At 36.1% G+C, this 72089-nt stretch overlaps 1 long non-coding RNA gene across 2 annotated transcripts; it reads left to right on the top strand.

Moving 5' to 3' along the window:
• The first annotated feature begins 24143 nt into the window (after positions 1–24143).
• LOC117980106 (uncharacterized) lies at positions 24144–62209 on the top strand. Of its 2 annotated transcripts, none has more exons than XR_004671258.2 (3): positions 24144–24971; positions 48769–48824; positions 61943–62209. It is a non-coding gene; the product is annotated as an uncharacterized LOC117980106 (long non-coding RNA). The 2 variants fall into 2 exon arrangements; XR_008625253.2 differs by lacking the exon at positions 61943–62209 and adding an exon at positions 59325–61837.
• The last annotated feature ends 9880 nt before the right edge of the window (positions 62210–72089 follow it).

Here is a 72089-nt window from a genome sequence, read left to right as displayed (position 1 = left end):
TTGATTTTGGCCATTCTTGCAGGAGTAAGGTGATATTGTATTGTGGTTTGGATTTGCATTTCAATGATCATTAGTGATGCTGAGCATTTTTTTATATGTTTATTGGCCATCTGTATATCCTCTTTTGAGAATTGTCTATTCACGTCTTTAGCCCACTTTTTGATAGGATTTTTTTTTTTATTTGTTTGAAGTCAGGTAATGTGATGCCTCTAGATTTGTTCTTTTTGCTTAGTCATGCTTTGGTTATGCAGGCTCTTTTTTGATTCCATATGAATATTAGGATTGTCTTTCCTAGTTCTGTGAAGAATGACCATGGTATTTTGATGGGAATTGCATTGAAATTGTAGATTGCTTTTGGCAGTTTGGTCATTTTTACAATACTGATTCTACCCATCCATGAACATGGAATGTGTTTTCATTTGTTTGTGTCTTCCATGATTTCTTTAAGCAGTGTATTGTAGTTTTCCTTGTATAGATCTTCCACCTCGTTGGTTAGGTATATTCCTAAATGTTTTATTTATTTATTTATTTATTTATTTATTTATTTATTTATTTATTTTGCAGCTGTCATAAAAGGGATAGAGTTCATGATTTGATTCTCAGCTTGGTCGCTGTTGGTGTATAGCAGAGCTACTGATTTGTATACATTAATTTTGTATTCTGAAACTTTGATGAATTCATTTATCAGTTCTAGTACTTTTTTGGAGGAGTCTTTAGGGTTTTCTAGGTATACAATCATATCATCAGCAAACAGCAACAGTTTGACTTCCTCTTTATCAATTTGGATGCCTTCCATTTCTTTCTCTTGTCTGGTTTCTCTGGCTGGGACTTCCAGTACTATGTTGAACAGAAGTTTTGAGAGTGGCCATCCTTGTATTGTTCCAGTTCTCAGAGGGAATGCTTTCAACTCCTGCCTTTTCAGTATTATGCTGGCTGTGGGTTGTCATAGATGACTTTTATTACATTAAGGCATGTCTCTTGTATGCCAGCTTTGCTGAGGGTTTAATCATAAAGGAATGCTGCATTTTGCTAAATGCTTTTTCTGCATCTATTGAAATGATTGTGTGATTTTTGTTTTTAATTCTGTTTATGTGGTGTATCACATTTATTGACTTGCATATATTAAACCATCCCTGCATCCCTAGCATGAAACCCACTTGGTCATGGTGGATTATCTCTTTGATATGCTGTTGGATTCAGTTAGCTAGTGTTTTGTTAAGGATTTTTGCATCTATATTCATCAGGGATATTGGTTTATAGTTTTCTTTTTTGTTATGTCCTTTTCTGGTTTTGGTATTAGGGTGATACTGGCTTCATAGAATGATTCAGGGAGAATTCCCTATTTCTCTATATTGCGGAATCCAACAGGATTAGTACCAATTCTTCTTTGAATATCTGATGGAATTCAGCTATTAATAATCTGGTTTTGAACTTTTTTTGCTGGCATTTTTAAAATTACCATTTCAATCTTGCTGCTTGTTATTTGTCTGTTCAGGTCTAATTCTTCCTGGTTTAAGCTAGGAGGGTTGTATATTTCTAGGGATTTACCATCTACTCTAGGTTTTCTGGTTTAGGTGCATACAGGTGTTCACAGTGGCCTTGAATGATCTTTTGTATTTCTGTGGTGTCAGTTGTAATATCTCCTGTTTTGTTTCTAATTGAGCGTATTTGGATCTTCCCTCTTTTTTCTTGGTTAATCTCTCTAGTTGCCTATCAATTTTATTCATCTTTTCAAAGGACAAGCTTTTTGTTTCAATTATATTTTGTATTGTTTTGTTGTTTCAATTTCATTTAGTTCTGCTCTCATCTTGGTTATTTCTTTTCTTCTGCTGGGTTTGGGTTTGGTTTGTTCTTGTTTTTCTAGTTCTTTGAGATGTGACATTAGATTGTCTATTTGTGCTCTTTCAGACTTTTTGATGTGGGCATCTAAGTCTATGAACTTTCCTTTTAGCACTGCCTTTGCTGTATCTCAGAAGTTTTGACAGGTTGTGTCACTATTATCATTCAGTTCACAGAATTTTTAAATTTCCTTCTTGATTTCATTATTGACCCAATGATCATTCATGAGCAGGTTATTTAATTTCCACGTATTTGCATGGTTTTGAGGGTTGTTTTTGAGGTTGAGTTTCAATTTTATTCCACTGTGGTCAGACAGAATATTTGATATAATTTCAGCTTTCTTAAATTTATTGAGACTTGTTTTGTGGCCTATGATATGTGCTATCTTGGAGAATGTTCCATGCCCTGATGAATGGAATGTATATTTTGTGGTTTTTGGGTAGAATATTCTGTTAATTCCATTTGTTCCAGGGTATGGTTTAAATCCATTGTTTCTTTATTGACTTTCTGTCTTGATGACCTGTCTAGTGCTGTCAGTGGAATATTGAAGTCCCCCCATTATTACCGTGTTGCTATCTCATTTCTTAGGTCTAGTAATAATGGTTTTATAAATCTGGGGGCTCCAGTGTTAGGTGCATATATATTTAGGATTATAATACTTTCTTATTGGACAAGACTTTTATTATATAATGTCCTTCTTTGTCTTTTTTAACTGCTGTTGCTTTAAAGTTTGTTTTGCCTGATATAAGAATAGCTACTCCTGCTCACTTTTGGTGTCCATTTGCATGGAATGTCTTTTTCCACCCCTTTACCTTAAGTTTATGTGAGTCCTTATGTGATAGGTGAGTCTCTTGAAGGCAGCAGATATATGATTGGTGAAATCTTATCCATTCTGCAATTCTGTATTTCTTAAGTGGAGAATTTAGGCCGTTTACATTCAATGTTAGTACTGAGATGTGAGGTAGCATTCCATTCCTCATGCAATTTTTGCTGAGTAGCTTTTTTTTTTGTTTTTTGATTTTTGTTTTGCGGGTACTGTGAGATTCATGCTTTAAAGAGGTTTTAGTTTTGTTGTGTTTCTAGGATTTGTTTCAAGATTTAGAACTCCTTTTAGCAGTTCTTGTAGTGCTGGCTTGATAGTGGTGAATTCTCACAGCATTTGTTTGTCTGAAAAAGACTATCTTTCCTTCATTTATGAAGCTTAGTTTCATTGAATACAAAATTCTTAGCTGATAATTGTTTTGTTTAAGGAGGTTGAAGATAGAGCCCCAATCCCTTCTAGCTTTCAGGGTTTCCGCTGAGAAATATGCTGTTAGTCTGATAGATTTTCCTTTATATGTTAACTTATACTTTTGCTTCATGGCTCTTAATATTTTTTCCTTTGTCTTTACTTTAGGTAACCAAATGACTATGTGCCTAGGCAATGATCTTTTTGTGATGAATTTCCCAGGTGTTCTTTGAGCTTCTTGTAGTTGGATGTCTACATCTCTAGCAAGGCTGGGGAAGTTTTCCTCAATTATTCCCTCAAATATGTTTTCCAAACTTGTAGATTTCTCTTCTTCCTCAACAGCACCAATTATTCTTAGGTTTGGTCATTTAAGATTATCCCAAACTTCTTGCATGCTTTGTTCATTTTTTAAATCCTTTTTTGTCTTAGTTTGGGTTATTTTGAAAACCTTGTCTTCATGCTCTGAAGTTCTTTCTTCTGCTTGTTTGATTCTATTGCTGAGACTTTCCAGTGCATTTGCATTCTATAAATGTGTACTTGATTTTCAGAAGTTGTAACTGTGTTTTATTTATGCTATCTATTTCATTGAATATTTCTCCCCTTGTATCTTCTATCATTTTTTGGATTTCATTACACTGGACTTTACCTTTCTCTGGTGCCTCCTTGATTAGCTTAATAATCAACCTTCTAATTTTTTTTTCTTGTCAAATCATGAGTTTCTTCTTGGTTTGTTGCGGGTGAGCTAGTGTGATTTTTTGAGGTTGTTAAAGAACCTTGTTTCGTCATATTACCAGAACTGTTTTTCTGGTTCCTTCTCATTGGGTAGGCTATGTCAGAGGGAAAATCTGGGGCTCAAAAGCTGCTGTTCAGATTTTTTTTTTGTCTCATGGGGTGCTCCCTTGATGTAATACTCTCCTTCTTTTCCTAGGGATGTGGCTTTCTAAGAACAAAACTGTAGTAATTGTTATTGATTGCTTCTGGACCTAGCCACTCAGCAGGGCTGCTGGGTTCCAGGCTGGTACTGGGAGTTGTCTGCACAGAGTCCTGAGATGTGAACCATCTTCAGGTCTCTCAGCCATGGATAGTAGCACTTGTTCTGGTGGGGATGGCGAGGGAGTGAAATTGATTCTATGAGAGTTCCTAGTTGTATTATTGTTGCTTATTGCACTCGGTTTTTGTTCTTTGGCCTCCTGCCAGGAGGTGGCGCTTTCAAGAGAGCATCAGCTGTGGTAGTATAGGAAGGAACAGGTGGTGAGCAGTGCCTTAAAACTCTCAAAAGAATATGACCTTTATCTTCAGCTACCAGGGTTGGTAGAGTAAGGCCATCAGGTGGAGGCAGGATTAGGCATGTCTGAGCTCAGATTTTCCTTTGGTGGGGCTTGCTCTGGCTGCTGTGAGGGATGGAGTGTGGTTTCCAGGTCAATGGAGTTATGTTCTCAGGAGGACTTTGGCTTCCTTTGCTGTGTCATGCAGGTCTCCAGGGAAGTGGGGAAAGCTGGCAGATACAGGCCTCACCTAGCTCCTATGCAACCCAAAAGGACAGTCTCACTCCCACCATGCTTCCTCCAACAGCACTGAGTTTGTTTCCAGGCAGTGGGCGAGCAGGACTGAGAACTTGCCCCAGGCTACAAGCCCCCCAGCTTAGAAAGCAAGCAGGGCTTTCAGGTTTTGTCCCTCCCTGCCTGCCCACTTCCACACTCCAGATTTATCCCCTCCCCTGGGTTCTGTCCAGGAAACTTCATGTTCAGTTGGAATTGTTACAAAGTTTAGCTGGAGGTTTCCTTCTCCCTGAGGTCTTTTTCCAGTTCCTTTGGCAGCCCTCCCCAAGGACCCCTGTGAGACAAATCAGAAATGTCTTCCCTGAGGACCAAGAGAGCTTCCTCTACGCTTGTATTTCACTGACCTCTCTAAATTATCTCAGCTCCAGGTAAGGTCAAATCCTCCTGTGATCTGGACCTTCAGTTTCCCCAGTGAGGGTGTGTGTTCAGGGGAAAATGATCATCTTTTCCCACTTTCATAGTTTGGGCACTCAATATTTGGCCTGGGTCCCGGGTACTGCAGGAGTAATCTGCTTCCTTCAAAGGGTCTGTGGATTCTCTCAGCTTTCCTGGTATGTTCCTGCAGTAGTTCTTGGAGCAAAAGTTCATGATGTGAGTCTCCACATGCTGCTCTATTTGTCCAAGTGGGAGCTGCGATTTAGTCCTGCCTCCTATCTGCCATTTTTCCTCACTATTTTGTATATATACCTAAAACTAATTTGCTGTTGTGTGGATTGTTCTTTATATGTAAATTAAGTCAAAGTGGCTAATAGTATTGTTCAGGTATTCTATATGCCTACTGGTTTTCTGAAGATAACGGTCTATCAATTGGTGATCAAGGCCGCTAGGCTCCTTTTGGAATCTCCCTCTCTGTGCTGTGGCTTGGAAACTATCTCCTGGTAGGACATTGAAAGCAATTGTAGGTATCATTTGCTTTTTTTCCTTTTTCTCAGGAGAAACAATCTCATGCTGCCTGTTCACCAATATCTGAAACCATACTTCTATATATTTGTTTATTTCATGTTGTTTAACATAGATTGATAATCTTGTCATTGTTACTCAATTTTAGCTCAAATCCAAAGAAACTTTCTCTCATTTTTATCTTTTATTTTTCTTCTGAAATCTCCTGATATATTATTTTTATGATTCAGTTTTTCTCCAGACCGGTTTTTAAATTTGTATCGTTGTATATTAATTTTTTAATTTACCTTAATGAGATCTTTTAAATGTAGTCCTAATGTTTCTTTAAAATTCTCTAATCTTCTCCTTAGATTTTACATCTTGTACTTATTTTCCAAAAATGTCTATGTCTCTTCTATTAATCCTTTTTTAGCTTTATGCTTTTCTTCAGGATCTTTTCCCAGGATCTTCAGGAAAAATTTCCCCATCTTTTTTTCTTCATAATTAAAAAATATGTTTTTAAATTAGCAGATGTTATCTTTTAGGGAGATTTTAGCTATATAGAAAAATTGACCAGAAAGTACAGAGAACTTACATATATCCCTCCCCTTCCTAGTTTTTCCTATTATTAACATTTTGCATTTGTGTAATGCCTTTGTTACCATTGGTAAGCCAATATGGACACATTATTATTAGCCAAAGTCCATAGTTTACAAAAGGGTTTACTCTGTGAATGAGGCAGGAATATATGAAACTTACATAAAAGACTGAATCCATGGGATAGATAAATTATGCCTTTTCTTGTAGAAAAAAGAATGTGATAGTGAATTATTTATATATTAAAAGATAAATGGGAGGGAGTTAAATGATTGAATCTAGTAGCTTAGATTGCACTATGAAATGGTATGTAATGTCATTTGCTGAGAAACACATGCACATCAAGGAAAAACATAAAAGCATATTTTGAAGCAAAATTATATATTAAGAAAGCATTTTCCATGTCCCAAAGTATTTTTGAATAAGTGGAATTTTTATATTATTGATCACGTAAATAAAAATGCATTAAAGAAAACTCAGCCTCCATACACAAGTGAGGCAGAAAATTCAAATAGTACATTGAGGTGAACTGTTAGTGTCTTAACTCTTTGGGAATGCTTCTAACTGTGAGTAATCCTGGATCTAATTCTCAAGTACCTAGGGGAGCCTTCAGAGGTTAGGTAAGTTCCAAATTTCATTCTCCGTCAGCAAGAGGGAGATATGTCTTTTTGAAAAAATGGTTTGGCTGTTTACAAGTGTCTGCAGGGTCCAGTTTTGCAATTTTGTTAGTTTGTTCTGCAACATATTGGAAAACCAGTTTATGACCTACTCAATCTGAGTTTCTAGGGAAAACATGACCAGGCTACTTTTTTTTTTTTTCCAAATACATGTGAGAGTCAACCCGTTAGTTCAACAATTGGTGAAAATATCGTAACACATTTTGATAATATCTTGCAATCAAATTATGTTAGTGGTAATAGTCAATATAGAGCTTTTGTTTTCTATTATTACTAAATTAATCATGAGTTCTATGTTGGGTGTTTTTAAATTGGCATTTTCAATTTTATTGTTAATGATACTTTTGTAAATTACTCTTTTAGTGCAACTCTATTGGCTTGAGAAGTAATGGTGCTTCCCTGGGTATTCGAGCTATTGTCACATTAGCACTGGAAAAAAATCTGCCTAATTAGATTGCTCAGAAACTCTTTTTTTTCTATTGAGGAAGCACATAAACAAAATTATGTCTCTTCAAAATAATTAGAATTGTAGTAACAATTAAAGTATTGCTTTTTTGATATAAAAACTACCAGTATTTCTTAATTTGTATTTGCTGCGGTATTACTCTTTGTAAAATGCCCTAGTGAGAGTGTTTTAATCTTTTTCAGAATTTCCATGGCCAATATGTGGTTTTGTAATAATTCTACTTTTTTCTAGCATTTATTATGATTATTATTTTTAAAAATCTCTTCCATAGAAAGCTCCATCAAAGCATTACTAGATATATTGCCAAAGGAAAAATCAGAGAAGACTACAAAAAGAAATACAGCAGCCAAAGTTTGAAAAGAGTGTTTACGGTGCATGTTCATATAAAGATTTGTATTTTAAATCCCTATATTAATAATAAAAGGTCAGTTTCATAAAATCCACAAACATCTTTAATGGCTCCATCAGATATGTAGGAAATGGGATGGAGATACGAGTAGATAAGACAAAAAGGCAAGGGGGCCTTGTAAAGAGTTGGATTCCTTAGTTCTGTTTCATCAGCCAGTCATCAGTAATAGATCTAGATCTGTTGCTCTTTTTTATAAAAATCAGACAATAATCCCTTTCCTCTAAGACAGTAAGTTCTCAACCAGGAGAAATTTGGCAATGTTTAGAGATAATTTTGTTGTCACAAATGGGAGTGTGGGAGTGTTAGTTACTAGCTTCTGGTGGGTAAAGGCAGGGAATGCTACCAAACATCCTACAATAAACAGGACAGGCCACCACAACAAAGCACTATCTGGACCAAATAATGCCAAAGTTGAGAAACACTGCTCCAAGGCAAAATGGGAATGATTTTTTTTCATAACTTATACTTCTTTTCAGAAATCTTTCTTAGAAATTCTTCCCCTTGACTCCAATGTTACCCTTCACGTTCATTTCAGCTTGATTTTGACTGTAAACAAAACATTTCTGGGGAATATCGCATGGGAGTTGAGAAGAGTGACAACTATCCATATAAGTTGCCATGGCAACATACTCCCTTTGGATATTATTGAAGATCATTTTTAATGTCTATTGGAGAGATATTTTTCTGAAATATAAGATTTACATTTGAAATGTGGTATCTATTGCTTCTGAAACATTTCTGCCTAATATTGTTATATTTTCTCTGCATGATGACACATTTCAATTCAGTTTTTTTGCTTGAGGTGCATTTTTTGTTTTTTAGGACTTGGTTCAGGACAAATCATTTATTATGTCATTAGTTTGCTCCCTACCTTTCTGGAAAAGCATTTTCCACCCTAAAATTTCTGGCATACATATTCTGGAAGACATAATAGCAACTCTTTCCCGCTTAAAAAGAGCTATAAGATATGAATTAGTGTCATGATGACGTCTGAATCTGTTGGAATTCTTGAAGCAAGAACAAAGGGGTGAGTTAGGGGAATTTGTTGATTTCACAGTCATGATGTGGAGGTCTTAATTAGAATAAAATAGGATAAGTTTAAATTCAAAATATAGAGAGCATAAGTAATCACAAAGCCCGTGAAGTAAACAGATCACATATAGGAGATATCTGTCACTTCTGGGATTAGGCTGGATTATGACATCAGCTTAAACACTCTAATTGTTGAACTCATTTCTTTCCTGAAATAGGAATTGAATTAAATTAAATTCCTATTTATTTCCTGAAATAGGAATTTAACCTACACTTGTATATGCATAGTGGTGGCTTGAAACTAAATTAAACTTTATAGACATACTATAGCCCATTATTGTTTTAAGTAGATTTTAAAGGTTTTCTTTATAAGAAATGATCCACAGCCACAAATGTATACATTAAGTATCTACAACCTTGAAATAATTGAATAAAAGGCAGTGCTATATAGCAATTATGTGACTTGATTTCTGTGCCAGACATATCTTCATTTGATTTTATACTTGATAACTTCACGGTTGGGAACATTGGGAAAATTTTCTGACTTTTTAGGTTAGGTACATTGCAGGAGTCAAGAATATTTATAATTGGTAATTTTTCCTTGCCTTTCCCAGAATTAATGAATTTATACAATAATAAAACAAACGGTCCAAATTATTTATATTTTCAGGCTTTCTGTCTTTTTCTACCACACACACAAAGATACACACACAAACACAAGCTTATATGTATAAAGATTTTTATACATGTATGAATATTATATTTCTACTTACGAATAATGGTGTGAAGATTAAATAAGACAATGCATGCTCAGTGCTAAGTTCTTTGTCTTGACATATTAATAGCTCAATGATTTCCAGTTATTACTATTTGCAAATGTCAGACATATCATACTGAAATGACTTTTTTTGAATAACCACAAACAACACCCAAGGAATAGCAAATATATTTCTTTTTGTTGCTAATCCTCATTCCTTTAAGGCTTACATATGATTATTAAAAATTATATCACAAAATTGTACATTCTAAGGAAATTTTGGTGTTATTTAGTCTTATCTGTCGAGAGCCAGAGACTTTTCAGAACATGCCAGAGTTGCCTTTGAAGATGTCCCTGCTCATATTTATCAAAATGGTAAATATGGTAAATACATCTTTCGTTGCAAAGCCAAGAGGGATTGCCTCTTTTGAGATGCTTTTGAAGAAAAAGTAAGAACGTCAGGTTGTGCATCTGTAAGTTCAAATGAAATAACACAACTACAATGAGGGGCATGTTTTTTTCCACAGTTGCCCAAACCTTTGAGTGAATGATAAAATGCTTAGAGGTTTTTAAAAATCATTTTGAAGAAACAAGCTTTTATGTGTTCCCTTTCATTTGATGTGCATTTTTCCCTCAATTTAAAATAGATTTAAATAAGTTGACTAACTAGTAAAAGCAATGCTGACTGAGAAATAGGCTGTCCACTCTGTAGACCCAGGAAATATAATTTAGAGTTTTAGCAGATAATAAAACTTGAAATCTGTGCTGGTTTTAGGACAAACAAAATTAACGCATGATTCAGCTGACAGTTCCTAATTTGCAACCTGAATGTTTCTTCATGATTTATGTCTACAAATGTAAATATCTCATCTATTTTTATATGTAATGTGGTTATAATTATTTATATGATGATTTACCTATTGCTATGGCTAATCATTTACATACACTTTTACAAAAATAATAGCTTAAAATTGGTGTTTTATTTTTCTGTACACGTGTATTTTGTAAAGTTTGTAGATAAAGCATATCTACAAATATGTCATTTTATATGCTGTCTTAATAGTCTTTATTATAATTTATAAATTAGCATGTGAATGGTTGATTTTAGGCAATTGTGAACTAAGTACTTAGACCAACATTTCTGAAGAAGCAGGAGATACACACACACACACACACACACACACACACACACACACATATTTCTAAAAGCATCAGAGACACACCAAAGCAGTGAGGAACTGCAGGGCTAAGATCCAGAAGAGACAAAGACAAGAAGCCTGAAAGGGTTAGCTGGGTGTTTCGGGCTCCTTCTCTTTCAAAAGTGTTTGTCAATTAAAAAACAGACCCAAGAGGCTGAAAAGCCAAGCAAAACTTTCAAGAGACTCATGAAACTGGCAACAGAAAATTAGGAGTCCAAGTTTGTCCAGGTGGAGATGCCCTAGTAAATCCTTTGAACTAGGTTTGAATATTATGTAAGCTAGGATCATGAAGTTTATACTTCAGGAGGCATGATAAACTGGTCTTTACAAATGTAATTCAGGTAAAAATTTTGAGGTGAGAAAAGCATCCTAGATATCTGGGTTAGCCTGAATCCAATGACATGTGTCCTTATAAGAGACAGAGAAAAGCCACACAGGAGAAAAGGGAGAAGCAACGTGACTACAGAGGTGGAGATTAAAATGATGTGGCTACAAGCTAAAACATGCCTGGAGCCACCAGAAGGTGGAAGAAGCAAGGATGTGATTGTTCCAAATGATCGGAAGGAGCACAGCCCTGCTGCCACCTTGATTTTAGACTTCTGGCCTCCAGAACTGTGGGAGAATAAATTTCTGTTGTTTTAAGCCACCAAGTTTGTGGTAATTTGCTATGGCAGCCCTAGGCAATTACTACAAAGCCTAAAATTTGGATCATTAATCTTGAGAGTTGACCAGAAATTCTGTAGATGAAAGCCTGTGTCATGAGCCAGCAAAGCTCACTGATTCTGTGTTGGAACATTCTTTTCAGGCAAATGTTTCATTTATACCATCCTTCTGCTTAGGGCAATGTAGTGATCTAAAATTCCCTTGGCCACAAAAATGCATGAACTGTGGACTTACTTGAAAACTTACTGATGCTCTTAAAATGGGCTAGAAAAGTGTTAGAGCTGGTGGCATGTGAGCAACAGAGAATGACAGTCGACTAAAGAAGAGAGTGTTGCAGGCATGCTAATTAAGCGTCTTTTTCTTAGGCGACTCAGAGAACATGTTGAATATTCAGATGACTACAGGAAAGATGGAAGATTCTATTTCAATTAAGAAGCGCTTACTATATAGAAAGTGTTAAAAAAAAAAGTCCTACAGCACAGTAAGATACATACATATATGATGGAAAACCTTTCTCTCTTTTTACATGACCGTAAGATAACTGTAAGGGGAAAGGTCAGCTGTAATAGCTGTTACTTTGCTGTTAAAATATGACATATTCCATCATCTGAATATACATTAAATGTATGTCACATGCCATTAAAATTCTGGATTCTGGGGCTAAAGCAGTGAATAAGGCTAAAACAAGTTCCCTGTCCTTAGTCCTTATGGCATTTCCATCTTAGTTTAAAATTGTTTAAATTTAAAGAGTCATCTCTAAGCCAGGTGTGGTAGTACAGACCTGTAATCCCAGCTACTCTGAAGGCTGAGGTAGGGTGGATTCCTTAAGCCCACATGGAGACTGCAATGAGCTATAGTCACGTCATTACACTTCAGCTTGGGTTACAGAGCAAGACCCCATCTCTATTTTTGGAAAAAGAGTAATTTCTTTATCTTCTTTGCTCTTAAGCTCATTATAAAGCTAAGTTTTAAAAAAAGCACTTGACTAGTAGCATACACTCAAATTTCCACGTGTATTTTGTTTTGTGGAAAATAACCAAAAGGTGAAGCAGGGATTCCCCTCTCTGAACACAAATGCATTTCTAATCATAGAAAAAAAGCAGAAAGAAATTTGGCCCTTGGATGAAAAATCAACATCCAGAAGACTGTCATTTCTAAGCTTTTCTGTTTTTGGATGTGCCAAAGGAGATTAAGCAATGGGTTTTAAAGTATAGACTACAGAGAACTGACTTACCATAAGAAAACAGGATCAATTCGAGGGTTTCTATTCCTTAAAGAGAAAGACCAAAAGTAGAAGAAAAGAAAAGAGAATAAGTAAATGAACAACATGACTGAGCAGCTGAAAGACCTTAAAGACATTAGATGTTAAATATTGAATTGTTGACATTTTTGTGATACAAATCAAGTATGAGCACTAAAATTTAGTAATGGTCTCTATATGTATAGTTTCTTTGAGTGAAAAAAAGTATTTGTGGGTATATGTGTATATATGTATGTATATCTATACACATATACATACTATATATGTATTTTTTTCTCCCCAGAATAGAGTTGATATACATTTGATGTTAGAAGCATGATATATAGAGGAAAAAAGTAATTCAGCAAAGGCAATAAGCTTGAACAAAAGATGACCATGGGAATATCAGAACTCTCAGAAATCATAAGAATATAGACTATGAAAATAAACTTTATGTAGAGTATGGAATACGGGTTCTAATCAAATTTACCTAGTTTTTTTTTAGGCAGTGTGAGCCCAGCTGATGCCTGACTTATACAGAGAACAATTACTGTAGTCTCGTCACTCTCTGCCGCTTTTTAAAAGTTCAGTAATTATTAGTAGCAAGGATTTTTTTAAGAGAGAGAGAGGAGAGAAACAGAGAGAGAGAGACTAATCTGTTAGAAAAATGATCTGACTACTACATCTGATACCTCAAAATTATTAGCCAACCTTCTATTCAATCAAATTATAAACTCGAGACACATTGTAAACTTACACTAATTCAAAATTATTTATAATTTTGGTCACTTTTATTTTCTACATATCTACTGAATTTTTAATGAAATCTTCATATCACGGTCCTAGATTTAGTCTTTACCACTTTCAATGCACTTGAATAGCTGGTATTCTTGTTTTGCCTATGACACTTCTGAAATCACATGATTACTGCCAAAACATTGATATTTAAAAAGAACAAAACTAGTTAGTTTATCTCCGATGATCATGTTACTTCTCTTTCCAACAGTTTTCAATATTTCTCATTGTTTTCAGGATAATGTTCAAAGTGCTAAGCAGGACAATTCTAGACCTTCGAGATTTGTCCTTTGTTTGCCTTTCTAATGTGATCCGCCACGTTCTAGCAGGTAGCATATAGTCACGCATAATGAGCTTCCAAGAGTCCAAGCACACCACAGTCTATAGCACCACCATAGATTTATATATAATTTTCCCATTTTTTCTGGCTGGCTGATGCTAAACCATTTTTAAGAGTAACTCTCATGTTACATTTGGGCCTTAGCTAAATTTCACAGTACTACGTGTCAAAATAACAGATCTTAAATCTATGAAGACCAATAGTCTATGATATTTAATTTTAGGAGCTTCATAAAACAATTTGTTAAAGATAAAACTCATAAGAATAATATAATAAATAAGTGAAGATTTTGGTATTACTAAGGGAATTCTGAAAATAAACCTAAATAGGATAAACAGGAGCAGAATTTAGTTATGTGCACATTAAGTTACACTGGCACAAGAGTTTGGTAAAATATTTATCAAAACTTATGTAAAATACTTCAGTAACTTTGTGAAGTTGTGCCAAATTCTAGACAAATAGATTTTGAGTTGAGAACAACCAACAACTATATTTAATCAATATGATACGGAGGATTCTTTTTTTCCCCACCTGAGCATTCAGGAACAATCTTATTTGAAAAAACACTTTCAACTCTATTACAAGACTGGGCACGGTAGCTCATGCCTGTAATCCCAGCATTTTGGGAGGCCGAGGTAGGTGGATCACTTGAGGTCAGGAGTTCAACACCAACCTGGCCAACCTGGTGAAACCCCATCTCTACTAAAAATACAAAAAATCAGCTGGGCATGGTGGTGGGCACCTGTAATCCCAGCTACTTGGCAGGCTGAGGCAGGAGAATTGCTTGAACCCAAGAGGCAGAGGTTGCAATGAGCTGAGGTTGCGCCATTGCACTCCAGCCTAGGCGACAAGAGCAAAACTCTGTCTCAAAAAAAAAATAAATAAATAAATAAATAATCTATTGGAAGTGTTTTGCTATGTTTCTTTAAAGCTGGTTAAAGAGTACAAACTTTTTGTTATAAGATGAATAAGTTCTGGGGATCTAATGTACAGCATGGTGATGATAGTTAATAATACTGTATTGCGAACTAAAAGTTTGATGAGTAGGTTTTTGTTTTTACCACACATACACAAATGGTAACTATGGGTGGTGATGGATGTGTTAATTAATTTGACTGTGATAAGCAGTACACAGTCTACACGTATATCAAGTCATCACATTGTACACCTTGAATACCTTGAATAGATACAATTTTTGTTTGTTAATTATTTTAAAGTTAGAAAGAAAAAGAATGGGAAAGATCAAACTTCAGAATTAGTCTTCAAGTACTCAACTTTAAAAACTTGTCTACTTTAATGGCAGAATTAGCTAATCAACTGTCTATCTATGGACATTATCAAATGATTTAGTTTTCTTTCTTTTTCTGTAGATATATGTAAAATAATATGTATTATATTTTTTATATTATTTCCAGCAAGTTTTTAAAATTGATCACAGAAGTTGATTATTCGGTTGTCAGTGAGGTTCTTAGGTGAGATCTATGTACTTTGATTATCTAAAGAAAGCATTTTTAATCTATGACACCCTTGTATTTCAGACAAACTATTTTAGATAAAATCAGCACATCACTGTGATTTGCCCTTTATTAACTCACCAGGCATAAAAGTATCTTGTATTTGTAAAAGTATTGAGCATTTAAAGCAGATATTGTGAATTACTTTGCTTAACATGTATTCCCACTAACTTTCAGCCAGAAATCAGAAAGGCAAATAATACATTTCCCAGATTTCTTTGCTGCTTAGGTTTTTGATGGCAGGTGCACCAATCAAAGGCATTCTCGTAAGACTTGGATAGGAACTGAATCGGGTGAAGAGAGAGGCAAGATAAAGGGCATTCATTTTGCTGGTGCAGATTATGGACTTGTCAGCTGTTGCAACAGTTTCCAGATTCACCATGTGACTCCCAGATTGCGGATGTTCTTTCTAGAAGTCCAGTCTACAGTTTATTTCTTCATTTCTCACTACAATTTTATGAGACACTTAATCTTCTTTAGTATGTTCTTATACACAATGGCTAAAGCAGTTTCTGTTCTTTGAAACTATTGTTCAATAATTTTTAGAGGTAATTATGAAAAAATAAAAATAGCAATATATGGTATGCTAATTTTTAAATGGAACCCAAATAAAGAAAGCCATTAATTATTAGGCCTAAGTGTACGTAAATATAGCTTAGGCCCAGTCTGTGTGTCATTTATAGCTTAAGAAAGAGAATAGTCTAATTCTGGAAGTATAAAATCTTCTTCAGGTACTAAACTGAAATTCTGCAGTGGTTACAGTTGTTTGTTGTTGTTACTGGCTTTTTTTGTTGGTTTGTTTAGTTTGTGTAGTATCATTTTATCCACTGCTGAGTCACACAAAAGAGGTAAACAGTTATCTTGGATTGCAAAATATTACTTTCCTATCAAAATGCATTATAACTTTAGGTCTCAGGAGCTAACACAAATAACACATGTCCTTAATTTTTACATGGGCTTTGTTTTATTTAATAAAATGACTCATTTAATGGTGCCCATGAGCAGGTTCTTGTCTAGACCTCAGCAGCCTGCTGATAGTCAAAGTCCTAAATAATCCTTTAGTGATCTGTAGCTAGGCATCAAAGGAGTGGTTTGTCATTGTTCTACTTCCACCCATTACAGGATCAGGGGTTCAGCGAGAAGAGAGATTCCCAAGAAGCCCCTCAAACTGCTGCCATCCATCACATTCCACATGTTCTCTTAGTTTCCCATTGGCAGTTACCCATTCCCAATCAGGCTGGGATTCAAGTACCTGGTGCTGCCCACAGCGTTTGTCTGTTTCTGCTATTGTTGACTCTTCCTACTGTTTACTTCAGAGAAAGCCATACTCCTGAGAAGAGTCTGGGATTCTTAGACTGTGATAGAGCCTCATATTTAACATTATAGACCCAGAAAAGCCACTTGTTTCCCTTTACTTTTGCCACTTTAAAAATCCTTACCAGGGGGTTAAACTTCCTTAATGGAGTGTCACGCTGAATAGCAGGGGTCAGCCTGTCAATTCTCTCCTTTGGCTCCTAGCACCACACAGTGGCAGGGAATGGATTCAAATTTCCCTTTTCCTCCTTCAGCAAGCAGCAGCATTCTCATTCATTTTCCTCCTATTGAAAACTCAGGTCCTCATTCCCTGCCTTACCAGTCGCTTGTGGCAGAATTTGACTAGATTCCACTCAAATGTTGTGATTTTATTTCACATGACATTTTCTATACGCCTGCTTATCTTCTTCCCATTCCAGAAAGGGCCATAATATATTTATGAGGTTTTGCATTTTAAAAAAATTAACATTATAGAACCATCAAAGCTGTGCTGATATTTTAATAACATCATATAATATATTTAGAATAGCATGCTACTTTTGGAATATTTTCTTATTTTGCCTGTCATCTCGTAGAAGTGTTTATGATGCATACAAGATTGAAAGAAAATTGCTTTTTTGCTACTTGGCATCATGTACTTTATTTCTACCATTGCTGAGTTATTATAGAACTAAATCAATTATGTTTCCTAATATGCACTTCACATTTCCCATCCTCAGCCACATTGCAAATGGGTAGGCACCATAGCATGTGCCATATCTCTATTGATGCGGATTGTGAATCTATAGTCTTTCAACAGATGCTTTGCCAGATGACTGAAACTGGCATAGACTCTGTTGACTGATTGCTAATTTTCTTTTGAGGCAAGGATTCTGAAGTAACAAAACTACCAGGAGAAAGAACACTGATGTAACTTCATTAGGCAAGTTGACAAAATAGCAGTTGATCTGTGTGTTCTGTTTATACACATGGCTAAAATCAGTGCTTCATTTCCCCCCCACCGCCCCCATGGAAATAAATTCATCCAAGGTGGCTAACTGTACAATAAATATAAGGTAAAGAAGGCTGAGTAGTTATCTGATCAAATTTAGGCAAACAATTTAGTACATATAGTTTGCACAGTATAAGCTTTTATGTCATAAAAATTGGGGATTAAGTCCTGGATATGCCACTTAGTAGCTTCACGTTCTGAAAGCAAGTTATTTAAATTTTGAAGTGTTTTCCTCATCTGTAAAGTGGAAGATAATTCCGCCAATGTTACAGTATTATGTTATTGTATAATATAGGAGTTAAATGCTTAATACCCTGTAATTATAGGGCTTTGTACAGTCCCTTGGCAAGTGCTAATTAGTGGTAGTGAGGGAAGAGAGAGACCCTCTCATATTGTTTTATATTGTTTTATACTCAGTACCTGTTTTAAGAAAAAAACAAGGAAGTGAAATCAAAGACAGGCAGCCCGGCGCCAGGCCTGAAACCAGGCCTGGGCCTGCCTGGCCTAAACCTAGTAGTTAAAAATCAACCATAGCTTAGAAACTGATGTTATTCATAGATTCCAGACATCGTATGGAAGAACATTGTGAAACTCCCTGCCCTGTTCTGTTTCACTCTGACTACCAGTGCATGAAACCCCTGTTATGTATCCCCTAGATTGCTCAATTAATCACGACCCTTTCATGTGAAATCTTTAGTGTTGTGAGCCCTTAAAAGGGACAGAAATTGTGCACTTGAGGAGCTTGGATTTTAAGGCAGTAGCTTGCCGATGCTCCCAGCTGAATAAAGCCCTTCCTTCTACAACTTGGTGTCTGAGAGGTTTTGTCTGCGGCTCGTCCTGCTACAGTAGGTGGTAGTATTTAGTTTGATAATCCAGGCTGCAGGTTTTCATATAACAGGAGACCTCAGTTTATGAGTATATATACATCATAAAATTGAAACTAATATTATTAAAATGACAACTTACAGCTGAGGAAACTGAGATTCAGAGTGATTAACATGTTCAAGGTCACACAGATGATTAAATATAATATTGAGACTAGATCGAGTTTTTCATCTCCCTGAAAAATGTATTATTCTAAAAACTTTGCTGGCTTATTCCAAATGTCTTCTTTCCACTTAAGGTTTCCAGGCTCAGCAAATAAAAATAAACTATATCATGTTAAATTTGAATTTCATGTCGACAAAATTTTTTTTTAGCTTAAGCATGTACCATGCAATATTTGGGACACATTTGAAATAAATATGCAATAATAAAAAATACTAAATAATACTAAAATATGCAATGCTAAAAAACTAAAAATTGCAATATTTACAACATATTTGCACTTACAATTATCCTCTATTTGAAACTCAGATTGACCTGAGCATCCTGGCATCTTTTATCTGGCAATTTTATTTTTTTGTCACTAGTATTTTATAAACAGTTTAATGTTTTATACTAATTTCTTCCATTTTTCAACCTAGCTCAACTTTCAGCCATCTACATTGACTACAAAACATTTACAAGGCATAGCCACAAATTGATTTGATAGATCCTTATAAACTCGATATGAAAACCAATCTTTAAGTTACTTTTCTGCCACTGCCTCATTCTCATGATCCAAAAAAAAAAAAATTGTTCTTTTTCCTTCTTTGCATGTTTTCCATGGCTATCTAAGTGAGTACCGTAAGCTGCACAAGGTCATCTTACAATTAAAGACATATTTGCACCTTATAATCTAAGTGACTTTATATGGAAAATCCAGGTTAGTAGAGCACTATTGGTTAGCTTGAAGTATATAAGTCAGATTTAACCTCCCTCTCCCTTCTTCTGGTCCTGGCTGTTTTCCTGGAACTGGCTTCAATGTACCACTTTTCCTGCCAAACTCAAGTACAGAAACCTGAAATGAGTTCAGCCAATTCATCATTAACTGGACCAGGTGGATGCTATTTGCTGCCAAATAGGCTGCACTACTATCCTTCCAGGTTGCTTATAACTCTGGTGTGTCATCACCCTACAACTCAGAATGCTGCCTGCAATCAGAGGCCATAATAGGAAAAAGCTCTCAGGAATTTATTTCCTCATCAATTGACTTACACCTGAAAGTGAGGCTTGCATTATTTCTTAGTCTCATCAGATAGTGCCTGTGCTTCCTTTTATTCTGAAGGTTTAATTCAAGAAGTCTTAGTCAAATTGCTTTCTTGTGTTAAATGAGAATTTCACCCTCTTAGAGTGAAGGAGCTGGGTAGGGAGCCATTAGCAAGGAAGTTCACACAGCTATGTTAATAGAGTTGTTTGTCTCAGCTTTTCCCAAGAATTTTTCATTTGTTTCACATGGTCTTGAAACTTATAAGAAGTGAGGAGAAAAATGAATACATTTCTACTTAGAATTGTTCTTTTCATTGAATGAATAGTTCTTTCACATTTTATCATAACAGTCATTCCTTAGTCTTAGTATTAGAGCAAATGCATTATAAGTTATGAATGGCATCCTATCAGATCTGTGAACTCTTGGATAATCTTTCACTACCTCGTGGAAGGAACAGTAAATGGCTGAGGAAGTTGTTACTTGGCTGAATTCCAGATATTCTGACTTTGTATTTGCATTGATCAAATTGCTCACAATTTAAGGTTAAATAGCATAAACGTTATATTAGGAAGCAATGTAGGTACAGAGTAAGGAAACATATTTGTAGTCCAGATGCCTTAATTCTAGTTGTAGGCATTCTGGTGGCACCACAAACTAACACCACGTTGGCCAATCTCTAATCTACTTAGATTTTGGTATTTTTTAATTTATAAAGTAAGGATTATAAGTTAATAATAATTATATCTGGTCTCTTTGTGAATATAGATGAATTATTCTTCATTTGCTCTTTCTTGCTTTCTACCACAATTTACATAAAATATGTCCATAGATACTGGTTTATAATGGCTCACTAGAGATGTCAGACACATGCCCCTCTAGAAAGAAGAACCAAAATTATGAATAAATAATCATATTTTGAATAGAAATCTAACAGAGAACTCAACAGAGAAGTCACAGGAAATACCTGAGGCACTGGAGAACAAGGAAATGAATGGCAGATCATCTGAGATTAGCCAGGAGCCCCAAGGGACTCAGTATGGTAGGGAAAGGCTAAGTGGGAGAACATCAGTGGTTTACATCCCCAGGTAAGATTGCTGTAATCCAAACCTTGGGATCCAAAACTCTACCCAGATAAACCCTGATCCTAGCATGGGTAGTGATTTGGAGACTCCATAAAGGCATTGTATCAGACAGAAAATTCACACTGAGTCACTCACTCCAAGACCTAAGTGGCTGTAGCTGGGCACCCTTGTGACAGCTGTCGTAGAACTACATCCTGCATTGGGAGTTATGGCTCCCATATCTTCACATTCCACAAGCCCCCACTGACATTAGTAACCCAGTAACCTTAGTGCTACAATGGCATAGCACTGGCTGGACACAAAGGTGCTATGGGGCCCCCAGTACTGCAGCCTTGGAGTACTATTCCCAGGGAAAGAGCAGTGCAGAACATAAAAAAGGCAACCCATGGGACAAAGACAACCAAAATGTGTGCTTTCCAGAGCCCAAGAGCTCCCTGTCTGGGCCTATGAGAAATGACTCCACTTAAAGCAGTGACACAAACACTGTGCTTGGTTTTGCAAGCAAAGCATGAGGTCCTTTCCCACTGGCAGAGCAGGCTCTGTGCTAGAGCTCATGCATAGAGAGCAGAACACATTCTTCCCTTCTGCATACTGCTGTTGGCACAGTCATTGTTGCTACTACTGAAAGGTGAGCCAGAGGGCTGCCTGTCTGGGATTGGAGGGATGATGTGTACCCACTGATGGTGTGGCTCTGTGCTGGGGTAAAAGCTGAGTTCCTTGCAATACCCTATCCATGAAGCTCTACTGTGCTAGTCTTCTGTCGATTCCTCTGCCTTCATCTGCTATAACTCTCACTCTCACATCTTCTTTAGGCATAGCAGGTGTTCTCTGGCCTTGGGTCTTTGCACTTGCTCTCTCCTCTTCTGAAATTCTCTTGTTACAGAAAGCATGTGGCTTACTCTCTCAACTTTTTGAAGTCTTTGCTCAATTCTGATCTTCTTGATGAAGCCATTTCTGTTCACCTTATTCAACATTGCAACACTCTGAACCCTACACTCCTTACCCTCTTGCCTGATTTATTTTCTTGATGGCACGTACCCATTCTATATTACAAATTTGATTATTTATTAGTCCTCTTCCCATGCAAGAATTCGATCTCCCCAGGACAATAATTATTTATTTTTGTATTCTTCCCAAAGACTAAGAGAGTGTCTGGCACATTGTAGGTGCTGAGTAATCAACTGCTGAATAAAATCATCGAAGGTATGAATGAACGTATGAATAATGAGTAGAATGCACATGGCACTTTATATATTATCATGTTCAAAACTCCCAACAACACTAGGAAGCAGGTGCTATTATTATCTCAATTTTAGAGCTAATAAAAAACAAGCTAAAACATTTAAATAAATTCAAAAATTACACTTAGCATGTAGCTATCTGGCTTCAAAGTCCATGCACTTTATCCTTCTACTATCTGTCTTCACTGCAATAATACATGATAAAGTAGTTTTAAAAGGATGAAGCACTGTCCTAAATATGTACTAATATATAGTTAAATAGAATAGTTCTATTTTTCTGAAGAAATTAAAAATCATAACAAGATAATTTATTTTGCCTTTTAACTTTGGTTCTTGTTCAAAATTGGATAAGTTGCTATACAAGTACCTCATACACATATATCTACATCTATACATAATTTTCTACTCTCTTTACTGTGGAACCCTTAAAACTTCTATTTCTGGCTTCTTTGTGACATTTCTCAACTTTAGATGCATGGTGACAGCAAGCAAGAGTAGTTGGTTAAAGTTTATACACTGAGTCATCTTCTGTAGAATATATTCCTTTTAATCTACACTGCATATATATTTTTCATAAAAGTTACATACATCTTTTCCACATATATTACAGAAAGCTGTAAGTTTTAAACCAGGCATAGGTCAGAGCAAGATGACTTTTTAAAAGGCATTCTGATATAATTCAATATTTTTCAAACTTAATTTAGTCAGTTACTGCTTTCATGATTATTGCGTACCTGCATTTGAACTGTAATATTGTTTACTTAATATTTTTTATTTATATAGATTCAATATTTCTACTTAAATGCATGTAGACTTAACGTAAGCAATGGAATTACAGATTTGAGGTACCAGTCTTTTTTTAATACACATTAAATCAATAAAAATTAAAATTTGTATAAGTCCTATCCATATACCAGTGTTAATAGCCTACCTTTTTATACATGAGGTATACATTTCATATATATTTGCCTCATTTTGGAAAATACTGACAGAATACAATTAGCCTTTGAGGAATTCTTGAGAATATCTATATGATAAAGGTACCTGCATAATGCTGTGTCTACTATATATTCCTACGGTGAAGATGAATAAATCTGTATTTTGGTTCAGGATTAAAATGCTTGAATAGTACAAAGCAACATTCTGCCAAAACAATTTTTTTAATTGAGCATATAGTACATAAGACATCTGAAATTTTATCAAAATATTAATTTTTGATTATAACTTTTTAGTTATAATCATAATTTTTAATGCTATCATTAAAAACAAATTGTCTTTATAGAACTTCAGCCTTCCTACTGCAATAATCTTTATCTATTTCTTTATTTAGTCACAATGCCTTTTTGTTTTCTGTTAAATATGAATCTACATTTTCTACAGGATTATAAACTTTAAACATCTTTCTTTTCCTTCAGTATTTTTCAAATACTTGTTACTATTAAATTTTCTCTTTGATGTTTGGCTTTTGAATCTCTCCTATTCATAGTCTGTCAGTGTCTTTTCGATTTCGTTTTCCTGACTTACTAACATAGACCTATGCAGGAGTGATATTTTCATTTCTTAATCTTATGTTTTTCTAATGCAACTGACTTGTCAGTCATCTGCTTGGGGTAAACTATGTCTTCGAATTTCAAGCATCAATTATGAGTTGCCAGTATTTCTGGAGAAAAACCTCCTTACTTATTAGGTTCCAAAACAAATTTAGACTCCTTACTTCATTATTTTTTCCCACACAGCTTAGCAATCTTTTCACTCAATCAATATCACATATTTTGTGATTGTTAAAATTTTCTACTCTCATTAGAATTACAGATATCTCTACCCTTCCATGAAGACCCTAACTAACAACTATGACAGAATATAAGTGTGCGGAGTAGATGTCATCAAGAGTCAGTGATGGATAGATCAATAACGGTTTACCCTTCTTGAAATATAGTTGGCTAGGTTATTTACATCAACTTTTCCACAAAAAGGAACCAAAAAATCTGGGTAAGACCTTAGAGGAAAAAAGCATCAAAGAGCTCCTTAGTTATTCATGGAAAGAGAAAACCTGGAGTGCTAAGGGGAGCGTTAAAGTAAAAAATCACTGAGATATAACCATGAGACAGTTCTCTCCTTGATTTCCAGCTCAAATGATCACACATACGGTTCAAAGATTCTCAATCCATGAATGCAACTTGAAATGGTTCAAGAATGTTAGTTTCCTTGGTTTTAGGGATAGTGGCTGCCTGTAGGTATGAATCAGGAGAGACGTATGGGGAGTTTCTGGCAATGTTCTGTTTCTTGAGCTGGGGAGGGCATTATTGTTTTTGTTAAAATAATTATTTAAATTATATATATATTAAAGTATACATGAATAATTCCTATATCTCACAATGGAAAATGTGATCTAGAATTATTTTGTTTTCTGTTGTTGAAATATGTAGAACAAATGATAAATGGACTGATTCTGGGCACACTGCCTGTGGGTTAGCCCTGCTCTACAAGGAGCAGCAAAAAAGTAAAAAAACAAAAATAAAAAATGTAAATGTTTCCCTTCAGAGAGTTCTAAAAGGAAGTAATGTCAATGGGAAGAAGTTTCAGTAAAGCTGAAGAGGTAAATAAAGTAGGTATGTAAACAACTGAATATATTGATTACCTTACTTTTATAGGAAAGGGCGCCTTGTCACATAGTGTAAAGGATTGAAAGAAAGGCCTGTTAGAGTCAAGTAGCCAAGGATTAGGGCTAAACTATGTAGAATTGGGAATATAATAAAAATTGAAATTGGGAGAGAGAATTTCCGTGAAGAGTAGCAATTGTTGTAGCATGATTAAAGATTTGAGGATTCAAGAGCGGAATTGCTGAAGTCCACTACCCCCATAGTCTTCATCAGTCTTCTCTCCAAGCATTCTATAATAGAACTAAAATCTAAATAAAACACTTTCTTGGCCATTCGCACCACCAGTTTCATAAAGCCTGCCAACCTGATGACTGTCTTATATAGAAATTGTGGAGCTGTCCCAGAAGTTGGGAGTTATTCCAGAAGATTTAGTATCAAGCAAGGACCAGAAAGGAAAGGGGAGAAACGGGAAAGGCAGGTAACAACATAATGATTAGTTTTACTACTGAATGTATCTTTTTTTTTTTTTTTTGACACGGAGTTTTGCTCTTGTTGCCCACGCTGGAGTGCAATGGCGTGATCTTGGCTCACCACAAACTCTGCCTCCCGGGTTCAAGCGATTCTCCTGCCTCAGCCTTCCTTAGTGGGTGGGATTACAGGCATGCGCCACCACTCCCGGCTAATTTTGTATTTTTAGTAGAGACGTGGTTTCTCCCTGTTGGTCAGGCTGGTCTCAAACTCCCGGACTCAGGTGATCCGCCTGCATTGGCCTCCCAAAGTGCTGGGATTACGGGCGTGAGCCACTGTGCCCAGCCTACTGAATTTACCTTTTAACTCAATGCACTTTATTACTGTGTAAAGTAAGTTCTTTATTGCAGCAAGTACAACAAAATCAAGAAGAGATACTTATTCTTAGTGGGTAATATTTGTTAACTGTATTTATAAATAAATGAACATCCACATAATATATACACACAGAGAATTGAAATTTAAATAAGATTTAAATTAAATTAAAAAGGACTGAGATAGGAATACAAAAACTGGGCCTGTAATCCCTATGTTGACATTAATTGGTTGTGGCTTTAGACTTGTATTCTCTGGATTTCACATCTTCATTTGTGAAACCACAGTACCATCGGGAGGCTGTCCTAGCTCAATGGATTTTCAAACAGAGCTTTACTAAATCCGGAGGGTTTTGTTTGTCTTTGTTTTGCTTTTTGATCCTTTAGAAGATCTGTCTTATTGGTGATTGATGTGGAAAGGGTGATGCAGTGTGTATTTGACAGTATTCCAGGCCCCCTATACCACTTCAGATAGAACAGATTTGTGTTTGTTTACGATTCTGGGTAAGATTTCAATCAAGAAAAGATTTCAGCACTGATGAAGGCTATACAATAACTGATCTCAAGGTTCCCAAATGTTAATAATTTCTTAGAAAATGTTCTAAGACAGATCTTTAACTCTTAAAGTAGAGGAGTATCAGTGAATCCCAAATAATATTCCTAAGGATGCAACCCAAAGAGTTGTATTAGGTTACAATGCCAGAGTATGCTTTTATTTTCTATGTGAAGTGCTGTTACTTCAATTACGTGTGTTTGTGCTTATTATTTATTATTCTATGCTTGCAATAAAATGCAACAAACAATTTTTTTCTTTTTCTTTTTTACTCCTCCTTCTTCACAGACTCAACAAGCAATTGATGAATACTGACCCTATGTAAATATGGTTTGGGAATTCTGAGAAACATTCTGATAGTTTGTTCAAGTAAAATATTAGGTAAATCTCTTTGTACAGTGACACTAAGATCTAAATACCTTATTTAACAAATTATACTTCGTAGTTTGTTCAATCGTGACACTTTTTAGAGGGGAAGTTGTTTATGTACTATGTCTTGTTCTTTTGCTTGTTTTCTCAGTTTTATAACTAATAATTTGTAAATTCTGGAGCACATAAAAGTATTTAATTTCATGAGAAAAACGCAGATCTGCAGGGGATATTTTGTAACTAGAAGAAATGAAGTGAAATTCAGAAGGTAGAAAAAGAGTTTGACATTAACAACAAAATAAAAATAAAGAATTATTTTTAGAAGCATTATACGACTTAATTAAAAAGCACTTATATATAAATGAGAGCTAAAGTATACTCTATTTTAGTTCGGAAAACCTATTAAAATGTATTCATGCACTTCACATTTCTCTAAAGGTTTTCCTATTCATATGTGTGTATATATATTATATATAATATATGGAGATATATATGTATATATAGATCTCACAGACATAAACCTCTATATACATACGCACTTACAGTCAGGCATTCTTACAGTCACACATTCTCTGAATTTTCCCACACAAAGGCACATAGATAACACAGCAATCATCGTGACCTCCTTGCAGTTGAAGGAAAGGGGAAGGATCTGTCAAAAAATCATTTAATGGTACTTTTGAAAGCATAGTAAAGCACACTCTATTCAGGGATATAGCCATAGGTGATAGGTATACACACCACTGCAATAAGATTTTGCAGTAGGGGAGACTGGACTCAACTCTAAATACTGCTGGCATCAGCAAGTGGGAATTTATAACTAAAAAACAGAAAAAACAGGGTGGGGCCATTAGATGGAAAATTACTCAAAGAAAACATAAGGGGTGAGGGGTTTTCTGGCTAAACCCACCTAACTGGATTCTTGCTGAAGGCAGGTTAAGATGATCAGACATCACTTAGGGAATGGTGGAGGATGAGGAACCCAATTAGATATTGAGGGTAATTAGACATCAAAGAAGGGGTAGGTTCCTGCTATAATGACTTAGCAGGGTTCTTGCTAAAATTGGGTTTCACAAGGAAGTCTACAGATGGGCTAGGAAAAAGTTTGGTCAAGCACAGAATCTTTGTCAGATCATATTGTGCTATAATAAGAGAGCAGTGATGATGCTTATTGCTTAGGAAGGTGATTTGGAGGTACAGTCTGCAGGTACTTGTTTGGAGGGAGCAGCTCAACCTTTGCCACTGTTAGAAGCATCAAAAGCTAGAAAAGAGGAAGCTTACTTGTCCTTTTAAAATAAGTGCTTTTTGCTTCCTGTCACATTGACCTGATAGCCTCTCAATCTGGCTCAGTCTCACTGTGAAGTTTAGCTGCTTGAAATCAGGATAACGTGTGCCAGGCAGGATAAATTGAGCTACAAGATAGAATTGGGTATGACTCACTGCCATCTCTGAGATTGTGCTTAAAGAGTTAGGCCATTTCTCTGTTTTGGGTTTTACTGTTCCCAGCACAGATACTTTATAATGCTTGAATGGTACTTGGAGTGACCTTTTCATGTTCCCTTTACCATGCCTTTTGACTCTTATTGTGGAAAATGCTTTCATCAGTTATTCTTGAACATTTTGTTTCACAAAACTTTCACCAGATCTGGTAGAAAATTCAGAAGAACATGTTATTAAGCCTTAAGTTTATATTTTTTCCGAGATGTCTAAAAAATTTCTTTATTGAAAACAGATATTTCAAAGTTCCTCTTATCTATAGAGAACTGACTAATCCACAGCTGCTATTCAAATCAGTTTAGCCAGGCAAATATTTCATAGGAATTTTATGTATTGAAATGCATACATATGTATGTAACTGATTCTACTACAAAAATAGAGGGGGTTGTCTTTTCTGCCAAGTATACTAGAAAACATGATTTTAATGCTGTATATGCAAAGGAGCAAAAAAAGAGACAAAATGCAATATATTATAAAATGAACAATTGGTTAACTAAATTCTGAAAAATCATTTTAAGTAAAATTAGTCAAGAGAGTTAGGCAAAAGCAAGGATATGAGTACACTGAGGAATACACTGAATACTATCGAGAAACTCAGAAGGAAATAATTATAATTTTGTACTTTTTAATAAGATATCTGTGGTATCTGGCAGCCTGTCAGCAGGGACATTTACTCTGCTCAATAATTATACAGAGAAGAATGATTTAGTCTGTGTTCCCAAACAATTAATGAGACCAAGATTTCATTCTTCTGAAACCAACTTTGATGGTTTGTTTCTGGATTGTTCAAGAATTCCTTGACAGGTTCTAATAAAAGCAAATTTAAAATTGTTCTTGAGAATGTCTTTTATTGACATTCTAGCATTTGTTACTTTAAATTTTAACACTTTATATATTTCTTGGCAAAGTGGTAGATAGAGAGAATTATGATTAGCAGATTTTTGTTTTGAATACTGGTTAATTAAGTGATAAAGTTTTATTGTATCCTGCTTTTAAAGGAGTCTACTTTATCCAGACTGAGAAACAAATGTTGTACTGGAAAACCTAAAACAATAATTTAATAACATCTGGACTACAAAAGCATATTTATTTACCTATCTGTTTATTTTTAGTATAAATTATATAGATACTTCATATAAAACTTCCATTGTTATTTAGCTTTTAAATATCAAGAAGTTTCCATAAACAATAGAACAATGTTTGAAAAACATTTTAAATTGTGATTGCTATCATGGCAAATCCATTAGTGAAACCAATCAACTGAATTATAAACACTGTTTAAGGAGAAATTTGACATGCCATGAAAACACAGGCTCATCATGTGAGTTGGAAACAACTCCCTTTTGGGAGTATCCTGGATCTTCTCCTTAGAAGTTGAGTGATCTTGGGCCAATCACTTAATTTCTCTACACTTTGGCTTCCTCATTGGAAAACTGGGATGAGAAATGATATATTTTTGGTGTTTGGCTGTATTAGACAGGTTACTAGAAAGAAACAGATGACACACTGACAAGTTATCACAAGCTGTTCAGTGAATAAACTATTTTCAGAAGTGTGAACTGGGGAATCAATGAGGGCTGTGAAGCACCCAGAGTCTAGCTAGCAGCAGCAGGAAGCTGTTAGCACCTAGTCCTTAAAGGGCAAGAAGCTATGTAAGAGGGCCACTTGCAGGATTTAGGGCTTTAGTAGGTAATGTAGCTTCTGCTAGATCTTAGTGGAGTGGACAGTGAACTGGGAAATAACATTCCTTCTTTCTACTATGCTCTAATCTCTGGCCGGTACCTCCTAGTGGCTGAATGCAACCAGGAAGCAAATGGACTAGAACTCGAGTGACACAACTCATAGTGTCCTGGGGCTCAGAGCACACCAGAGAAAGGTGGAGACTGGACCTAAGTGGGACCCAAATTGAAGACAGGCACCACACTGGCATACATTAAATATTCGCTCAAGAACAAGAAGAACAAAACAATCTCCTAACTCCTAAGTCTTGCTGTGTCATAAACTTTCTCCAGGCCTTCAATAAATCTCATACATGTGCATTGTTCTTATATGGTACTTTTTTCCCTTAGTGAAAATCAAGATAAGGGGCTCAGTGCGTGTTTAGGTTAATGCCAGGGCAGAGATAAAGAAACAACGGTAAGATTCAGAACAGAAAAGAAGACATCAGCAGAGTGAGGAAGTGAGAGCCAGAGAAAGACTTGAGGACACAAAAGCCATAGGAATTCAGAGAAAGTTTTGGAAGAACATGGTGTTGGATTTTCTGCAAAATAATTCTTGTTTTGTATTTTCTGCAAAACATGAGAGGAAATTTTGTTGAGGCAAAAGGGTAGGGATACCAAAGTCTATCTTGCAAAACGAGCAGAATCCTATGTCAGACGCATGGAAAGAACAAATTTAACAACAAAACATAGTAACTGAGAGAATTAAAAATGTCTGAGATCCAAACTGATAGGGTGGTTTAAGTAAGGCAGAAGAATACACAAGCACATTTCTAGGGCAGGTTGCATGTAACTGGCCAGCATTCTCCTATAAGCATGGCACTGTCAAGAACTATGGTACCTGAGCTATTACCCTACCTGAGAGCTAAGAAGGTAGAACACAACAGTTTCATGGTTGCTGGCAGAAGACACAGAGACTTCTGGATCAAGCCCAAGGATTTTATTTCTCATGGCACAGCCAGCAGCATGAGCATCAGCATATTTGTGCCAGGATTTTTTTTTTTTTTTTTTTGCCTCAAGTCTTACAGGCCAACATGAATGGGTCCAGTAGATGTCTACATGACTAGTGCATTGCATTACTAAATTTATGGAACACAAATCTTTTATAATGGGAAGTAAGCATGCTTAGCATTTGTTCCAAAAGGAGATACTATCTCTATCTTCCAAGGTTGTTCACTAGACAAATATCCATGAAAAGATTATCTACCACAAAGGACAGTCACCAAGAAGACATGCAGAAAATGCAAGAGATCCATATAGAAGTGTGTCTCAACAGAGAGTTTACAGGGCTTGCGGTTGAGCATGAGTTTATGAGACCAGCAATGGCATGGCATTTTGCCATGATTGTGTGCCATAAATCATAATTCCTATCACAAATCTGGTCTATGTAGATATTACTAGACGTACATGTATTCTATGTAGAAATTATGATTAACCCAGAATAAGAGAAAGGCAATATTCTATAATAATTTGATATCGATTTTATAGGATTTTTTTTTTTTGAGACAGAGTCTTGCTCTGTTGTCTAGGCTGGAATGCAGTGGTGTGATCTCGGCTCACTGCAACCTCCGCCTCTTGGGTTTAAGCGATTCTCCTGCCTCAGCCTCTTGCCAAGTAGCTGGGACTACAGACATGTACCACCATGTGTGGCTAATTTTTGTATTTTTAGTAGAGACAGGGTTTCACCATGTTGACCAGGATGGTCTCAAACTCCTGACCTCAGGTGATCCGCCCACCTCAGTCTCCCAAAGTGCTGAGATTACAAGCGCGTGTCACTGCACCTGGCCGATTTTATAGGATTTAGATGTTAACGTTTCATAGGTACAAAATAAAGGCTAAAAAAAGGACTGACAGGTAGGAAGGAATCATTTAGTCATTATAAACTGTCTACTTCTGCCTTAATTAAAGATGAAAGAAATGCCCTAGAAGCATTCTGGGGGTTAATTATAGTGTCATAACTGAAGTGATTTGGGCTCAAATGCTAATACAGTTTTCTGAAGAGCTGAAATGGATTCAGATGATGCCTCTTTTACTCCACTCCTGCCTATTCTTCCTAAGGCTGGTGGTCCATTCTAAATTGGTGGCAACTTAAGTCATGTTTTATGACAGCAGACCTCAAAAAGAAGCACTCAGAAGTTAAAGGAACCCAAGATGAATCACACAATAAACTCTGAATGAATAGAATCCTAAGTTGATGACCTAAGAACACAACTGTCTTTATTCCAAGAATTACCAGCTGTCAGGCTGCTGTTGGGATTTAACAACCCCTTTGACTCTCACAATGATTTAAAAAATTGCACTAGTTGTCAACTCTTAATAATAAGAACAATTCACATAAAGAATCAAATTATTGACTTTTGCAGGAAAAAACCTCTAGTACACATGGCTGGTATTTTTAGATGGCAGAATTGGGGGCTGCTCTTTCAGGTAAATCTAGTGATTTTTTAAATTGTGTCACAGTTGCCATTACTCTATATTGTTTCTTTAAAACAGAGGCATAATGCAAGTTACTATTTTTCATACATTTGTGCTTTTTCCTTATAGCTAAACTATAAAGTAGAAATTGCTTCTTTGATTTGACTAACCAGCTTGGTCTCTTCAGATATTTCAGTTTACAAACCCTGCTTAACCTGTTTGCTCTTGACTTTGAAAGCCAATCACTGGTACAACAGCCAGGAGTGGCTTTTACCCTGATCCATGTAATTGGGATTGGGCCAAGACTTGACCTCCTGCTGGAGGATGAAAGGATCTCCTACTGTATTCCAATACTCAGGGACAAAATTTAGGCTCCAAACTGGTTATAGAGAGGGAAGATTGGACCTGCATTTCTGGTGAAGAAGCCAACGTTTGTAATGACAGTATTCTTAGTTTTTTATTATTTTTCAAGAGATATATACTTTGCTCATAAAAAAGAAAATATTCCCCCTGGCTCAGGTTCACTGTTTAAGTCTTGAATGAAAATCTTAAGAATCCTTCTGACTTTATTGAAGCTTTTCTGTCTTATCTTTCCATGTTTTTCCACACCTCTGATGTAATAACAGCCATGATTCTGTCAGTAGCATTCTGCTGCATTCCCTAGAGTGAGTGGGAAGCTTGGATGTTGCCTAGACTTAGCTTCACTAGCCATCCACCCACGTCACATCTGTCACTGGCCTTGAGCCTGTGAGCCAAGCTGAGGCACATTAGACTAATTTTGTTATCCTTAGTTCATAAATGCTTGTCCATATCACAGTGCCTTGTTATAATCTCCCACTGATATGTAGGTGGTATTCAGCTGATTCTATGATTTTGGGACAGACTTCAAATTTAAACTAGGACAACAGGTACAATAATTTAGAAATAAAGGCAGCAGTATTTACCTCAGAGTAGTTGCCTATAAGTGAGAGGTGAAGCCAGCTGGACTTCCTGGGTCAAGAGGGGACTTGCATAACTTTTCTGTGTCTAGCTAAAGGATTGTAAAGATTGAGAGGTGAAGCCAGCTGGACTTCCTGGGTCGAGTGGGGACTTGGAGAACTTTTCTGTCCAGCTAGAGGATTGTAAACGCACCAATCAGCGCTCCGTGTCTAGCTAAAGGATTGTAAATGCACCAATCAGCACTCTGTAAAAACGCACCAGTCAGCACTCTGTGTCTAGCTAAAGGATTGCAAATGCACCAGTCAGCTCTCTGTAAAAACGCACCAATCAGCACTGTGTGTCTAGCTAAAGGACTGTAAACGTACCAATCAGCACTCTGTAAAATGGACCAATCAGCACTCTGTAAAAGGGACCAATCAACACTCTGTAAAAGGGACCAATCAGCAGGATGTGGGCAGGGACAAACAAAGGAATAAAAACTGGCCACCCCAGCCAGCAGTAGCAACCTGCCCAGGGTGCATTCCACGCTGTGGAAGCTTTGTTCTTTTGCTGTTCACAATAAATCTTGCTGCTGCTCACTCTTTGGGTCCATGCCACTTTTAAGAGCTGTTAACACTCGCCGCGAAGGTCTGTGGCTTCATTCTTGAAGTCAGTGAGAGCATGAACCCACCTGAAGGAAGAAACTCCATACACATCTGAAAGAACAAACTCCGGACACACCATCTTTAAGAGCTGTAACACTCACCGGGAAGGTCCGTGGCTTCATTCTTAAGTCAGTGAGACCAAAAACCCACTGGAAGGGAAAAACTCTGGACATAATAAGGAAGAGGCAAGAAAAGAGCTCTGTGGTGACCCCATTGTGCCAGCATAGTGAAGCTTAAAATAGTCTCTGCATGTGATAGGATCCCAAGAAAATCAGCGGCATGTGACACTGTTAATAGTCAAACTTTAAGTTCAAAATCAAACAAATCTTTTTTTAAATCCAAGTTGTACAAGCAACAAGTTTTAAGGGCTATCATTGTAGCCCATGTGGGATGGGGTGGGGAATCACAAATAACTCCTAAGAAGAGAAGGTGGCAGCAAGGAGCTGGGAGTAGAAAGCTCATTGGCCCCTGTATTCCAGAAAGGGCAGCTGCTTAGGCAGAGATGAAGTAATTTGGACAATCGAACAGGAAAGTCTAGGCCTGTAATTATGGTTTGGGACCCACAGAAGCCTTGATAATTAGAGAGTTTTGTGTACTAAACTAAAAGTGTGAAGACTCATTCAGGGATCATGAGAATAGACATTGGATAGTGGGACCCAGGGCCATAGGTGAGATGGAGATGACACACTCAATAATTCTGTGAACGTGGTATATGGTTGACAGCTGAATTTTTAAGGTACATGTCAGCGTTCTTGTCTTTTAAATGCCTGGAAGCCTTTTTTGTTGGACTGTTAGAGGATGGGGCTATGATTGATAGGTATACAATTTAAAATAATTTTTTCTTAAAATTCATGGCCTCTAGCTAACATTTCAAAAATCAAATTATGTAAGATTACCCAAGGTAAAAATGTGTCACTATCTTATTGATTCATACATAAATACTGCTATCCATAATAATATGCAGCATTTAGGCAAAGAAAAAGAACTACTGGCAGTATTTTTCTAGAGTATGAATATAGAAAATTAAGCTTGTATAACATTATAGAAAAAAACTCAGTTTACTGTGTTGCAACATGACAAGCAATATCTTGCCTTAAAATAACTGTGTGTGTGTGTGTGTGTGTGTGTATATATATATATATATGTATATATGTCTCCTGTTTCTTGAAAAGTGTTTCTGACATTGACATTCAAAGCAGAAGTAATTTCTGTATCACTGGGCCTGCACTGGAAACATGACAAGAGCTGAGTTGTACAATAAGAAATAATTCAAGAGCTTTCTCAAGATGTCAGTTGTCTAAAGAAAGATATTTGAACCAGAAGGCAAATATTTGAATGTAGGAAATGTTTTCCTTTGGAATTAAATTGTACATAAAATAATGCAGCCCTTTGTTTTTCTATTTTTTCTTTTATATTACTTAGTGCAATTCTTTGTCCACAGCAGGTGACAAATGTATGCTTGACTGTGGAGCCTTGAGTTGTTAAATTTGTAACTCTACTGTGTTTATTATTACCGTTATCACAGTATTTGCCCAGGTTATCTGCCTATAATGAAGAAGTAAATGTGTTGGGTTCAATTAACTTTAAGTGGGTTAGCTTATATAGTAATGACTTCACCAGGTGCTTTCACATATATTATGTGATTTAATATTTCTTCTGAAGTAAATTATACTGTTTTGATTTTATGAATGAAGATACCAAGGTATAATGAAGCGCAACAATTTACCTTAATCACATAATAAGTAGCAGAGATAAAATTCAAACATATTTTTAAATTTCAAATCCCACACTACTTCAATCTAATCAAGAAGAGCAAAATGCCTAGCTTATGCCTAGCTTATGGGCATTTTCATTTCTGTAACTCTGGTAGATACCTTAATTAATCTTAGCACATTTTCCGTTAACCCAAACTTGTCTTAACAACTACTCAACACAATACTTTAGGCAAAACTTTCGGTTAATTAAATATGTCATTCCAGTTAAAAACTCTCAGTTCCAATTCTGCATGGCTACATTCTAGTTCATTTTCTTTAATGCACGGTAAATAATAACTCTTCTCGCTGAAATTACAATCAAATCACTGTTAAGGAGTGAAATATATGGTATTTACCTCCTAGAATTCTCAGAGGAAAAGCAAGGGAATAAAGAAGTATCTGAAAGATGAAAACAAGTTTTGCCTTAAGAATTCTATGTATATATGAAAACGTTAAAACAAAAATCAACACAACTGGAAGCAAAATTCCTCTCAGGGGAAAATTGTCTTTGTTTAGGAAAACATGTATAAGTATATGGGCTAGAAGGTGAGACCTAGATTATATGGATTTACAGAAGTTAGGCAAATAAACAAAGAGAATTAGACTATTCAGAGAGAGAGAAAGAGAAAAATTGAGAGGGAATTAAACTCCAGAGGGAAGAGGATCTCAAGAAAAGGAGATACAAGAGAACACGCTGAGCATTTAAGACATTTGTGATATCCTTCCAATCCCATGAGAACCTGCTGAATTTTTTGAGTGAGAGTTCTGTATCCTGTATTCTGAGATTTCACTGATTCCTGAAATTTGCATGGCCTTACACACGGATAGTGTATTTGAGAGGTGATTCTACAAAGCGGAAGTGAAGAAACAGTAAGGGTGATAAAGGATAGGGGGGAAAAAAGCATTATAAGCTGGGTATCACTCTGGAAAAATAGCATTTACTGCCTCTGGGGACCTGATAAGGATCCATATAATATATACTTCAGAGATTTTTCACCAAAGACTAGGAAGCTATGGTAATCATCCACTAAGCCCAGTTTCTCATGGCTTGAGTGTTATCCCCAGGGCTACCAATTCTCTGTACATATGGGTTATGCCTATGTTGGCTGGGTGGTTTTTCCTGACTGTGGAGGAAGTTTCAAGGTAGTAGAGACTCCATGTGACCCAGAGGTGGGAAGCTGACAGTGTGCATGCAACAGACCATGACAGCTGTGCCAAAATCTAGTGGACCAAGAGGATGATGTAGGAGGCATCTCAATCGTCTGCTATACGTTATAATTTCCCATTTTTCTCTGGACTTATATCCATTGGATTTTGTTTATTGCAAATAGCAAGACTGAAATAGGAGTACCATCTAAATAAAATATTGGTCCTCTATGACTATTTGTAATTTTAAATTTATATCTCTGCAGTTATATGCTTTTTTTTTATTAGAATATCTAACCAGGTAAAGTCATATCCCTGTGGAAAAAAAAAAGTGACCTAACAAATTTAATACGCTTATCTCCTCACTTTAAAAATAAATCAGCTTGATATTTTATATTTAAAGAATTATTTTAGAAAGGCCCATGAGTAGAATTTAACATGGAAAATATTCTGATATTAGAGAAATATCTATAGAAAATGTTCTGAATTAATTAGAAGACAATTATATACATAGCATTTCTTAACTCTTAAAATTGTTGATGGGTAGAGCCCTTGATGATTTTTATTTTAATAATAAATTTTTAATTAGGATATCAGGTTATATGCAAAGTAACTTTAAAACAGTTGATAATTCTTTATTTTAATCAGGTTAACAAAGTCTATGCTTCTACTGAGATATTAGCATTTACAAATTTTTTAATATATTTCATGATTTAAGAAGAAGCATACATGCAAATTAATTAATTTGAAGAGCAGAATATTGTCTTACTTTGCTTTCTGACTTGGTCAAAGGAACTAGCAGTGATGGAAGTCATAAAATATATGAGTTAGATGAATTATTTTTAGGACTCTGTAAATGAACAAATAGCATTACCTTTTAACAATTCATTTCACAATATCACCACCATATATTTTTAAATTGAATGTAAGGGTTTCTCTGCAGCATATAAATATAGAAGTTTCTTCAAATTAGTTCTGCACTTTAGTTTTAGCTTCTTATTTTAAATCTGAAAAAGTTTACATCTCTGCTTTTAAAAAATCAGCATTCAATAAAGGTAGAGTCCAAATAAGTAGAAAATAACATTTCTTGCGTTCGTATCATGAAGATGTCTACCTCTGTTTTCCAAAATGTTTCATTTTCCAGATTGAACTAATGGTTACAATATATTTTTAGATGGTTATAATTTTTTGGTTAATCAACTACATGCGTCTATGTATCTGATATATTTCATAATGTTTATAGCATTATTTTTATCGCTATAAAATTTTTTGATTTCTTTTTGTGACAGAGGCTTGCTCTGTCCCCCAGGCTGGCTTGCAGTGATGAGACATCAGCTCACTGCAACCTCTGTCTCTAGAGTTTGAGTGATTCTTGTGCCTCAGCCTTCCAAGTAGCTGGGATTATAGACACTCAACGCTATACCTGGCTAATTTTTGTATTTTTATTAGAGACAGGGTTTTGCCATGTTGGCCAGGCAAGTCTTGAACTCCTGGCCTCAGGTGATCTGCCCGCCTCAGCCTCCCAATGTGCTGAGATTATAGATGTGAGCCACCATGCCCAGCTTTATTCCTATAAAATTTTAAATGAATTTGAAAGTATAATTTATAAGGAATATAAAGGATAAATATAAAAAACAAAATATGTAATTTTTTTAAGTCTGCATAAAAGTCCAAAAAAGTGATTATTGAGTAAAACTAAAAACGAGGTTAAACGACAATAAAGATTAAACAAAAAAGAGAAATTGAATGAAAAATCTAGGTGAATTACTAGAAAAGCATATAGAAAAATGATAAAGCTGTAAAAAAGATAATATATTTGTTCCTGTAGTTACATTTTATTTTGTCAATAAAAAGAAATAGTGAAAGTGAAAGCAACTATATTTTTATTCAATTATATTTAATTTATTCAGTCCTCAATAAATTACACGCATCTGAAATGGAGCACTGTTTCCTAATTTTTCCACTGTGTTAAAACAGCTGCATGAGTATTTGCTCAGTCTGGAGGTATGTATGGGATAGACTGAATAAAATATAGATTATATGATATATATGAAAGGTACTCTGGGGAAGTTAAGGTAACCTCTCAAATATAAAGATACCGGACGACGTGTGGCGATGACAATTATCCAGGCTAGAATAAATAGAATAATACTAGTAGCTAAGATGGGACTTAAGCATTCATCCTCTAAAGCAGTTAAAGCTGAGATTGCCATCACATTTCAAATATTTGTTTTGGATGGACAAACACAATGTAGTATAGATAAAGTTTACTTCAAATGGCCTCCAAAGAGCTTAAAAATAAGGAGAAAACACACTCCCATATAATTGCTAATAGAAACGTACTATATGTATTAGATGCTCAGGAAGAGAATACAAACAGTAATTTTAAGTATGACCTTTTACTTACAAGTTACAAAGGCAGATGCTTTAAACTGCAGTTGTTGAATGACATTTGGCTCATTCTCATAAGCACGTAACTCAGCTGAGCATGACAAAGATTGGTGGTAGCAGGTATTTTTTTATTGAATAATGGTTATTTTTTGTATTAGTCCATTTTCATTCTGCTAATGCTTGGCATACTCATGGCTGGGCAATTTACAAAAGAAAGGCTGGGGAGACCTTACAATCATGGGGGATGTTGAAAGGCATGTGTCACATGGCAGCAGACAAGAAAAGAGAGCTTCTGCAAGGAAACTCCTGTTTTTAAAACCATTAGATCTCATGAGATTTATTCACTATAATGAGAACAGCACAGAAAAGACTCGTCTCATGATTCAATTACCTCCCACCAGGTTCCTCCCATGACACATGGGAATTGTGGGAGTTACAATTCAAGATGAGATTTGGGTGGGGATGCAGCCAAACCATATCATTATTTTAAAAAAGTATGAGATAGTTCAGCTGTTTTATTTTAGGTATGAGTTGATGGAATGGAAGATGATGTAAGGTATAGAGAGAAAAGGAGTGGGAACTGTAATGGTTACTGGAGTGTAAGCATGTCATATTGCAGGCCATCATGAAAGGAACATGTTATGGAGAATTTTGAAAGGAGGAAAGTACAAAAGTGTAGTTTGTTTCTGAAGAAGGAGAAATTAAATTTGCAATGCCTCAGATGGGTTTAAGAGGATTATATGTGGAAATCATGACTCTCTCATAACTGGATAAATAGAATTATGTAAGAGACAGGCTGAAAACAGATATTAAAAGCCCATGATTGGTTGTTTAAATATCATATAGGACTTTATTTACCTAAGATTTTGAATGCTAAAATGGTCATATTTATGGATGAAGAACATGACTTTTACAGTATGTGGACAAACTTAGTTACATAAAAAGGTTTATTAACAAACATATGCATATGTGATTTCATTTTTAACAGAGCTAATGAAAGGGAGTTTATTTTCCCCTAACAAATATTTTCAAAGGAGTTGGCTTACTTCTTGGGGTGTGCACAAGGGCTGAGGGGATTACTACCTAAAGATTATAAATGTGCAGAAGCCAAAGAGATGCTGAAAGATAGATTGAGAGGGACGACTAAAATTTATGTTTTAGATATTGTTTGATATTAAGAGGCTTTGGAGGATTCAAGCGTATATACATCTAAAATCATGATAATTCTAATATAGATCTTATTTGTCTTCTGTTCTTTGGGAATATTGCTTATTCAGGCACAAAAGTATGTGTCAATTTAACTTTTCATATGAAACACTGCCTTTCTTTCTTGGTAATATTTCTCTTCCATTATCAGCACCTTAAAACCATGCCAAATAAATGGTAGCACCAATAATAACAATAACTATCATTTGTTTAGTGCTTATTCTGCCCAGGCCCTGTTTTATTTATTTATTTCTTTTCTTTATATCACTTAGTCCATAGAGGAAACACATAAAAATATTTTCTGAGGTTTAAAGAGGTTAAACATTTGCTTTAAAATGCTCAGCTTGGAATTTCTGGTTCAGGAGTCCAAGCCTAGGCTGGACTCCAAGCCTGTGCTCTTAATTTATATATCACAATGTTCTGAGTTTTAACATATTGTCAGAACTTCTCTTAATGTCTCTCAAAGTTATTAAGAAAAACTTATGTTGACTTACGTTTGCAGGTTTTATTTACTGACTGCTTATTTACAATGCACTGTGCCAATTCTTTATATTCCTTATTTCATATAACAGTTAGACACAAAATAGTCACTGAGGAAGACAATGAGTTTCACAAAGATAATGGTGCAGCCAGATTATCAGTGCCTTGAACATGGAAGAGTTAGGAAAGCCATCCAGGTTAAAGAGTGAATTTGACTCTGCCAGACATTTACCTATTCACTAGGAAAATGGGAGATGATGATGATGTCAGAAGTACAATATTTATATTGTGTTTCAAGCACTTACTGCATAATTTTTATAATTATTCCACAATTAAGAAGATTATGTGTGGAAAACCATGTTTCTTAAGAATTGTGATAAATAAAATGCATAAAAATACAAAACCATTGTATATTAGCCATCAAAATACCACCTTCGATATTCTAAAAATTCTCAACTTCCACATACTTTAAAAATGTATAACATGAATAATCACAAATCTGAACTAAAACATTTACAGAAGTTTGTGAGGAACAAGTGAATATGCTTTTAATTTGGACAATTTAGAGAAGAAGAATATTTTTTAAAAATGTGTACATCTAAATAGCCACATTCTCTCAAAATGTAGGGTTTTCCAAGGGAATGGGGAGTATCTTAATTCGGTCGGTTACTGAGAAGAGGTTAGGTTAGAGAGTTTTTAGTGTGATTTTCCACGCTATAAGATGAGTTCTGTGGGTAGAGGTGATTCAGTAATGCCTACACTTCAGATGCCTAGATTGTTGACATAGTGTGTGGACTGGTCTTCCTGCTTTGCAGTTTGAGCCTTCAAATAGCAGCCAGCATGTGTCTATTAAGGGAAAATCAGATCATGCCACTGTTCCAAATGTTCTAGGGGTTTCCATCTTACTCAGAGAAAAAGCTAAACTTTGTGCACTAACCTATGACATTTAATGAATTTTTGGTTTCCTTTCTTTCTTTTTTTTTTTTTTTTAAATCTTCTTGTACCATCTCCCTGGTGTTCAATCGGCTATAGCCACACTGAGGTACTTGTTATCTGTCACCTGTGCCATTGTGAGGAAGCATGTGGAGGTTCCTGACTCCAGGCCTTTGCTCGGCTGTACTCTGCCAGGAACCCTCTTCCTCTTCCTCGGAGCATTTCTGCATAGCTCTCTTTCTCTTTCTTCCTTCCTTTCTTTTCCTTCCTTTCCCTTTCTTTCTCTCCCTCCCTTCCTTCCTTCCTCCCTTCCGTTCCCTTCCCTTCCCCTTCCTTCCTTCCTGCCTGCCTGCCTCCCTCCCTCCCTCCCTCTCTCTCTCTCTCTTTCTTTCTTTCTGTCTCTCTCTCTCTCTCTTTATTTATTTATTTTTTTGAGATGGAGTCTCGCCCTGTCACCCAGGCTGGAGTGCAGAGGTGCAATCTCAGCTCACTGCAACCTCTGCCTCCAGGATTCAAGTGATTCTTCTGCCTCAGCCTTCCGAGTAGCTGGGACTACAGGCATGCACCACCATGCCCAGTTAATTTTTGTATTTTTAGTAGAGACGGGGTTTTGCCATGTTGACCAGGCTGGTCTCAAACTCCTGACCTCAGGTGATCTTCTTGCTTTGGCCACCCAAACTGTTGGCATTGCAGGCGTGAGCCACCGCACCCGGCCTCTTTTCTATTTTTTGATAAAAGGTCTTGCTCTGTTGCCCAGGCTAGAGTGCAGTGGTATGATAATGGCTCACTGCAGCCTCAACCTCCTAAGCACAAGCAATTCTCCCACTCTGCCTCCCAAGCAGCTGGGAGGACAGGCATGTGACACCACGCCCAGATAATTTAAAAAATATATTGTCGAGATAGGATCTAGCCATGTTGCCCAGGCTGGTCTTGAACTCCTGGCCTCAAGTGATCCTCCCACCTCAGCTTCTGAAAGTGCTGGGATTACAGGTATGAGCAACTGCGCCCTGTGCCTCCTTTATTTCTTTCAGATATTAGTAAAATGACAGCTCATCACTGAAAATCGCCCTGTATTCTTTGTCTAAAATTATATCCCTCTGCCAATTATTCCTATTGCTACCCTATTTGATTTTATTTTTCAGCACTTCCTACTGTTGAATATTCTACATACTTTACTGAATGTTTATTCATTGTCTGTCTTCCCCACTAGAATGTAAATTTCATGAGGAAAAGGATTTGTGTGTATTTTGTTCACTGTTATTTTCCCAAGATCTAGAATAATACCTGGGATATAATAGATATACAACAATATTTGAAGAGCAAATGAATAAATAAATTATTATTAATTTATCAATTATGCCCATAATTTCCACAAAAACATTTTAATTGATTTGTGCAGAAAAGCAAGCACATAGTGGATACTCATGTTTTTTTCAGAAAGATTCTGGAATCCACAGGAAAAGATATAATTATTCATAGATTTCCTCTACTTCCACTAGGATAAGACATTATTAATCTCTACTTGAAGGTAATTACACATAGTGATTTCTAACATATTTAAAAATTGATTAATTTTCATTTCTTATTGATGTTATTTTCTTGCTGATGTTTGTCCCATTCTTAAGACAGCGATTTTCAACTCACATGCAGCCCTTGCCTCTTTATGAGTTCTAAAATCCCTGGGTTGAACATTTTCCAAAATTAACCTAAGTCTGAAGGATGAAAGAAAGTTATTGGCATTAACTTTTTCTTGTGTCAGTCCATTTGCCTTGCTTTGAGAAAAAGTATCATATCCCAGATCTCAGCCATTTATGTCATTTAGTGGTTATAACTGATCCAGGCCCAAATGACAGTGTCCTTTTTGTGCAAAGGAAACAGTTACAATTATATAAGTTACTGTAACAATACTTTATAATCCTGACAACAGCAACAGAAAAAGCATAAAATCTGTTCAGCAGCATGTATTAATATTCTCTCTTCATCACGGGTACTAAAATAGCATTGCAGATATGACTAGAAAGTCAATGCAAGATGTTTCAGCAATTGTCTAGATGCCTTATTTTCCTCTTTGGAGACTGTCTCTCTTTTTCTGGAAGAATTAATCATGCTCTCCTTAGTTAACTCTGTACTCGTTGTATATTTTTGTGATTAAACTTTAGAGGATGGAGAATATGTCTTACTCATCTTGGTAAACTCCACATTAAAGAATTTGAAGAATAACTGACTTGATTAATGTTAATGCTATTTAGAATAGAATGTTTAAACATAGAATCTGATGTATAATTAAATCTTTCAGAATATACTATAATTGATAATGTAATGCACCTTGAATATTGAAAATATTTTCATAAAAATTTATGGCATATATAGAAAACCAAAAATAATTAAAAATCTACATCTTTAGAGATGCAGACTAATTTCTTTATGGTTATAGATAACTGTCTATAACCATAACAACTTTTTTTGGAAGAAAAATGTTAGAAATAGGAAGTTTAATTTACTGTGCAATGAGGTGAATGATTATTAACATTATGCATTGAAATTCCTCCTGTTAAATTCCTTCAATGTGGTAATTGACTTATCAGCTACCTTTGTAATGGTCTAACAATACAAGATTAGCACCATTAGGGAACGTGAAGTAACAATACCTAAGCTATATATGACTCCTATTTGGCCCCTGCATTATTGTTCTTTCACAGAAAAAATAACTGGCATGTGCAGGAGTACTTTACACTTCCCCTCTGTCAATCTCTGATTTCCCAAAGATTGTTTCTCATTGATCATGTTGAAAAGGAGAAAGTGTAGTCTATTAAGCTGCTAGAATAAAACAAATTGCATTGGAGTGAGGCATAATCACAGTTCTGTGGTCCCTACGTGGCATGCTACTCAGGAAGCCTCTTGCCAGCTCTAAGATTCTCAGTTTCTCATTTATGAAATAAAAACAAACAAACAAACCAACAAATAGCCTCTGGAAAATCTCTGATTCTTTACTGAGACAAGTATAGTGATTTGCAGCAGGATAGCAGCCACTGCTGGTTAAGCAGTCAAGTGATGAGATAGAACTTTTATTTGTCATTATTTATTTATCAATTTATTTTTGAGACAGAGTCTCATTTTGTCACCCATGCTGGAGTGCAGTGGCATGATCTAGGCTCACTAAAAATTCTGCCTCCCAGGTTCAAGCAATTCTCCTGCCTCAGCCTCCCAAGTAGCTGGGATTACAGGTGCTCGCCACCATGCCCAGCTAATTTTTCCTATTTTTAGTAGAGATGGGGTTTCACCATGTTGTCGTCCAGGCTGGTCTTGAACTCCTGACCTCAGATGATCCACCCAGCTCGGCCTCCCAAAGTGTGTGAGCCACTGTGCCCGACCAGAACTAATTTTTTAAAAAAGATCACTCTGGTTGCTGTGAGAAGATCACCTGTGAGAAATCCACATGGAAGCAGATAAGTGGTTAGGAAGCCACCATCATTGTCCAAGTAAATGGCAATGGTCTGTGATTCAACAGATTGAGGTGGATTCTAAAGGACATGGGCATACTTAAGCAACCTGTGGCATGAGATGAAAGAGAATGAGACGTTTATGGCCTGAGCAATTGCTAAGTTCTAAGAGGATAAAAACAAACAGTACAAATGAGGATATTCACAATCACTCCCAGTTGTAGAGTGCTTATTGTGTGTCAAAACACTGTTTAACATGTATTTATTAATTTAATTATCAAAATGAAACGTTGAGATAAGTACTATTTTTAATCCCACTTTACAGATGAGGCAACTGAGGGAGACTGTGGTTATGTGACTTGCCCAAAGTCAAACACAGTGGAGCTGAGAAGGGAAACTAAGTTATCTGGTTCTAGCATCCATGTTCTTAGCCACTGGGCAATATGACCTCACTGTGTAACATGACCTCACAAAACAGGGACAAGGGCAGTTTTCTGAGAAGGAAACCTAAATATTTAAGACATACAAAGATATTCCTTCTTATATGTGAATGTTGGCTTTAAATTAAAATAATTTATGGGGAGAAAGGACATTTACTTACTTCCCTGTTATATCCAATATATGACGTTTACTATATTCTATTCTTTTACTCTGTGAGACTAATAAGGATTCATATATTCAGATTTATATTGTCTATTTTCACGACTAGGAAAGTGCCTTCTAAACAATGTGTCTTTTGTAAGAATTGGGTTTTGTTTTTATTTCATTACCAAGAGAATAGATATCTGTATGGTTGTTATAGCTTACCAAATGTGTTGTTCTCTTTGTATATTAGATATTGAGGCACTGAGTCTGAGTAAGAGGAGTCTCTTCTCCCGTCTCATAGCACTGTAGCTAAGTAGTCTTCTATCACAGCCCAGAAATGCCAGCTATATTCTTTGACTTCCTAATCTTCCCTTCTAGACTGTGAGATATTTTAGAGAAGTGTTTATGTCAGTTATATCTGTGTTAGGTATATAGTAGGTTGTTAATAAATATTTGTAGGAGAAAATGGAACTTGCTGTGAGAAAACACAGATTTGCAAGTCAAATATAAATAGGCTGGCAATTAACAGAGCAAACAAATAAAAAATAGATTACTAGGAGACAAGAGTCTTCCAGGGGAAATAAAATAAACTACTTTCTAGGAGAATTCATCACTGCTGCGCATGTATATTTAGCTCAGTGGTGCATCAGCATTGTTAAGAAAAGCTTAATGGTGCTATTATTTATAAGTTTGATATAAGTGTATAGCCATTGATCAGTTAAACTGAAGAACACCTCAACTAACTTAATTTAATTCAATAAATCATGTTAATATTAAAGTTAATTTAAAAAGCTCATTAATAAAAATAATAGCTAAAATTTTATAGTATTTGCCATATTATTTGCATATATACATTTGTTTAATCCTCATTACAACCCATTAAGGATGATATTATTATTATATCCACTCTGCAGATGAGTGAAATAAAGTACAGTGGTTAAGTGGCTTGTCCTAGTTTACCCAACCTCTAAGTGGATATGCAGAAGAGATAGGATTCAAACCCACACATAAAGCTCTGAACACTTATGTTCAGTATATGCTATACTGTTCGGTTAACATCTCACTCTCTCCTCTCAATACAATTTTACTAAGAGCAAAATAATAAAACAGCCACAACAGAAACCACAGCAAGCATATCCAGGTCTCTGCTAAGGATGTTAATAAATTATGTTGTTTAATGTCCCCAATAATGAAGTCGCAGTGGTATTATCTCCATTTTCATATGAGGAAATTGAGGCAGAGAAGGATAAGTTACTCGCTCTATGCTGTATAGTCTTGAGAGATAGAGCTAGAATATGAGAAGGAGAAGCAACTGTCCTCAATGAGTCAGTAACACATTTACTATACAAGAAAACCCAAGCCCAATAACTTTGCCTGAATGCTTTTGGGGCTGGGGCAGAAAATCACTAGATTTAGCTCTTCTGGGAAGGGCCTTATTAAGAATCCTGAGAAAGCTTTTCTAAATTTTAGTATATTTTATTTTATGAGTTTTTGAATTTTTTTTTTTGATTTGAGATGGAGTCTTGCTCTGTCACCCAGGCTGGAGTGCAGTGGTGCAATCTTGGCTCACTGCAACCTCCGTCTCCTGGGTTCAAGCAATTCTCCTGCCTCAGCCTCCCGAGTAACTGGGGTTACAAGCATGTGCCACCATGCCCAGATAATTTTTATATTTTTAGTAGAGGCAGGATTTTGCCATGTTGCCCAGGCTGGTTTCAAACTCTTGACTTCGGATAATCCACCAGCCTCAGCCTCCCAAATTGCTGGGATTATTGGTGTAGCCACCACACCCAGCCACTTTTCTAAATGTTAGTATATTTTAATGGCTACATAGCTAACTTACTTATGTTAGCATTCATGGATTAAATATCTCACGGAAGTTACATTTGTTCATATTCTTTGGTAGGCATATCAATGAAGAATTGTCTTGTTCATAAATTAAAACTGTCAGATTACTCTTACATAAAATAATGTATTAAAGATCTTTTAATTACAATAATAAATTATTAAATAAAATTGTACTGATACAATGATTTGTAAAAATTTTCCCCACTTGTTTATAAAATGACAAGAATTTTAATGAGTTATAAGATCACATAATCCAAGAGTTAGGGACTACTTTTTCCATTTCTTTTGTTGGGATGGTAATACTGAATTTGAGGCAACTTACTATTCTATGAGTTCACATGCTAAACACTAAAAAAAAAAAACTAAAAAACAAAAAACAAACAGAAACAAAAAACAAGAAACAAGAAAGAAAGAAAAATAGAAAGTATGTAGTATAAAAGGAAAACAATCACCGGGCGCGGTGGCTCATGCCTGTAATCCCAGCACTTTGGGAGGCCAAGGTGGGAGGATCACGAGGTCAGGAGATCGAGACCATCCTGGCTAACATGGTGAAACCCCGTCTCTACTAAAATACAAAAAAAAAAAAAAAAAAAAAATTAGCCGGGCGTGGTGGTGCACGCCTGTGGTCCCAGCTACTTGGGAGGAAGAGGCAGGAGAATCGCTTGAACCCAGGAGGCAGAGGTTGCAGTGAGGCCAGATTGCACCACTGCACTCCGGCCTGGCGACGAGCGAGACTCCGTCTCAAAAAAAAAAAAAAAAAAAAAAAGGAAAAAAAAAAGTTATGGCTTACCTGGAACTAGATTCAAATAGTTAAAAGTGTAACTAAACTGTGTTTAACTGGCCCAGCACAGTGGCTCAGGCCTGTAAATCCCAACATGTTTGTGAGGGCAGGTAGGTGCATCACTTGAGGCCAGAAGTCTGAGACCAGCCTGGCCAAACATGGCAAAACATCATCTCTACTAAAAATACAAAAATTAGCTGGGCATGTGGCACACTCCTGTAATCCCACCTACTCTGAAGGCTGAGGCAGGAGAATCACTTGAACCCAGGAGGCAGAGGCTGCAGTGAGCTGAGATCGCACTGCTGCATTCCAGCCTTGGTGACAGAGTGAGACTCTGTATCAAAAAAAAAAAGTGTTAAACCATTAAAATTCCCTATTACTTTATTTTTATCTGTAAAGTAATAATATATTTCTCACAATTATGATGATCAAATGGGATATTATTTTTAAATTGTTCATTGTATAAAAGTTGTATAATAAATACTATTGTAATCATGAGATTCAATCTTAGTCCTTTATAGGATGAATTCATATTTGAATATTTCAAAATTTCCAGGTTCTGCAAATATGTTTGCACTTACATTAACCTCTTCCATAGTATATATTTTTACACCTATCTGCCAAGCAAAATTAGTCATTTTTTAGTAACCTCATCCCTGGATTAAGTTTCTTTCCCCTAGTATGCTTTGAAATTGTTTTCTGGCTGTCTTTTACATTTGCCTTTCTTATTTCGCCAGGCAGATGACAGCTTTCAGTCCCTGATGGATGAGAGAAGAGGGGAGGCCTTCTTCCAGTGAGTACTGTAGGCATCTCTGGGAACAGCAGCTGAATACAGGAGGGTTTTCTGGAGAATCCAAATGGCATATGGAATGGAAAGGAATGATGATTAGATGATCTGATTGCATTCTATTCACCAATTGTTACATTCAGGAGCCATGGCATTTTCCATGTTCTGACCTCTTTGACGCCTAATAGGTGCAAAAATGTATGAAACTTTTAGAAGGTATATTGAATATCCAGAACAGGTTTTGGTGGGTCTTGTTAAGGTTTTCACGTGTTCGGCATGTTACTAGTTCATATTGGAATTTAAAAAGCCTTCAGAGTTCAGTCTTTATATATTCACTGTTTAAGCCACACTACTTTAAACATGTTGGGAGCAAGTCCATACCTTGTACTGGAACATAGTTAGATAATATGGAACATGCTTATTAGACATAGGAGTAGTGAATATTCATTTGCTCATGCATTATCCACACCATCCATATAGTGGAAATTAGTTTTGTTTAGTTCCTTTTCCACTTAGTAAATGTGGATTTTTCTAACTTACTGACCTCTTCTGGCATTAAAAACCAGTGTTGTGATTTGCAAAAGTGTTTTATCTTTCAGATCACTCCCTCCCCTCTGCCAAGAGACTGTCAGTGATAATTAAGCCTTTAATTAGGAATGATGACAAATTATCTTGGCCATATTGCTGTCTATATTTCTTACTCTTAGATATAGTTGATATTTTTGCTTTAAAAATGTTAATGTTTTTCATAATGTCATGCAATCTATACTGTTCTTCAGTAGTTGTAACATGGTAATATTAATTACTTTAAAATATTTTTATTGGGATGATTAGAATTAGGCCAGTTAAGTATCTTCAAAAATAATATCTAAATTACATTATTAACTTGGAGTTGAAATGTCTCTGGGCTTTTCCAATGAGACCACACCTTTTATTGAATATAAAAACTGCAATATTCAAAGCTTGGGAGGTAGGTGGTCAGTACGGGTGGGAAGATTCAGATTTGGGATTAAATTTTAAAGGCTAGAAATGTGTACAACAATATAGCCCAGTTGCTGGCTTTTATGAGTGCTATTGGAAAATGACCCTACACATTTTATGTTAAAAGGTGACTTTCTTCTGAAAGAAATTTTATTTTGACTTTATCTTCTTTTTGACAATTTTCTTAGAAATAAAGTGAAGCATTCTTTATATCTAGTTTCCAGGCACAAAGACTCACATCTTATCAAAGACTCAAGTCTCTCATTCTTGTTCCTCAATAGTTAGGGCAATAGCTTTCAGCACAGGCAAGTTTGTGTCTTACTAAATCTATCTTTTTATTCTCTTCAAAGGTAAAAGTCCCTACCTTAGAAAATGTTCATCTCATACCTTTTGCAATCATTAGCGAATATAGACATGTTTCTTGAACTATTATGCATTTAAGTTTCTAGAAAAATGAGTCTGCAGCCACAGAATTTTTAAGAGAAAGCGATGTGACAACCTAATTTCCTTTTTCCCCCTGAAAATCTATTTAGTAAATTTAGGAGATGAGACATGTAGTTCAGAAGTAACTATGAAGGACACTTGGTAATGAAGTACTTTAATAGTTTAGAGAACTTGTGTGCTCCTGCAGGACAATAAAATTGCTAATGGTCAATTACACTATTTTAATATGATTTTCTCCCTCTGCATAGATTATTGCTACAGTAGAACTGAAACTACCAAAACTACCAAACTCCCTCATCCTTTTTTGGTCAAATTTCATTTACTGACAAAGTAGTCCATACTTCTCCTTTCTTCTTCACCTTGCCCCTACCCTCTCTCATCTGACTTTTACTTCATGGAAAGAGGTTTTTCTCCATGGCCTGATCCGCCCCCAACATAATTAGTGTCCTTTTCCTTCTTGCCATAGTTGCCACTTTTGACCCAACATCTCCTTATTTTATTTTCTGAGGATCTACATTCTGGAAAACTCAATGCCTCCTTACAGCTCTCCATTTACATGAGAATGTTATATGCTTGTTAGAAAAATTTGAGCCAGGTGCGGTGGCTCACGCCTGTAATCCCAGAATTTTGGGAGGCTGAGGTGGGTGGATAACTTGAGGTCAAGAGTTCAAACAAGCCTGGCCAATATGGTGAAACTCTGTCTCTACTAAAAATACAAAAATTAGCTGGATGTGGTGGCACGCACCTGTAGTCCTGTCTACTTGGGAAGCTGAGGCAGGAGAATCACTTGAACCTGGGAGGTGGAGGTTGCAGTGAGCTAACACCATTTTACTCCAGCCTGGGTGACAGAGCAAGACTCTTTCTCAAAAAAATTTTTTGCTGATGTTCAAACTGTGTCAATTTTTTTTCTCCTTCCTTTTAGCTGTTGCTAAAGGGTTGCTTCCAAATATGGAGATTGGTTTATTGATGCAACCAGTAAGTAATATAGCAACTACTTGTGTTGCCACCTCCCAGAATCAAATATTTTAAACATGGCAAATATTTTGTCCAAATTGTCTTGTCTTTTTAAAAAAATAAAATCTAGAAATATATTAAAAGTTAATTTAAAAAATTAAAAAATTAATTTTACTTCCCTTTGACAGCATCTCCACTCAGGCTTACCTGACAATTGACAATACATTCTGTGCATTTAATATATATCTTTAAAAGACATGCATACATAAAAGACAAAACAAAACACTCCATGTGTGTATAAACCCACTGTGAGTATGTACATGTTTGTGTGTCTGTGTGTATATCATGTATTTATAAATATTATATAATTCTGCATTGCTTAGACTGAAAAATTTTGCAGAATTTGTAGCATATGGTAATTAATATACTATAACTTGATTTTATTTTTTACTGAACACAGTATTTTTTAGATATTTCCTTGATTATTGGGGGAACCCACCCCCAATATTTCAACATAGGTTCTTTGTATTTTCCGTTAAGTGGTGGCCAGCTGAGAAATAAAGAGAAAGAGTACAAAGTGAGGAATTTTACAGCTGGGCCTCCAGGGGTGACATCACATATTGGTAGGACTGTGATGCCCACCTGAGTCTTAAAGCCAGCAAGTTTTATTAAGGATTTCAAAAGGGGAGGGAGTGAAAGAACAGGGAGTAGGTCACAAGATCACATGCTTCAAAGGGCAAAAAGGAGAACTACTGATAAGAGTATGTTCAGCTGTGCACATATTGTCTTGATAAACATCTTATACAACAGAAAACAGGGTTTGAGAGCAGAGAATCGGTCTGACCTCAAATTTACCAGGGCAGTGTTTTCCCCACCCTAATAAGCCTGAGGGTACTGTAGGAGACCAGGGCGTATTTCAGTCCTTATCTCAACCGCATAAGACAGACACTCCAAGAGCAGCTGTTTATAGACCTCCCCTCAGAAATGCAATTCTTTTACCAGAGTATTAATATTAATATTCCTTGCTAGGAAAAGAATTTAGCGATATCTTCCCTACTTGCAAGTCCATTTATAGGCTGTCTGCAAGAAGAAAAATATGGTTCTTTTTGCCCGACCCCGCAGGCAGTCAGACCTTATGGTTGTCTTCCCTTGTTCCCTAAAATCATTGTTATTCTGTTCTTTTTCAAGGTGCACTGATTTCATATTGTTCAAACACACATGTTTTACAATCAATGTGTACAGTTAACACAATTATCACAGGGTCCTGAGGTGACGTACATCCTCAGCTTATGAAGATAACAGGATTAAGGATTAAAGTAAGACAGGTGTAAGAAATTATGAAAGTATTATTTGGGAAGTGATAAATGTCCATGAAATCTTCACAATTTATGTTCCTCTGCCACAGCTCCAGCCAGTCCCTCTGTTTGGAATCCCTGACTTCCCACAACACTTGATAGCAGCTTCTTTTTTTCTCATTATTGCTCTGTTAGCTTCATTGGCTTTTGTTTAGTTTCTTTTTCTTTTCTTATTAATTTGAAGTTGTATGGTCTTGTTAACAAAGTTAATAAATTATAATGTTAACAAAGTATAATGATAATTAGGATCTATATTCTTTTTCTAGGCAAGGTAAATAATTTACTGTATATGAAACTCCCTACAATTTCTCTAAACATAATTCCTTCCTATGATTTCTCAAATATGATATTCATGTTAAGTTTAAAATATTAAAAATTATTATCATTAATATAATTACTATTAATGGGCATGTATTTAGATTTAGCTGTATGTGCTTTTACTCATTTTTTCTTATATCTTATTTTTTCTAGGTCATTTTTCTTCTTGTTAAGCTTATCTTTCAATGTTTCTTCTATTGGGGTATGTGAATCACAACATTTTCCAGTCATTGCATTTATAGACTTTTTTTTTATTACTCCAATCATATTAGACAATGTTTACTCTGTCACCTGAACTCATAAATATGATTTCTATTCTTCATGTACTTTATATTTATTCTCTTGATGAACAAATTTTTATGAACTTAAATTACAACCGCTTATTGATGATTTTTTTAGCTCACTATCTCTAAAAAAAACTTCCTTAATTGCACTATAGCCCTATTGTATCTCTTATCTAAATGTCACCCACCTCCATTTTTTTATTCCAATGGCAGCTCAAACTCAATATATTTAAAATTGAACCAATTATTTTATCTTTCTAAACACCTCCCCCAGCAAGTACATTATTTCTAAGTATATCATTTCACTTTGTATCACTATTGTCTCAAAACAAATTCTGTGACTTACTTCTCTGTATTCAATCTGTATCTAATTCCTTTGAATTATCTTTTATTTTCTCCTCTTTTTATATTTTTGTTGTTATTATCATAACGCAGGCCCTTATCAACCTTCATCTAGACCTCTATCATATTTGTTAACTGATCTCCATGCTTTTGGTCTTTTTCAGCCACACAGTCTATACGGTACAAAGCCATCAAAGTAATCTTCTTAAAACACAAATAAGCATACCAGTTTCCTTTGCTCAAAATCTTCAATAGTTTCCCATTTTAAATAAAAGCACATCTATTATACTTATGTTTTGAAGCTCTGCATAATCTTACTCAAGCTTACCAGACAGCATGCTCTCTTGTGTGTTGACTTTCTTTTAAGTGTTTATTTTTCTGTTTTATGTACTCTTCTCACTACTCTTTGAATACCAATTTTCCATTACGCAGTGAATTTACTTGAGTTGCTTTTATATATGTCTCTTCCTCTGGAGCCATGGTCCTTCACCCTCCCTTTTATTTATTCTAAGATTACTTTTCTTCAAATTCTGTTTCAAGGCCCATATCTGACTGGGGGTGGTGGCTCACACCTGCAATGTCAGCAATTGGGAGGCCGAGGCAGGAGGGTCCCTTGAACCTAGGAGTTCAAAACTAGCTGGGCAACATAGGGAGACCCCAACTCTACAAATACAAAATAAAATAAAAATTAGACGGCTGTGATGGCATGTGCTTCTGGTCTCAACTACTCAAGAGTCCGAGGTGGGAGAATCACTTGAATCTGGGAGGTTGTAGCTATAGTGAGCTACGACTGTGTTACTGTACTTCAACCTGGGCAACAGAGTGAGATCTTGTCTCAAAAAATAAAATAAAATAAATGCCCCTATCCTCTCTGAAATCTTTCTCAATTCAACTTAATTCAAGACAATTAACATTTATTAAATGACTATGAGGTATTAGAAATTATAAGGAGTACTGAGATACATAAAGATCTTAAAATTTATAAAGGTGATAAGCAATTTTGCAACTGTATTGTTTGCCAAATTGTAATTCAAAAGGCACAAACAGTGAAAACATACTATTAGTTTTAATTGTAATGTCAGCAATTGGGAGGCTGAGGCAGGAGGGTCCCTTGAACCTAGGAGTTCAAAACTAGCTGTGCAACATAGGGAGACCCCATCTCTACTAATACAAAATAAAATAAAAATTAGACGGCTGCGAAGGCATGTGCTTCTGGTCTCAACTGCTCAAGAGTCCGAGGTGGGAGAATCACTTGAATCTGGGAAGTTCACATTCAACTCAAAGATCAGGAAAGGCATTTATAGGAGAGTGGTCATCTCAGACAGTTTTTAAAGATGCAAAAGATACATATTGTGAAGTTTTACATAGATAAGGATAGGAAGGGTAGTAATCTAAGTAGATATAAAAACATCTGTAAAAGTTTGGAGTCAAGAGCTTTTTTCTTCATATTAGTCTGCTCAGGCTTCCATAACAAAACACTATAGACTGGATAGCTTAAAGAACAGACATTTATTTCTCACTGTTCTGGAGGCTGGGAAGTCCAAGATCAAGGCCCTGGCTAGGTACATTTCATTCTGAGGCCTCTTCTCTTGGCTGGTAGGCAGTCACCTCACACTGTGTGCTTACATGGTCTTCTCTTTGTGCAGGCAGAGAGAGATCTCTTCCTCTTTTATAAAAACACCAACTCGGTTGGATGAGGGTTCATCCTTATGACCTCATTTAGCCTTAATCACCTCCCTAAAATCCCTATCTTCAACATAGTCACATGAGGGTCAGGGCTTCAACATGAGTTTAAGGGAACTCATTTCAATCCATAGAAGTTCCCGGCCAGGTGCGGTGGCTCATGCCTGTAATCCTAGCACTTCAGGAGGCCGAGGTGGGCAGATCATGAGGTCAAGAGATTGAGACTATCCTAGCCAACATGGTGAAACCCGTCTCTCCTAAAAATACAAAAATTAGCTGGGCGTGATGGCCCGTGCCTGTAATCCCAGCTACTCGGGAGGCTGAAGTAGGAGAATCACTTCAACCCAGGAGGCGGAGATTGCAGTGAGCAGAGATCTGACATTGCAGTGAGCAGAGATTGTGACATTGCACTCCAGCCTAGGCGACAAGAGTGAAACTCCGTCTCAAAAAAAGAAGTTCCCATCACACTTTGTGGAACACATGGTGTTCTATAGGATTTGAGCTTAAGGTGTATTTAAGAGAAGAAGGAAATGAAATTATTATGTGGGACAGATAAGGGAAGTAACGCATGCTGAGTTTCAATCATAGCTCAGTACTTATCTGGACATTTCTTATTTATTATGCTTTATAAGATAGACTTCAGGGGCCCAGAACCACCACATTGCACAATTCCAGAAAATATTATCTGCATTACAAATTATGATTCTAAATCAATGCCTCAAAGAGTTACAGAAACCATCAACTAACAGATATTCTTAAGTTGAAGGATGACAAGTAAGGAAAGAAACAACTTGCTGAAACACTGAAACTCCCTCGCTTGTAAGATAACAAAACAGACCGAAATCAGTTAGAACCAATATGGCCAACTAGAGTCTGCACAGAACCAGCTTGCGGACAGTACAGCTTAAATTTTCACCATTTGTTTCATACTAACTCACCACAAATTTGCGTGGGGGACCCATGAGGGGGTCATGAAGAGATAACTGTGCATGTCTGAGGACTTTTCTGACCTTCCATTTCCTTCCATCCATCACCTACTAATCCCATAATCCACCTTCTCAACCTTTTCTAATACAGTTAATGTCTTAGAGCTTACACGAGTAGACAGATTTGAGCTGAACTCCTGTCTCCTTGTTAGCCAATTAGCAATAAGGAGTTTTTCTCATCTTAAAAACCAGTGCCATAGCATTAGCTTCTAGTGCATCAGGCAGTGAGCCCCTTTTGCTTGATAACAGCACCACTAGAACTTTGGGTTTTACACATTGCAAGGGTCTTTGCAGTGGCCTTGATGGAGAGGGCAAGGGCAACTCCACAACAACTAGTATACTTCTGACAATAACTAGAATATTTCTAATAAGCTTTTGAAATATTTTATCGACGCAATCAGTTCATCTTAATCAAAGGAAAGAGATTCATGTGACCTAGGACTTCTTTTTCCACAGAATGCTATAAGTTTACCTCCTACCATAGAGATTTCATAGTACAGCCTAAAAAAACCACATTGTGCTTTTCTGATTTTAGTCCATCAACTCTGTATGTTACAAGATGAATTCTCAAGGTTCTGGTGTTTTTGATTCTTTATTTCTCCCAAGGTTGTCTTATAAAAATACATTTAATCTGTCAACCCCCTTACATCACCGTTAGACAACCAATCTTGGGTTATCTTCTATTTCAGTATTGATGAACCCACACACTTTGTTGTATGTTATAGGTCTCTCTCTGTAGCTAGATGTTTTCTACATAAAGCCACGCTAAATTACACCATACCAGTCATTCAGCTAACACACTCAGGTTATTTGACATTTTGTCCTGTAATAAACAAGAATAAAAAATTAGAAGAAAATCAAAACAGACAAGAACATAAAAGGTCCAGCTAGCATATCAGAAGCCTACAAAGCTCAGCAATTGTGCACTTATTCTTTTCGACCTTTGGAATAAGCATCCTGGAATTGGCTCCACTCTGGTTACATAAACAAGTGTTCCTCACTGGCAACATCAAGCAGATATATAAGCTAGCTGGAAAAAGAGAAAGAGCATTGACTTTTTTCAAAGTATCAAAGCAATTCATAATATAATACGCAGCATATACAAACTAAATAACAACAAACAATAATAAGGACAAAAAATGACAAACATTTTGCAGAAATTATGCTAAAGTTCTTTTCTTCATAAGCTAAAATGAAATTTTTTTACAGCTAATCTTTTAAAATCCTTTTTTATTTTATTTTCTCTTTCTCTTTTTTACCTTTTTCTCTTTCTTCCTTTTTGCTTTCTCTTTCTTTTCTTTCTTTCTCTTTTTTTCTTTCTTTCCTCTTTCTTCTTTCTTTCTCTCTTTCTTTCTTTCTTTCTTTTTTTCTTTCCTTTGCCTGCCTTCCTTCCTTCCTTCCTTCCAACAATATTCTGCATTTCTTTTATTGTTCATTGCAATAAACAGAATGTTTACTCCCCCAAAATTTATGTGTTGAAATCTTAAACCCCTAGGTGATGGTATTAGGAGGAAGGATTTTTGGGAGGTGATTATGTCATGAGAATGGAGCCCTTATGAATGAGATTAATGAATGCCTTAACAAGAGGCCTGAGAGAGACTCCTTTCCCCGTCCACCATGTGAATACACAGTATGAGGGCATCATCAAAGAACAAGAAAGAGGGTTTTCAGCAGACACTGAATCTGCTGGCACCTTAATCTTGGACTTCCCAGCCTCTTGAACTGTGAGAAAAAACAATTTTGTTGTTTATGTGCTACCCAATTTATGGTATTTTGTTATAGCAGCCTGAATGAACAGTCGTCCTTTATATTACATTTCAGTTTTACTTTCTAAATTTTTACTTTTTCTGAAAAGTTCAAAATATGGTATATAAATAAAATAATGTATGGATACACACATATATGGTCATACATCACTTCATGATGAGGATATGTTCTCAGAAATGCATCAGCAGGTGATTTTGTCATTATGCAAACATCACAAAGTGTACAAACATCGATATTATAGGCCAGGGCTTCCCAACCCCTGGCCACAGATCTGAACAGTTAGAGGCCTGGTAGGAACCAAGTCACACAGCAGCAGGTGAGTGGCAAGCCAGCGAGCATTACCGCCTGAGCTCCACCTCCTGTTAGATCTGTGGTGGCATTAGATTCTCATAGGAGCATGAACCCTACTGTGAACCACGCATGCGAGGGAGGGATCTAGGTTGCACACAACTTAGGAAAATCTAATGCCTGATGATCTGAGGTGGGATAGTTTCACCCCCACTCCACATAGAAAAATTGTCTTCCATGAAACTTGTCCCTGGTGGCAAAAAGTTTGGGGACCCCTAGTATAGGGCACTGCTCACCTAGGCTATATCATATAGACTTTAGCTATACCACATCTGGTCATTTAAAAGTGTGTGGCACCTTCCCCACCCATTCTTTCTCTCTTGCTCCTGCTTTTGCCATGTTATACACAAGCTCCCACTTCACCTTTCACTGTGAGTAAAAGCTCCCAGAGGCCTCCTTAGAAGCCAAGCTATGTCAGTGCCATGCTTCCTGTACAGCCTGCAAAACTATGAGCCGATTAAACATCTTTTCTTATAAATTACTCAGTCTCAATTATTTCTTTATAGCAATGCAAGAACAACCTAACACAACTACCTTTGTGTATGTTATTTGTCATTGACCAAAATGTTATTATGCAGTACATGACTGTAGTTTAAAAATCAGTAATGAAAAAATCTTTCCAAGCACTGAGGTAGAAAACAGGCATATTACTTGCATTCCAGAAACTCCCTGGGTGCTTCTTTCTGAGCACATTCCCTTTTTCTCTGAAGAAGTATCACAACTCTGAATTGTGTTTTAGTTGTTCCTTTTTACTTTTCTCATATTTTAATTTTTAAAATTTATGTTGAACAATACATTGTTTATTTTGACTAAGTTTATGTTCGTTTGTTTATATATTACACTTAGTTTTTCCAATATTTAGTTTAGGGAATATGTATAAAAGGAAATGTACTCTCTACACTTCTGAGTCTTCTTTTGCTCAATATTATAATATAATGGCTCAAGATTATAATATAATTTTGAGAGCCATTTATACATAGCTTTCAATCATTTTCACTATTGTGTGATGATAGTGAAATATGATTCTACATTTTTTTTTTTCAGATCTCCTCAGCAAGGGGGACTGCAGATAAGACTGAACTTGAAGCTTTGAGGATGAGGGATCAGAAAGGAACTGTCTGAGCTTGGTATATTTCCACTCAACCTGGGCTATAGATATATCACAGGAGATGTTATGACTGAATGACATAGAGTTTGAGAGATGTATTGAAACCATTTAATTCTATTCTTATTGGGCCCATAGAATCCACACTCTTATGCCGAAAGTTAAGATTTCAGCAGATAATAAGTGTCCATTGCATACCTAAGTGTCCCAAAGTGGTATTTTCTCCCCTGACACAAAATGGCAATAGCAATGGTCATCACAGGGAGAGGACAACCATGTTCAATGTAGAATGAGTCTCATTGACAGAAGAAGCCATTGCTTGGTGCCATTAAAAGAAGAAAAATGGGCCGAGTGTGGTGGCTCATGCCTGTAATTCCAGCACTTAGGGAGGCCAAGGCGGGCAGATCACGAGGTCAGTAGATCAAGACTATCCTGGCTAACATGGTAAAACCCCATCTCTACTAAAAATACAAAAAATTAGCCAGGCATGGTGGCACATGCCTATAGTCCCAACTACTCAGGAGGCAGAGGCAGGAGAATCGCTTGAACCTGGGAGGCAGAGTTTGCAGTGAGCCGAGATCGCACCACTGCACTCCAGCCTGGGCAACCTAGCGAGACTCCGTCTCAAAAAAAAAAAAAAAAAGAAAAGAAAAGAAAAGTGGGAAAATTAGGTTTGCCTCCTGAGTTCACATTACTAGAAGCCAGGAAAATTCATAGAAATGACTGTTAACAATGCTGATGGGGAGTTATATTGTGATTTGGGGTACACAATATGCTTCCGCTTGCCAGTTACTAGCCTGTTTTTAAGCTGCAAATAAACAACCAAAAGCAATCAAACAGCACTGGGTATTTTGTGCTTAATCTTCCTCCCATATCAGGACTTCAGATTGCCCACACAGAGAGAAAGCCTAAAATGCCGACACTGAAAAGAGGAAAGGCCCACCTTACAGCATAAAGCACACTCCCCAAAGGTTTGTTTACAGGACTTCTAGATGCAAAAGAAAAGAATTTAGAGCTTTTAATAATACACACCAGGCTTCATGCAAATAATTCTATTAGATATCATTCAACAACTTATATTGAACTTAAAAACATTTTTTTATCAAGAAAGTCAGTTAGAATTCTGGTTCTTATCCCCATAGCTTTCCAAACACACCCTAAATTCAGCGGAATGTTCACATTAGTTTTAACCTAAAACATTAGTGTTAACCATTAACATTAAAAATAATTGTCTACTATACTTAGATATAATCCAAGAATCTTTTTCTACACCTTTCTGCAAATTTACAATATATAATATATAATAAATGAAGACACTGCTCTCTCCCTGCCATGTGTTTCTTGCACCTTTGTTGAACATCAATTGTCCATAAATGCATAGATTAATTTCTGGGCCATTTATTCTGTTCTGTTGGCTGGTGTGTCCCCCATGCTCTTGTGAATACTGTATCTTTAAAGTGTATTTTAAAATATATAGAGTGATGTTTCGAGGTTTGTAGTTTTTGCTCAAGATTACTTTGACTATTCAACATCTTTTGTAATTTCACATAAATTTTAGATTTTTTTTCCTATTTCTGTAAAAATGTCATTGCAGTTTTGATAGAGATTGCATTGAATCTGTAGATCACTTTGGGTAGTATGGACATTTTTAACAACATTAATTCTTCCAATCCGTTAACTGGAGATACCTTTCCATTTAATTATGTCTACTTCAATTTCCTTTGTCAATGATTTATAGTTTTCATATAGCATATGACTTTCACCTCCTTAGTTAATTTCTAACTATTTGTTTTTTCACTATTGTAAATGGTCTTGTATTCTTGATTTTTTTTTCAAATAGCAATAGTTTCAAATGCTACTGATTTTTGTATGTTAATTTTGTATCCTGCCACTATACTGAATTTGCTTTTTAGTTCTTACTACTTTTTGGTGAGGTCTTTGGGGGTTTTCTATATATAAGGTCATGTTGTCCATAAACAGTCACAATTTTACTTCTTTGTGACTGATTTGGATGCATTTAATTTTTTTCTATTGTCATTGCTCTGGCTAGGACTTCTAGTACTATGTTGAATAGAAATGGTAAGAGTGGGCATCCTTGTCTTGATCTTGGTGGGAAATCTTTAAACTTTTCACCCTTGAGTATGTTAGTTTTAAACTTGTTGTGTGGCCTTTATTGTATTGAGGTACATTTCTTCTATAACAAGTTTGTTGAGAGCTTTTATTATGAAAGAGTGTTAAATTTTGTAAAATGCCTTTTCTGTATCTATTGAGATGATAGTACATTTTTTATCTTTATTTTGTTAATGTGGTATATGGGCATACATTATTTTATTGTGCTCTGTTTTATTGTACTTCAGATACTGTACTTTTTACAAATTGAAGGTTTATGGCAACCTTGTATTGAGCAAGTATATCAGTGCCATTTTTCCAACAGCATGTGCTCACTTTGTGTTTGTATGTCACGTTTCGATAATCCTCACAATATTTCAACCTTCTTCATTATTGTTATTACATCTGTTATGGTGATCTGTGATCTGTGATCTTTGATACATTTCAGATGCTATTATGAACACTTGTAATTCATGGAAAGAAATGAATATATCAATATTAATAGAAGTTTGGAGGAAGCTGATTCCAACTTTCATGAATGACTTTGAAGAGTTCAAGACTTCAGTGGAGAAAATCACTTCAGATGTGGTGGAAACAGCAGAGAACTATAATTAGAAATGGAGCCTGACAATGTAACTGAATTGCTTAAATCTCACAATTAAACTTGAATGAAACTTGCCTCTTAGGGATAAGCAAAGAAAAGGGTTTCTTGAGATGGGATCCACTCCTTATTAAGATGCCCTGAGCATTGTTGAAATCACAATAAAAAGATTGAGAATATCATATAAGCTTAGTTGATAAAGCAGTGGCATGGTTTGAGAGAGTTGACTCTAATTTTGAAGAAAGATTTATTGTGGGTAAAATGCTATCAGACAGCATCCCATGCTACAGGGAAATCTTTTGTGAAAGGTCAAGTCAATCAATGTGATAAAAATTTATTGTTATATTATTTTTAGAAATTGCCATAGTCACCTCCACCCCCAGCAACCACCACTCTAATCAGTCAGCAACCATCAACACTGAGGCAGCACCCTTCACCAGCAAAAAGATTACAACTTGCTGAAAACCCAGATGATTGTTAACATTTTAAAACTATACAATATTTTTAAATTAAGGTATGTATATTGATTTTTTTAGACATAATATTATTACTCATTTAATAGAGAACAGTATAGTATAAACATGACTTTTATATGTACTGAGAAACTAAAAAAAAAAGTATGACTTGCATTGTTCCCATATTTTGTTTATTGAGGTGGCCTGAAACTGAACCTGCACTATCTCAGAGGTATGCCTGTATCACACATATTGATTTTTGTGTGTAGAACCAATCTTGCATGCCAAGGATGAATCCCATTTGATCATGGTGAATGACTTACCCTTTACATGTGCTGTGGAATTTGGCTTTTCAGTATTTAGTTGAGGATTTTTACATGTATATTTTGGCCTGTGATTTTATTTTTTCTAGTAGTGTTCTTGCCTGGCTTTGGAAAACTGGATATCCATATGCAGACAGGTAAAGTTATATCCTTATCTTACATTTTATACAAGAATCAACTCACAATAGATTGAAGATCTAAAGATAAGGTCAGAAACTATAAAGTCATTAGAAAAATACATAGGGGAAAAGCTCCACGACATTGGTCTGGGCAATGAATTTTTTGGATATGACCTTTGAAAGCACAGGCAACAAAAGCAAAAGTAGACATAGGGGATTACATCAAATTAAAAAGCTTCTGCACTGCAAAAGAAACAATAGACAGGTTGAGGAGACAACCTACAGAATCAGATTAATTATTTGTAAACCATATATCTGATAAAGGGTTAATATCTAAAATCTACATGGGGTAGAGGAATAAGGGAGATGTTGGTTGAAGGATATAAAATATTAATTAGACAGGAGGAATCAATTTTGGAAGTCTATTACACAGCAGGGTGATTATAGTTAATAAAAATATATTATATATTCAAAAATTGCTGAGAGTTCTAACCACATACACAAAAATAAATATATGAGGTAATGCATGTGTTACTTAGCTTGATGTAGCCATTTTACTATATATATATCTAAATCAAAATATCATGCTGTACAACATAAATATATGCATTTTGTGTATTTAAAATAAATGAAAACACAAGAAATGACATAATGGCAATTCTTAAGCATTATCTAAATACATTCAACTGCAAACAGGTTTCAGGCTTCTAACTAGCTTGCAGAGATGAAACATGTCATGCTTATCCTCATTGCGTTATATTCTGTTATAATATAAATCTTCAAAACAGCGGTTAATAAGGAATATTTGCTTACCTCTAAAAATGAATACTTCCAAATAATTATCTAATTTATTAATAAAAATGTATCTGCAATTAAACTGAATTAAAAAAGTAAATGCATCCTTAAAATGATGATGATATAAAATGTCAAATTAACATTATTAACTACAATACCAACTCAATGACTATGGTTTCTAACATTTATAACCCCTTACTCTTTTTGTCAAAAATACTATCTATTCAAGGCCAGGTGTGGTGGCTCACGCCTGTAATCCCAGCACTTTGGGAGGCCAAGGCGGATGGATCACGAGGTCAGGAGTTCAAGACCAGCCTGGCCAACATGGTGAAACCCTGTCTCTACTAAAAATACAAAAAAAACAAAAAACAAAAAACAGCCAGGTGCGGTGGCAGGCACCTGTAATCCCAGCTATTCAGGAGGCTGAGACAGGAGAATCACTTGAACCTGGGTGGCAGAGGTTGCAGTGAGCTGAGATTGTGCCACTGCACTCTAGCCTGGGCAATAGAGTGAGACTCCATCTCAAAATACAAACAAATAAAAAAATACTATCTATTCAAAATTGTGCAAAAATTAGTTCTCAGTTTCCTAAGAACCTCTAAGTTCAATTTCAGTTTCTAACCAAAATTAAAATAAACATCTCTACCTTGTTTTATGTGTGTGTGGTGGGGTCAGGGGTCTTCTGATTAGGGCACCTTTAGCAGATTTTTTAATTAAAAGGAAAAAAAAATAACAGTATAGGAGAGCTTTCTAAAACTCCGTATCAGTCAAGTTCTATTCAGAGATAAAATTCATTTTTATCATTTCACCATCATAGGCAAAGTTTTAAGCACAAACAACTCACAAGACAATTCTTTCTGCAGAATTTTTCTTCCAGCATTTTTGATTAAAAATTTAGCACCTATCTTCTTATTTGCCAGAGCCTCAACCACACAATGTTCTTCTCTGAGTCATAAAAATGTATGGCACCATGTATTCGACCTGGATGTCTGACCAAAGATAGGAGAGGTATTGAAAAGAATGTGCCTAGTAAGCGCATGTATCCCTGACTTAGGTAGGAAGTTTTGTTTCTGTTGTTGTTGCCTAAGGTAAGGAGTACTGGTCTCCTAATTCAACAGTGTATTACCCTTTGTCTCAATCCTTGGTCCACATGCGTACTTCTAGAGTCTCCTCAGGTTAGTGGCTGAATGCCGGACTGGGCTATGACTGTTACCCTGATTCACCCTTCAGAGCAGGCTTTAATCTACAAAATCTATTCTGGGATCTTTTCCTGGCTCCACTGTTTGGCACACTGACACTGTGAAAAGCTCTAGTGCATGTGAAACTAGAATCTCCATTTCTCACTGCCTTTTTAAAACCCCATCCACAATATTTTTCTCGTGGTGTCCTCACCTCTCAAGATGGAGTGAGCCCCTGCTGGTTCGTTTCCTGCATCGATTTCTACTCAGAAGCTTTCATGGAATTGTAATTTTTAATTAGATTTAGAAAGGCAAAGTGTAATAACAAACTTGCAGGAGAGGCTTTCTGATTGCTTTAAAAATCAGCACTCTTGCATTAGAAGTACATTAAATATTGTGTTTTTCAGATGAGGTGAATTGTGGGCGGATGGGGCAGAGAAGAGAGAAAAAATATTTTAAAATCTCCTTTAAGAAAGATGCATTCACATATCCCTGGCTGAATATAGCACGGTGGACTACTGCTTATGATTTTAGACAAATTTCATTATCCTTGTTATTTTTAAGATTCTAGTAATATTTATCTATCAATCTATCTTTGTTGTGTTATGAGCTTAAAAAATATTTTTATTGCTTTTCTGGGCTGTAGGTAGGAAGAGCAGATAAAGCACCTCAGAAACTGCTGCCCAGACTCACAAGTTTCTGCTTTTTTCCTCTTGTTCCACCTCTGTGTGATGATGCCTAGACCTGACTACTGAATAATGATAGGCTGATCCAGCCAGCCAGTACCAAGGTCCCACTATATAAGTAAGGGTGCCAGCCCCATGAGTGAGCCCAGTAAGGACTAAAGGAACTGTCCAGTTCACCCATGACAAAATCAGGACCATAAAGTATTGTTTTAGGTCCCTTACTTCTGGAATGGCTTATGCAGCAATTGATAAATATAGTATTAAACACTACCTGAAGTTATAATTTTATTTATGTGTATTTGCCTCCCACATGCAAATGGCAGGAGGGCAGAAATCTTGTATGGATTGCTTACTACTGAAATACCAGTGACGAGATCATAGTCTGGAATGTGGTACAAACCCTAATAATATTTGGTAAGTCAGCAAACAAATATAAGTCTAACTATTTTGGTTCCTCAAAGAAACATGTTAACAAAGAAGTGGTTCTTGTGGTCAAAAATGTATAAATTTTAACCTGCTTTGATACCCATTAGACAGACATATGGCTTTGTGACCAATGTATGATCTTTCTAAGCTTTAGTTTTATAGTCTATAAAACGGGGCTAGTAATACCTATTGTGAGTATTAAATGAGGGAAGGTCTGAAAGCACCTAACAAAGTGTCCATCACATCATTTTTCTTAATAAATAATAACTGTAATAAGGATGAAGCCATATACAGAGAAAAAATAGTGATATAATTTAATAATTTATAAAATATCTGTAAATGAAGGGAAAGCTTTGTTTGAAAAGACTCCATGTTATAGGACTTAAAAAATAGAGTAGGCCAGGTGCGGTGGCTCACACCTGTAATTCCAGTACTTTGGGAGGCCAAGGAGGGCAAATTGCCTGAGCTCAGGAGTTTGAGAGCAGTCTGGGCAACACAGTGATACCCCATCTCTACTAAAATACAAAAAATTATCCAGGCATGGCGGCATGTGCCTGTAGTCCCAGCTACTAAGGAGGCCGAGGCAAGAGAATCACTTGAACTTGGAGATGGAGGTTGCAGTGAGCCGAGATCGCACCACTGCACTCTAGCCTGGGCAACAGAGCAAGACTGTCTCAATAAATAAATAAATAAATAGAATAGAGCTATCTTTCACGAATGGAGATGACAATACCATCTCAAGTTTAGGTCTTTACTGGGTAGCTTGCCCAATAATAATAATGTAATCACTCGCTATGTTGGTAACTCCATAAATAACAGCGTGCATTTGAAAGAAATAACTGATCATGGAGCGTAGCAAATCCCTCTGACTGTCATGAAGGCAGTACCATGAGCTTGGAATTGTTAGCACAGTTCTCTATCCAACTGTGATAATGAGCCATGGACATTATAGGAAAACATATTTTGAAGTAATTTGATTTAAGGGTGTGACAGTCTCTTAATAGCTACCTCATAGTGCTTAATAATATTATGTAAGTTTAGAGATTAGGTGGCAGAGGTCTGGAATGCCCTGGCATGTGGGGAGCACTCTCATGATTTTTAGTGACTTTTCTAAACTATTATGGCATAACCCCAACTGGCCATCAAACAAAATTAAGAGAAAATCCCACTGGCAATAGCTAGAGTTAACTAGCTACAGAATATTTAATGGTGTTGAGTAGAGTGGGGACATCTATAATTTTTATGGGAGTTATTTTGACCATTGTAAGTCGTTATAAACAATATGGTATTTATTTTCTTTTTTTATTATACTTTAAGTTATGGGATACATGGGCAGAATGTGCAGGTTTGTTACATAGACATACACGTGCCATGGTGGTTTGCTGCACCCATCAACCCGTCACCTACATTAGGTATTTGTCCTAATGCTATCCCTCCCCTAATCCCCCACCCCGCAACAGGCCCTGGTGTGTGATGTTCCCCTTCATGTGTCCATGTGTTTTCATTGTTCAACTCCCACTTGTGAGTGAGAAGATGTGGTGTTTGGTTTTCTGTTCTTGTGTTAGTTTGCTGAGAATGACGGTTTCCAGATTCATCCACGTCCCTGCAAAGGACATGAACTCATCTTCTTTATGGCTGCATAATATTCCATGGTGTATATGTGCCACATTTTCTTTACCCAGTTTATCATTGATAGGCATTTGGTTTGGTTTCAAGTCTTTGCTATTGGGAATAGTGCTGCAATAAACATATGTGTACTTGTGTTTTTTGAGTAGAATGATTTATAATCCTTTGGGTATATACCCAGTAATGGGATTGCTGGGTCAAATGGTATTTCTGGTTCTAGATCTTTGAGGAATTGCCACACTGTCTTCCACAATGGTAGAACTAACTTACACTCCCACCAACAATGTAAAAGCCTGTTTCTTCACATCCTCTCCAGGATCTATTGTTTTCTGACTTTTTAATGATTGCCATTCTAATTGGCATGAGATGATATCTCATTGTGGTTTTGATTTGCATTTCTCTAATGACCAGTGATGATGAGCTTTTTTTCAAATGTTTGTTGGCCACATAAATGTCTTCTTTTGAGAAGTGTCTGTTCATATGCTTTGCCCACTTTTTGATACCTTACTAAACTTCTGAAGGAAGCACTAAATATGAAAAGGAAAAAGCTGTACCAGCCACTGCAAAAACATACCAAATTGTAAATGATGAAGAAACTGCATCAACTAATGGGTAAAATAACCAGCTAGCATCATAATGACAGGATCAGATTCACACATAACAATATTAACCTTAAATGTAAATGAGCTAAATGCCCCAATTAAAAGACACAGACTGGCAAATTGGATAAAGAGTCAAAACCTATCACTGTGCTGTATTCAGGAGACCCATCTCATGGGGAAAGACACACATAGGCTCAAAATAAAGGGATGGAGGAATATTTACCAAGTATATGGAAAGCAAGAAAAGCAGGGTTTGCAATCCTAGTCTCTGATAAAACAGACTTTAAACCAACAAAGATCAAAAAAGGCAAAGAAGAGCATTACATAATGGTAAAGGGATCAATGCAACAAGAGCAAACTATCCTAATTATATATGTACCCAATACAGGAGCACTCAGATTCATAAAGCAAGTTCTTAGAGACCTACAAAGAGACTTAGACTCCCACACAATAGTAGTGGGAGACTTTAACACCCCCTGTCAATATTAGATAGATCAATGAGACAGAAAATTAACAAGGATATTCAGGACTTGAACTCAGATATGGAACAAGTGGACCTAATAGACATCTATAGAACTCTCCACCCCAAATCAACAGAATATAAATTCTGCTAGCACCACATTGCACTTATTCTAAAATTGACTATATAATTGAAAGTAAAACACTCCTCAGCAAATGCAAAAGAACAGAAATCATAACAAACAGTCTCTCAGACCACAGTGCAATCAAATTAGAACTCAGGATTAAGAAACTCACTCAAAACCACACAACTACGTGGAAACTGAACAACATGCCCGTAAATGACTACTAGGTAAATAATGAAATGAAGGCAGAAATAAATAAATTATTTGAAACCAATGAGAACAAAGACACAATGTGCCAGAATCTCTGGGACACAGCTAAAGCGGTGTTTAGAGGGAAATTTATAGCACTAAATACCCACAAGAGAAAGCAAGACAGATCTAAAATCAACACCGTAACATCAAAATTACAAGAACTAGAGAAGCAAGAGCAAACAAATTCAAAAGCTAGCAGAAGACAAGAAATAACTAAGATTAGAGCAGAACTCAAGGAGATAGAGACATGAAAAACCCTTCAAAAAATCAGTGAATCCAGCAGCTGGCTTTTTTAAAAGATTAACAAAATAGATAGACTGTTAGCCAGACTAATAAAGAAGAAAAGAGAGGAGGATTAAATAGACATAATAAAAAACAATAAAGGGGTATCTCCACTCATCCCACAGAAATACAAACTACCATCAGAGAATACTATAAACATCTCTATGCAAATAAACTAGAAAATCTAGAAGAAATGGATAAATTCCTGGACACATACACCCTCCCAAGACTAAATCAGGAAGAAGTCAAATCCCTGAATAGACCAATAGTAAGTTCTGATTGAGGCAGTAATTAATAGCCTGCTAACCAAAAAAAGCCCAGGACCAGACAGATTCACAGCCAAATTCTACCAGAGGTACAAAGGGGAGCTGGTACCATTCCTTCTGCAACTATTCCAATCAACAGAATAAGAGGGAATCTTCCCTAACTCGTTTTATGAGGCCAGCATCATCCTGATACCAAAACCTGGCTGAGACACAAAAAAAGAAAATTTCAGGCCAATATCCCTGATGAACATCGATGTGAAAATCCTCAATAAAATACTGGCAAACTGAATCCAGAAGCACATCAAAAAGCTTATCCACTATGATCAAGTTGGCTTCATCCCTGGGATGCAAGGGTGGTTCAACATATGCAAATCAATAAACGTAATCCATAACATAAAGAGAAACAATCATTATCTCAATAGATGCAGAAAAAGCCTTTGATAAAATTCAACACCCCTTAATGCTAAAAACTCTCAACAAACTAGGTATTGATGGAATGTATCTCAAAATAATAATAATATGACAAACCCACAACCAATATCATACTGAATGGAAAAAAGCTGGAAGCATTCCCTTTGAAAACTGGCACAAGACAAGGATGTTCTCTCTCACCACTCCTATCCAACATAGTATTGGAGGTTATGCCAGGGAAATCAGTCAAGAGAAATAAATAAAGTGTATTCAAATAGGATGAGAGGAAGTCAAATTGTCTCTGTTTGCAGATGACATAATTGTATATTTAGAAAACCCCATCATCTCAGCCAAAAATTTCCTTAAGCTGATAAGCGACTTCAGCAAAACCTCAGGATACAAAATCAATGTGCAAAAATCACAAGCATTCCTATACACCAATAATAGACAAACAGAAGGCCAAATCGTGAGTGAAATCCCATTCACACTTGCTACAAAGAGAATACAATACCTAGGAATACAACTTACAAGGGATGCGAAGGACCTCTTCAAGGAGAAATACAAACCACTACTCAAGGATATCAGAGAGGACACAACCCAGTGGAAATACATTGCATGCTCATGGATAGGAAGAATCAATGTTGTGAAAATGGCAATGCTGCCCAAAGTAATTTATAGATTCAATGCTATCTCCATCAAGCTACCGTTGACTTTCTTCACAGAATTAGAAAAAAAACTACTTTAAATTTCATATGGAACCAAAAAAGAACCTGTATAGCCAAGACAATCCTAAGCAAAAAGAACAAAGCTGGAGGTATCACGCCACCTGACTTCAAACGATACTACAAGGCTAGGGCAACCAAAACAGCATGGTACTAGTACCAAAACAGACATATAGATCAATGGAACAGAACAGAGGCCTCAGAAATAATGCCACACATCTACAACCATCTGATCTTTGACAAACCTACAAAAACAAGCAATGGGGAAAGATTCCCTATTTAATAAATGGTGTTGGGAAAACTGGCTAGCTAAAACACTTTATACAAAAATTAACTCAAGATGGATTAAAGACTTAAATGTAAGACCTAAAACCATAACAACCCTAGAAGAACATCTACGCAATACCATTCAGGACATAGGTATGGGCAAAGACTTCATGACTAAAACAACAAAAGCAATGGCAACGAAAGCCAGAATTGACAAATGGGATCTAATTAAACTAAAGAGCTTCTGCACAGCAAAAGAAACTATCCTCAAAGAAAACAGGCAACCTACAGAATGGGAGAACATTTTTGCTATCTATCCATCTGACAAAGGGATAGTATCCAGTATCTGGAAGGACCCTAAACAAATTTACAAGGTATTTATTTTCAAGCCATTTTTCTTTTCAGAAAGTCAAGTAAAACCCTTTGCATTTTGTTTTCCTATCGTTCTTACATTTCCATGTCCAAACTACCTACTGTGTAATGTCCTGTAAGATACATTAGCTTTGATTTTTTTTGAAAAATTAGCTATTAATATAATTTTAGTGTACTGAGTATTGAGAAATATAGTAATTCACCCTTACTATAGTAATTCATCCCATGGGGGATACATCCCAAGACCCCCAATGGATGTCTGAAACTGCAGATAGTACTGAACTCTATGTACACTATATTTTTTCCTATAGATACATACCTATGAGAGAGTTTAATTTATAAATTAGACAGAGGAAGAGATAAACAACTAATAACATAGAATAAATATAACAATGTATTATAATAAATGTTATGTGAATGTGGTCTCCCTCTTTTCCTCAAATGTCTTACCGTACTGTACTCACCATGGACCACGGTAGATCATGTTGAACTGAAACCAAGGAAAGTGAAACCACGGAAAGTGAAACCACGGATAAGGGTGGGCTACTGTATCATTTTTTAGGACTTCATTTAAGAAATCCAACTTTCATATTTGTTTATAAGAGTTGGTGCAAATACCCTATATGTG

Source organism: Pan paniscus, chromosome 3, assembly GCF_029289425.2.
Source record: "Pan paniscus chromosome 3, NHGRI_mPanPan1-v2.0_pri, whole genome shotgun sequence".
Taxonomy (NCBI): domain Eukaryota; kingdom Metazoa; phylum Chordata; class Mammalia; order Primates; family Hominidae; genus Pan; species Pan paniscus.
The sequence above is the reverse complement of the archived record's forward strand: the minus strand, read 5'-3'. Positions and strand labels throughout refer to the sequence as shown.